The sequence below is a fragment of the Triticum aestivum genome, chromosome 2A (genome assembly GCF_018294505.1).
Source record: "Triticum aestivum cultivar Chinese Spring chromosome 2A, IWGSC CS RefSeq v2.1, whole genome shotgun sequence".
Taxonomy (NCBI): domain Eukaryota; kingdom Viridiplantae; phylum Streptophyta; class Magnoliopsida; order Poales; family Poaceae; genus Triticum; species Triticum aestivum.
In genome coordinates, this window is record NC_057797.1 from 757,090,105 (window position 1) to 757,161,233 (window position 71,129).

Sequence of the window (71,129 nt, forward strand, 5' to 3'; positions counted from 1 at the left end):
CTACCAGACCATCTTGATGAATGCTGCGTCGCGCTGCATGGGCCATGACTATCCCTGGATGAAGCACTTTTATCCAATGCAGCTGGTATTTTTACATTACTGAACAATGGTGCCTGGACTGGGGAAATTTTGGTCCCTCAGAGCGTTGATAGTGATCATCCTCCAGCCCCAAGAACATAATAGGGCAGTACCCGTCACCCACTCCCATGGCTCTCTCTCCCTCGACGACGGTGATTGTCCCGTGCAACACCAGAAACAGGAACATGTGTGGCACTCCATCATCCAAAAAGCAGGGATTTTCCCAGCCGATTTTGATCCAGTATGTCCGGGGTCGGGGGCATCCTAGTTGTTCTTCACCATTTGTTGCAGCTGGTTGTTCGGGATAGTTCATTTACAATCAGGGGCAATACTAATTGCATGTCTAATCTAATTATGTATTTCTGTACTACAAGTTTAAGTTACGAAATTGTTGGTTCTCACGTTTTAGAATGAACGTGTTTCAAGACAAATGTTGTATAAGACCAAAAGAATATTTATTAATAAATCCTCCAAAATGAATCAGCAATACACAAAGCCTGAATACACCCAACATACACATAACTACTTGATCATACACACACAGATAGTTGCTAGTAATAATTACTTGAATATACATAAAATACACATGTGCCCGCGAGTCCAGAGATGCACTCAAGCCATGAGGCCGGCAATGGCAAGCAAAACGGCGAGGCCAAACCCCGTGGCCTCCACATTGGTGGCAGCAGAGACAGGTGTCGGCGGGGGAGCATTGCTTGCACTTGGGCCGTTGGCCGGGACGGGTGACTTAGAGGAGGAGCCTGGCATGACATCGATCTTAACCTTCATGCCGCCCGCGCAATGACCAGGGAAACCACAGATGAAGTACCGGGTGCCGGTGGCTGTGAAGGTGACAACATCATTCCCGGAGTTGAAGGTGGTGATGGGGTTGGCCGTGCTGCAAGAGTCGTAGTCTGCCTTGCTGACTTCAAGGACATCGTGTGCCTGAGGGGAGTACTTAAAGACGATCTGATCGTTGGTTTGGAAGTTCCTAGAGGACGCCCAAGTGCCGTAGTTGGTGCTGAGGTCCCATGCGCCGCCCGGCTCACCCACGTTGTAGGTTGCCGCTGACGCGGTGCTCAGGACGGCCATCGCAGCCATGGCGAGAAGAATGGTTCTCTTGGCAGCCATTGCGGTTGGAACTGTAAAGAGAGCTAGCAGAGGAGATTATAACTTGTAAGGCAGGTGTGTATCGATCCTTGAGTGGAGAATGTGTTTGCTTTCCTAGGAGGCAGTGTCGGGTCCTTTATATAGAACAATACACAGGCTAGACCCGGTGTGATGGAGAAACATGTGCGGTTGGTGGGATCGTAGAATGAAGTTTGTGTACCTGGATTTTGGACTTCGAATATTGTGTGTAGGTGGGAACACAAGCAGCTGGTACGTACTTGATCAAAATAGACCGAGGATGTGAAGACCGGGCTGTGCTGTTGGCGGGCTGACCATTTCACGCGTTCTTTCCTTTTTCTACAGTATCGACGCGGTCTACAAGAACATGAGGTAGACTATCACGATCCACATAGCTTCTGACGTTGATCCAATTGTCCAAAGCATTATTTTGACAGAGCTTTTTTTATTAGTGCATTTGACATATTAAAGAGACCCTAAAATTTTGTTGTTGGAATGATCTAATTACAAGTACACCTGCGAAAAGAAAAATTACAAGTACAAATGATACAGTTGGTCACTATAATGTTATCCTATATACCTAAGTTAACAGAGCTAAACTAGCCATTAGTACTACTCTATTACATAGAAAATTGGGGGTCCTACTGATTTGGAGGCCCGGTGCAGCCGAACACTCTGCACAGGTGCATGGTACGGGTGGCCTGTTGCGTGCCTTGATTTGGATCGTAGACACTACACACTAGTGTAGAATCTTGATTTTCTCAGCAAAAAAAAGTGCAAGGAAAGCACAGTGATTGCCGTCAACTATAATAATATCTATGGCCAATAATAGTTGCTCGTGCTTGTCGCGCTATTCATCACCCTGGGTGATGAATAGTTATTCATCATCCCCTCTCTATTTTGACATCAATGCACCGTATTTTACGTTTCGTAATTTTTTTTTATTTCATATATAAAAAGAGAACATAAGAAAATATGTACTCGCCGTAAAAATATATTTTACGTTATGTAAAATTACGAATGCAAAAACATAGTGTAAAACATACATAAAATGTGATTTTTCTGGTTTATAACCTATATTTTTATTTTTTTATACCAAATTTTACATATTGAATCAATATGCATGTAACTATTTATATTCTAAACGTAATTTATTTAGGAAACGATAGTAAGATTACCTTGGGTGAAGAATAACTTATTTTGTATCCTGGGTGATGAATAGTAACACTATATATATACACACACACATTTTGCTATATAGAGACCTTTTACGGACGGTTTCAAATTGTGGACTGATTCTAATAGCAAGATTAGTATTTTCAAAATCAACGTGTTTGCTTTTTAAATGACACGTTAAAGTATCTCGTAATGAAATTTTACACATGCATAAAATACATCTTTGCATGTGTGTCAATTTTTCCCCTTTTTTGCCACTTCAAAATTTAATTTCGATTTTTTTGAACGGTTATTTTTGATTTTTTCAAAAATGTAGATCATATCGAGCCTGTGATCCAATACAAATTTCTACCGTTGGTGCCAAGATAAATATGACTTCATTTTAGATAAAATTTAGTTGAATTGCAGACTGAAAACTCCATTTTAGCAGTTTTAAATGTGCTAAGTGTTAGCCCAGGTAAACTTTCTACCGGAAAGATCTATCTCTCTCAGATCCAAGCTTTCAATAATGGTATTGAACATAAACGACCATCTGCCGTCAAAATTATCATTATTCTTTTCCTCTCTCCTCCTTATGATGTTGAAGTCACCCCCAACCAAAATTGGGAGCTACTCGGATCCGCAAATTAGAACCAGGTCCGCCAAAAACTCCGGTTTAAGCTCGGGTTGTGCAGCACCATACACCGGCACCAGAGCCCGGTTAAACCCATCAGCTTTGGACCTGACCTGAAATTTAACTGTGAAGTCACCCATCACTACACTTCGGACTTCCAGCGAATCGCATCTCACTACAAGCAAGATCCCATCCGATCTTCCTCGCGGAGGAAGGCAATGCCAATCAAAATCGACACCACCCGATAAAGTGCTGAGAAACTGAGGCGCAAAATTATCCCTACCAGTTTCAGAGAGAGCAATGAAATCTAGTCGATGCTCAAGAGACGCCTCAGCAAGAAACCTTCTTTTAGTCAAGTCCTTCAGACCTCTGCTATTCCAAAAGATTCCTTTCATATGTCATCATGAAATTTTTTGGCCGTTCGAATCCTAGCACTCCTACGAACCGCGGAAGCAGGATAAACCTTCTGCTTCCACTTACGCTTGGGTTTACTATGGTCCTCCATTCGGTCCTCATAATCGGGGTCAGTTGGTCTTGCTACTGCATCCTCTAGAACTGCATCCTCTTCCTCAGATTCAAGAGTGGATGGTGCAAGATCCGCACAGAAGTTATCGAGCACTCTTACCCCTAACGCATCAATCTCTGCATCATTCATAGGTTTTACTGCTGCAAGGTTTCAGATTGTTTCTAAAGCGCATTCTGCTTCCAAATCTAGAAGATCATTAACCGAGTTAGAAATTTCACTATTAGTACTCCCTAGCGAAACTCCTAATTGGTTGGCATTATTAATAATCTCATCTTTAGAAAAATGCAATATAGAATTAGACATGTTGACTGACATACCAGTGGTGACCTCAATGTCACGAAGCTTGGCCGCCCTCATAGCGCACCTCTGTTGCATGTCATCAACCTCCGGGTGGTCCTGGAGACAAGAACTCATCTGTCGCCCCGCAGAGACCGGGTCAGGGAGCCCACCAAAGGCAATGACCTCCTCCCGAGTAAAACCTCGCGCTGAAGAGTCCGCCAAGGATACCGGAGGAGGCGGCGGTGGGCTCCGAAGCCCCACGGACGGGAAGCCGGGGGAGGGAGGCGCGGGCGCCGCCTGCCCGAACTCTCCCCCGCCCCAACCCTCTGTCCTGAAGGCGTCGCTGTCTTGACTGCCGAAGGAGGAGGAGGTGTCGAGGCCACCTGCCCCAGACCCCTACCCAGCACCATTAGAGAAGCGGCCGCTCTAGCCGCCACCATAGGAGAAGGAACTAGGTTTACCTGACCCAGATGGCCTTCCCCACGGCCGGCCATCGGCGGCGTCACCAGCGTATCCGGCGCCAGGATAGGAGGAGAAGAGGTCGAGGCCACCTGCCCCGGACTCCCCACCTAGGCACAACCTCCAAAGCAGACGACGTCTCTCGGCCCGAGTCCACTGGGGGAGCGGGGGAAAGCGAAACCACCTGAGGCTCCATCTCCCCACCCCCACCAAGGTCGTCGCCGAGTGCGTCCCCATCAAGCCTCCCACCACAGGACTATCAACAACATCAAACTCCAACACCGGAAGCGTGCACTCAAAAACATCATCAGAATCCACCCGGTCGCTCCAAATTCTGGGAGGGGCAGACGCTGGCTCAAAGGACCCAAACCGCAAAGTACTCATCCGCACCGACGGAGCTGGGGCCGGCTCCACCCCGGGCCCATCCCCGGGCAACTGAGCAACATGTCCCGATCCGTTGGACCTCTCTCGTCCAGCCTCATCAGTCGGGTCCCCACTAGCACCCGCGTTGTCGTCACCCTCGTGCATATCCACATCAGTCCCATTAACCGCCTCGGCAAACGACTCTGTATCCTCAAACTCAATCTCAAGAGGAAACACCTCTCCCCTATAAGTCCACTTGACCACATCCGGGACGAACTCAATGTCCAGAACTGAAGGAAATATGCCATAGAGGCAATAATAAAGTTATTATTTATTTCCTTACTTCACGATAAATGTTTATTATTCTTGCTAGAATTGTATTAACCGGAAACATAATACATTTGTGAATACATAGACAAACAGAGTGTCACTAGTATGCCTCTACTTGACTAGCTCGTTGAATCAAAGATGGTTAAGTTTCCTAACCATAGACATGAGTTGTCATTTGATTAACGGGGTCACATCATTAGAGAATGATGTGATTGACTTGACCCATTCCGTTAGCATAGCACTTGATCGTTTAGTTTGTTGCTATTTCTTTCTTCATGACTTATACATGTTCCTATGACTATGAGATTATGCAACTCCCGTTTACCGAAGGAACACTTTGTGTGCCACCAAATGTCACAACGTAACTGGGTGATTATAAAGGTGCTCTACAGGTGTCTCCGAAGGTACTTGTTGGGTTGGCGTATTTCGAGATTAGGATTTGTCACTCCGATTGTCGGAGAGGTATCTTTGGGCCCACTCGGTAATGCACATCACTATAAGCCTTGCAAGCATTGCAACTAATGAGTTAGTTGTGGGATGATGTGTTACAGAATGAGTAAAGAGAGTTGCCGATAACGAGATTGAACTAGGTATTGAGATACCGACGATTGAATCTCGGGCAAGTAACATATCGATGACAAAGGGAACAACGTATGTTGTTATGCGGTTTGACCGATAAAGATCTTCGTAGAATATGTGGGAGCCAATATGAGCATCCAGGTTCCGCTATTGGTTATTAACCGGAGACGTGTCTCAGTCACGTCTACATAGTTCTCGAACCCGTAGGGTCCGCACACTTAAAGTTTGATGATGGTTATATTATGAGTTTATGTGTTTTGATGTACCGAAGGAGTTTGGAGTCCCAGATGAGATCGGGGACATGACGAGGAGTCTCAAAATGGCCGAGACGTAAAGATCGATATATTGGACGACTATATTCGGACTTCGGAAATGTTCCGAGTGATTCGGGTATTTTTCGGAGTACCGGAGAGTTACGGGAATTCACCGGGGAGTATATGGGCCTTATTGAGCCATACGGGAATAGAGGAGAGAGGCCAAAAGGAAGGAGGACTGCGCCCCCCCTCTGGTCCGAATTGGACAAGGGGTGCAGCCCCCTTTTCCTTCTCCCTCTCCTCCTCTTTCCTTCTCTCCAACTCCAACAAGGAAAGGAGGAGTCCTACTCCCGGTAGGAGTAGGACTCCCCCCCCTTGGCGCGCCCTTCTCCTAGGCCGGCCGCCTCCCCACTTGCTCCTTTATATACAGGGGCAGGGGGGCACCTCTAGACACAGAAGTTGATCAAGTTGATCGTCTCTTAGCCGTGTGCCACTACCAGAAACCTGTTAATCTGTGACGGATTTCTGATGACATTCTGAGAATCCGTCATAGTCGATGACGGTTTTCCCCAGTCCGTCATGGAAACCGTCATCGATCGGCAAGATGCAAACATGTGCAGAAACTTCATGAAGCCCTATGGCCTATCTATTTTCCTGGACAATGAAGATTTTAATTTTTAATAAAAAAATGAAGTCGGGACTCAATCCCCAAGTCCTTTTGGGTTAAAATACTAGCGTGTGACAACAACTCTACCGGCCTGAATAAAGGAGCATTCGGATGTTTCCTTTCGGTAATACACGGACAATATAAGTTTTATGAATAAAATAGTGCGCCATGGATCCGATATCATGCACGTCTCGCGTATTTGATAGTTCAATTCTTATTGGTAATGTGGTGTGATAGACATAAAGCTTTGCACTCGCTCTAAAAAACTATATACATAATATGTGACTCCACAAACTAATTGATATTTACTTGAAAAAATATGAATATAATTTGTTAATTTCATCCGCATGGAATCAAAAGAGGAACTTCTTCTCTCTTTTTTAACTATAGTATAATTTATTCTCAAAACCATCATGATCCGCCAGGAGAAGATGACATAACGAGTTGTCGGGCTTAGCTTTGTTTTTCTAGCGTTGTCCAAAACTGTCATGGCCTGGTGTTGCTCTTTTTCTCTCAAGGAAACAGAACGCTCCAGCTGATGTGGCAATCCAGTGTGAGGGCAAACTCGCGTTTTGATTGGCTGACCAAGCCATCCCACGGATCACAGATCCAAACTGTCTGCTCCTCTGAGATCCGACGGCTAGCCAAGCTCCCACCTCTTTCTCGTGTCTTCTTCTAGAGAGCACCAACGCCCCCACACCTCCCGAACCCAAACATCCCCACTTCCCCAGTACCCACCTCCACCAGCCCCCGCCAGCTGGTGCCTCTCCTTCCCTCCTGGATCCTCACCGTCGTGCACAGATCATCCCCTCCCGACGCCTCCACGCCGTGCCCAGCTAGTCCTCAACCGGCCATGCCGCCCGCACTGCCACCGCGCCACCGCGCTGTCTCCCACGGCCGGATCCTGTTCAGATCCCCAAGGCCACCGTAATGGTGGATCACGGCGTGGCCACGGGCTTCCTCCATCCCTACACAACGTCCACGGGTGCTCGCACCTGGCCCATCTCCTTCCTCAGATCCAGCGTCTAGCGATTGGGTTGGAGCATCGCCAGTGTACGCTCAGGGGAGATTGACTTCCTCAGATCCGTTCCCTACAACAAGCGCCACCAACCCTCCTCTGCCCCTGTCCCCCCCAATCAGCCTGATCCATTCCGTGAAGGCTGACCTAGTGCACGCGCGTTAGTGCCCTTGATGCAGGTCGTGCCTCCTCTGGCTTGCCCTTGATGCAGGTCGCTGCATCATGCAAGCGGGTTTGTTCGTGGGCTTGCCAAACCGCGATGACGAGATCCGCAATGGGTACAGATGCTCGAGGTGCGAGGGCAATATGGGTGCCACCATGTTCTCGTGATCCCCATCCAACGCCTCACATCCAATGTACAGAAGCGGCATCGAATCGAGCTAAAAACGGTGAGGAGCACCACCCACCAGAGTCATGTCGTCCACCATGAAGAGATAGGATGTGGAGAATCTCCAGCGAGGGATGGGCTGAGATGGAGTGGGAGTTGTGGCCTTAGTTGCAAATGTCCTTGTAATTTTAGTTTTTAATTTGAGTTTATTTTCATTCGTTCTTGGTTGTAATGTTTTTTGAGATAATGTTGTAATTTGATTTTATTTAATGATATGGGCAGAAATCTATATAAAGTTATCGACTCAAAAAACAAATAATGTATGAGCCCAAAATATGTATAGACCCCAAATTAGTTGGTAGCTGACTTGGACAAAAACTAGTGAGCTAAACAGAATTAGTGGGTCAAAATCCTATTTGGACTGATTATTACATGGGCCAAAATTCTATTTAGCCCATTTACCACACAGGTCATACTAAAATTAGTGGGCCAAAATTATACTTGGGCTGATAAACATATGGGCTGCCATGTGAGATTCATGTTGGCCGCCATGTCAGATGATGACATGGAATGTATGGTCAACGCTGTTATCTAACAATAATATGTGACGGCCGAGAACCGTCATGGATCCATGACGGATCTGGTGATCCGTCAAGGAGTGCATGGTGATCAAATTATGACGTGATATACATGACGGATTTTCAGTCCGTCATGGCCGTCCAATCATGACGATTATGGACACATATGTGACAGCTTCAATCTGTCATGGATTAACACATTTCTTGTAGTGTGCGGTGCCCCCCCTCCATCATAGTTCACCTCGATAATACTGTAGCGGTGCTTAGGCGAAGCCCTGCGTCGGTAGAACATCAACATCGTCACCACGCCATCGTGCTGACGAAACTATGCCTCAACACTCGGCTGGATCGGAGTTCAAGGGACGTCATCGGGCTGAACGTGTGCTGAACTCGGAGGTGCTGTATGTTCGGTACTTGATCGGTCGGATCGTGAAGACGTACGACTACATCAACCATGTTGTGCTAACGCTTCCGCTTACGGTTTACGAGGGTACGTGGACAATACTCTCCCCTCTTGTTGCTATGGATCACCATGATCTTGCGTGTGTGTAGGAATTTTTTTGAAATTACTACGTTCCCCAACAGTGGTATCAGAGCCAGGTTTTATGCGTTGATGTTGTGCACGAGTAGAACACAAGTGAGTTGTGGGCGATATAAGTCGTACTGCTTACCAGCATGTCATACTTTGGTTCGGCGGTATTGTTGGATGAAGCGGCCCGGACCGACATTACGCGTATGCTTATGCGAGACTGGTTCTACCGACGTGCTTTGCACACAGGTGGCTGGCGGGTGTCAGTTTCTCCAACTTTAGTTGAACCAAGTGTGGCTACGCCCGGTCCTTGCGAAGGTTAAAACAGCACCAACTTGACAAACTATCGTTGTGGTTTTGATGCGTAGGTAAAATTGGTTCTTGCTTAAGCCCGTAGCAGCCACGTAAAACTTGCAACAACAAAGTAGAGGACGTCTAACTTGTTTTTGCAGGGCATGTTGTGATGTGATATGGTCAAGACATGATGCTGAATTTTATTGTATGAGATGATCATGTTTTGTAACCGAGTTATTGGCAACTGGCAGGAGCCATATGCTTGTCGCTTTATTGTATGCAATGCAATTGCGCTGTAATGCTTTACTTTATCACTAAGCGGTAGCGATAGTCGTGGAAGCATAAGATTGGCGAGACGACAATGATGCTACTATGGTGATCAAGGTGTCGCGCCGGTGACGATGGTGATCATGACGGTGCTTCGGAGATGGAGATCACAAGCACAAGATGATGATGGCCCTATCATATCACTTATATTGATTGCATGTGATGTTTATCTTTTATGCATCTTATCTTGCTTTGATTGACGGTAGCATTATAAGATGATCTCTCACTAAATTTCAAGATAAAAGTGTTCTCCCTGAGTATCCACCATTGCCAAAGTTCATCGTGCCCAGACACCACGTGATGATCGGGTGTGATAAGCTCTACGTCCATCTACAACGGGTGCAAGCCAGTTTTGCACACGCAGAATACTCAAGTTAAACTTAAAGAGCCTAGCATATGCAGATATGGCCTCGGAACAATGAGACCGAAAGGTCGAGCGTGAATCATATATTAGATATGATCAACATATTGATGTTCACCATTGAAAGCTACTCCATTTCACGTGATGATCGGTTGTGGTTTAGTTGATTTGGATCACGTGATCACTTAGAAGATTAGAGGGATGTCTTTCTAAGTGGGAGTTCTTAAGTAATATGATTAATTAAACTTTAATTTATCATGAACTTAGTCCTGGTAGTATTAGCATATCTATGTTGTAGATCAATAGCTCGTGTTATAGCTCCCCTGTTTTATTTTTGATATGTTCCTAGAGAAAATTAAGTTGAAAGATGTTAGTAGCAATGATGCGGATTGGATCCGTGATCTGAGGATTATCCTCATTACTGCACAGAAGAATTATGTCCTTAATGCACCGCTAGGTGACAGACCTATTGCAGGAGCAGATGCAGACGTTATGAACGTTTGGCTAGCTCAATATGATGACTACTTGATAGTTTAGTGCACCATGCTTAAACGGCTTAGAATCGGGACTTCAAAGATGTTTTGAACGTCATGTACCATATGAGATGTTCCAGGAGTTGAAGTTAATATTTCAAGCAAATACCCGAGTTGAGAGATATGAAGTCTCCAACAAGTTCTATAGCTAAAAGATGGAGGAGAATAGCTCAAGCAGTGAGCATGTGCTCAGATTGTCTGGGTACTACAATCGCTTGAATCAAGTGGGAGTTAATCTTCCAGATAAGATAGTGATTGACAGAATTCTCTAGTCACCATCACCAAGTTAGTAGAACTTCGTGATGAACTATAGTATGCAAGGGATGATGAAAACGATTTCCGAGCTTTTCATGATAATGAAATCGATGAAGGTAGAAATCAAGAAAGAGCATCAAGTGTTGATGATTAACAAAACCACTAGTTTCAAGAAAAGGGCAAAGGGAAAGAAAGGGAACTTCAAGAAGAACGGCAAGCAAGTTGCTGCTCAAGTGAAGAAGCCCAACTCTGGTCCTAAGCCTGAGACTAAGTGCTTCTACTGCAAAGGGACTGGTCACTGGAAGCGGAACTGCCCCAAGTATTTGGCGGATAAGAAGGATGGCAAAGTGAACAAAGGTATATTTGATATACAGATTATTGATGTGTATTTTACTAGTGTTCGTAGCAACCCCTCGGTATTTGATACTGGTTCAGTTGCTAAGAGTAGTAACTCGAAACGGGAGTTGTAAAATGAACAGAGACTAGTTAAGGGTGAAGTGACGATGTGTGTTGGAAGTGGTTCCAAGATTGATATGATCATCATCGCACACTCCCTATACTTTCGGGATTAGTGTTGAACCTAAATAAGTGTTATTTGGTGTTCGCGTTGAGCATGAATATGATTTGATCATGTTTATTGCAATACAGTTATTCATTTAAGTAAGAGAATAAATTGTTGTTCTGTTTACATGAATAAAACCTTCTATGGTCATACACCCAATGAAAATGGTTTGTTGGATCTCGATTGTGGTGATACACATTCTCATAATATTGAAGCCAAAAGATGCAAAGTTAATAATGATAGTGCAACTTATTTGTGGCACTGCCGTTTAGGTCATATTGGTGTAAAGCGCATGAAGAAAATCCATGCTGATGGGCTTTTGGAATCACTTGATTATGAATCAGTTGATGCTTGCGAACCGTGCCTCATGAGCAAGATGACTAAGACTCCGTTCTCCGGAACAATGGAGCAAGCAACTGACTTATTGGAAATAATACATACTGATGTATGCAGTCCGATGAATGTTGAGGCTCGCGGTGTGTATCGTTATTTTCTGACCTTCACAGATGATTTGAGCAGATATGGGTATATCTACTTGATGAAACATAAGTCTGAAACATTTGAAAAGTTCAAAAACTTCAGAGTGAAGTGGAAAATCATCGCGACAAGAAAATAAAGTTTCTACGATCTGATCGCAGAGACAAATATTTGAGTTACGAGTTTGGTCTTCAATTAAAACAGTGTGGAATAGTTTCACAAAATCGTGCCACCTGGAACACCACAACATAATGGTGTGTCCGAACATCATAACCGTACTATTATTGGATATAGTGCAATCTATGATGTTTCTTACCGATTAACCACTATAGTTTTGAGGTTATGCATTAGAGACAGCTACATTCACATTAAAGAGGGCACCATCTAAATCTGTTGAGACGACACCGTATGAACTATGGTTTGGCAAGAAACCTAAGCTGTCGTTTCTTAAAGTTTGAGGTTGCAATGCTTATGTGAAAAAGTTTCAACCTGCTAAGCTCAAACCCAAATTGGAGAAGTGCGTCTTCATAGGATACCCAAAAGAAAATGTTGGGTACACCTTCTATCACAGATCCGAAGGCAATATATTCATTGGTGAGAATGGATCTTTTCTAGAGAAGGAGTTTCTCTCGAAAGAAGTGAGTGGGAGAAAAGTAGAACTTGATGAGGTAACTATACCTGCTCCCTTATTGGAAAGTAGTTCATCACAGAAATCTGTTCCTGTGACTACTACACCAATTAGTGAGGAAGCTAATGATGATGATCATATAACTTCAGATCAAGTTACTACCGAACCTCGTAGGTAAACCAGAGTGAGATCCGCACCAGAGTGGTACTGTAATCCTGTTCTGGAGGTCATATTACTTGACCATGAGGAACCTACGAACTATGAGGAAGCGATGATGAGCCCAGATTCCACGAAATGGCTTGAGGCCATGAAATCTGAGATGAGATCCATGTATAAGAACAAAGTATGGACTTTGATTGACTTGCCCAAAGATCGGCGAGCCATTGAGATTAAATGGATCTTCAAGAGGAAGACGGACGCTGATAGTAGTGTTACTATCTACAAAGCTAGAATTGTCGCAAAAGGTTTTCGACAAGTTCAAGGTGTTGACTACGATGAGAGTTTCTCACTATTATCTATGCTTAAGCCTGTCCGAATCATGTTAGCAATTACCGCATTTTATGAAATCTGGCAAATGGATAAACAAAACTGCATTCCTTAATGGATTTATTAAAGAAGAGTTGTATATGATGCAACCAGAAGGTTCTGTCAATCCTAAAGGTACTAACAAAATATGCAAGCTCCAGCGATCCATCTATGGACTGGTGCAAACATCTTGGAGTTGGAATATACGCTTTGATAAGTTGATCAAAGCATATAGTTTTATACAGACTTGCGGTGAAGCCTGTATTTACAAGAAAGTGAGTGGGAGCACTACAACATTTCTGATAAGCATATGCGAATGACATATTGCTGATCGGAGATAATGTAGAATTATTCTGCAAAGCATAAAGGAATGTTTGAAAGGAGTTTTTCAAAGAAAGACCTCGGTGAAGCTGCTTACATATTGAGCATCAAGATCTATAGAGATAGATCAAGATGCTTGATAAGTTTTTCAATGAGTACATACCTTGACAAGATTTTTAAGTAGTTCAAAATGGAACAGTCAAAGAAGGAGTTCTTGCCTGTGTTACAAGGTGTGAAGTTGAGTAAGACTCAAAACCCGACCACGGCAGAAGATAGAGAGAGAATGAAAGTCATTCCCTATGCCTTAGCCATAGGTTCTATAAAGTATCATGCTGTGTACCAGACCTATTATATACCTTTCCCTGAGTTTGGCAAGGGAGTACAATAGTGATCTAGGAGTAGATCACTGGACATTGGTCAAAATTATCCTTAGTAGAATAAGGACATGTTTCTTGATTATGGAGGTGACAAAAGGTTCGTCGTAAAGGGTTACGTCGATGCAAGTTTTGACACTGATCCAGATGACTCAAAGTCTCAATCTGGATATATATTGAAAGTGGGAGCAATTAGCTAGAGTAGCTTAGTGCAGAGCATTGTTAACATAGAGATTTGCAAAATACTTACGGATCTGAATGTGGCAGACCCGTTGACTAAACTTCTCTCACAAGCAAAACATGATTACACCTTAGTACTCTTTGGGCATTAATCACATAGCGATGTGAACTAGATTATTGAATCTAGTAAACCCTTTGGGTGTTGGTCACATGATGATGTGAACTATGGGTGTTAATCACATGGTGATGTGAACTATTGATGTTAAATCATATGGCGATGTGAACTAGATTATTGACTCTAGTGCAAGTGGGAGACTGAAGGAAATATGCCCTAGAGGCAATAATAAAGTTATTATTTATTTCCTTACTTCATGATAAATGTTTATTATTCATGCTAGAATTGTATTAACCGGAAACATAATACATGTGTGAATACATAGACAAACAGAGTGTCACTAGTATGCCTCTACTTGACTAGCTCGTTGAATCAAAGATGGTTATGTTTCCTAACCATAGACATGAGTTGTCATTTGATTAACGGGGTCACATCATTAGAGAATGATGTGATTGACTTGACCCATTCCATTAGCATAGCACTTGATTGTTTACTTTGTTGCTATTGCTTTCTTCATGACTTATACATGTTCCTATGACTATGAGATTATGCAACTCCCGTTTACCGGAGGAACACTTTGTGTGCCACCAAACGTCACAACGTAACTGGGTGATTATAAAGGTGCTCTACAGGTGTCTCTGAAGGTACTTGTTGGGTTGGCGTATTTCTTGATTAGGATTTGTCACTCCGATTGTCGGAGAGGTATCTCTGGGCCCACTCGGTAATGCACATCACTATAAGCCTTGCAAGCATTGCAACTAATGAGTTAGTTGTGGGATGATGTGTTACAGAACGAGTAAAGAGACTTGCCGGTAACGAGATTGAACTAGGTATTGAGATACCGACGATCGAATCTCGGGCAAGTAACATACTGATGACAAAGGGAACAACGTATGTTGTTATGCCGTTTGACCGATAAAGATCTTTGTAGAATATGTGGGAGCCAATATGAGCATCCAGGTTCCGCTATTGGTTATTGACCGAAGACGTGTCTCGGTCATGTCTACATAGTTCTCGAACCCGTAGGGTCCGCACGCTTAAAGTTTGATGACAGTTATATTATGAGTTTATGTCTTTTGATGTACCGAAGGAGTTCGGAGTCCCGGATGAGATCGGGGACTTGACGAGGAGTCTCGAAATGGTCGAGACGTAAAGATCGATATATTGGACGACTATATTCGGACTTCGGAAAGGTTCCAAGTGATTTGGGTATTTTTCGGAGTACTGGAGAGTTACGGGAATTCGCCGGGGAGTATATGGGCCTTATTGGGCCATACGGTAATAGAGGAGAGAGGCCAAAAGGAAGGAGGTCTGCGCCCCCCCCCTCTGGTCCGAATTGGACAAGGGGTGCAACCCCCTTTTCCTTCTCCCTCTCCTCCTCTTTCCTTCTCTCCAACTCCAACAAGGAAAGGAGGAGTCCTACTCCCGGTAGGAGTAGGACTCCCCCTTGGCGCGCCCTTCTCCTAGGCCGGCCGCCTCCCCCTTGCTCCTTTATATACAGGGGGAGGGGGGCATCTCTAGACACAGAAGTTCATCAAGTTGATCGTCTCTTAGCCGTGTGCGGTGCCCCTCTCCACCATAGTCCACCTCGATAATACCGTAGCGGTGCTTAGGCGAAGCCCTGCGTCGGTAGAACATCAACATCGTCACCACACCGTCGTGCTGACGAAACTCTCCCTCAACACTCGGCTGGATCGGAGTTCGAGGGACGTCATCGGGCTGAACGTGTGCTGAACTCGGAGGTGCCGTACGTTCGGTACTTGATCGGTCGGATCGTGAAGATGTACGACTATATCAACCGCGTTGTGCTAACGCTTCCGCTTACAGTCTATGAGGGTACGTGGACAACACTCTCCCCTCTCATTGCTATGCATCACCATGATCTTGCGTGTGTGTAGGAATTTTTTTGAAATTACTATGTTCCCCAACAAGAACACTCACAAGGAGTTGGGCCACCCCATGGGCGCGGGTGAATGCCATATCCACTTTCTCAGTTTTTCCAACCATTATACCCAGAGTACCCACAACTCGAGCATCTGTCAAAGGCTCAAAGGGAGCCCCGGAAAACCGCAGCCACACCTGAGTGAGCAGCTTTCCCTTAGGCTCCACCTTCTTGCACTCGTGAAATTCCAGAATGCGTAGTACCGGGGACCTTGCACAACCCAAAACTCAGCAACCTCTGCAAATCGTCCACCGTTGGGAAATCAACCCTAAACACATTGTCCTCAATATGGACAAGCTCCCACTGAAAATCACCTGGAGCCAGTTCCTGAAGTCTCTGCACAATCTGAGCCTCAGAAACCACTCCCTGGTTAGCTTTCACAATTCCGGTAGTCAAGCTCTGCGTCTCTACCGTAATCTCTATCGCAGCCGGGGACTCAAAGAACATCAGCTCAGCATAATATACTCCATACATCGTAAGAGCTGGGACCTGATCACGCAGAAGTGGGAAATCCCCCGAGGCATGTGCTGGCTTACCACACGAATCGCACAGCTCCGCCACGCACTCAGCAATGAAGTGACCCTTCTCACCACATCGATAGCATAGCATCTTCTCCTTCTTACGCGCCCACTTGGATGCCCTCTTAGACTTTGACCTGTCACCTGCCTCTGCAGAAACACCAGTAGCAGGAACCTCCACGTTGGCCAATGCCGTCACTACCTCCATCGCCTAGCTAGGCAGTTCGGTCGACGGAACAGGATCGGCCGCCGGTGGCGGAGGCTGTCTGCGGTACCGACCACGACCACCACGATGACCACGGTATCCACCTCTCTGCCGATAGTCTGGTCCAGAAGTTCCCTCGACAAAACCACCTGGAGGTCCGAGAAATGGTCTCTCAGCAGAACCATCACCCTGCCAAGCATAACCACGTCCACCTCCCGTAGACGACGATCCACGGTGCTAGCCATCTCCATAAGCATCATATCCATCGTCCCCCACTGTCCCCGGGGCGGTTCATTGGACTCTCCTGCAACCTCGTTCTGCCTCGTCTGCGTTGGGCCCGATCGTTTTTGCGTCGGCCTCGCGACGTAGTGCGGCGGTGGTGCGGCACGAGGCTGCGGAGTAGCACCACACCCCACAGCCGCAGGTGTCGATGGCCTCGGCGGAGCAAAGCCGCTCCCCACAGTAGTATTAGCCGGCGCGGGAGGCCGTAGACCACCACGCCCGACCGCCGTCAGCACACCCGCCGTCAGCGCAGGTCGCGGGCCGAGCGGAGCTCCCCGTCCAGCAATCCGCGGGCCCTGAAGCGGCGGCTGAGAACCAAGGCCAGACCCGCCCCGACCCGAGGCGGCAGCAGCAATCGGAGTCGGCGGTCTCGGGCCGTTCGCTCCACCACCACGACCCACGGCAGTGGGGTTTGCACCGGCCAGCGCTGGCGGTCGCGGCGCAGCCTGCGTCGCGCCCCCACGTCCAGCCCCAGCCGCCGGCAACGTTGGAGTGGCGCGACCGGTTCCCGGCAACATAGCCGCCCCACCCGCGACAGCGCTTTTGCCTGGAGGCGCGGCTGACCCGCGGCCAGCCATAGCCGGGAAGGCAGGGATGCGTCGAGCCCTACCAGTTCCACACGCCCGGAACCCTGGCTTGCCGCGCCTCGGAACCCTAGACCAAGCAGACGACGGCGAACACAGAGGAAACGTGATCGAACAAGTGCATGGGGCGTCGCAGCTTGGAGGAATAGGGGTCGGGTTAGCCTGGGCCACATACCCAGCTAACCCTGGCCCGTCTAAGCTCGGGCCCAACTCACCCAGAGACGGCCCAACTGTACACGCACCCATCTCGTGGCCCAACAGGCAATTCAAATGCAGCGCCCGCTTAGCGGAGATCCCGATCGCCCGAGCCGCCGGCGATGACGCCATAGCCGTCTCCGGCGCCCTAGACGCGGTTTGCCGGCGCGCATTCTTATTCCTCTCAATTGTGATCCACGATTCCGGCCTAATCAAATCGAAAAGAGTAAGATTTGGAAGACTTACCTTCGGGAGGGGACCTTTCCATGGCCTGATTGCCGTCGCCGCCGTTCTCCGGTGAACTACGCGACAGATCATTTCTTTCTTCTCTCCCGCGTGCAATCCAATTCTTGCCGGATCGTCAGGTGGCAAAACACTATCGATTGTTGTTGCCACTTCATCTTTGTTGTACCCTGAATGAAAAAACTCACATATGAGATCTGACGGAGTCGGAGACGGTGGAGAACTCGCCGGGATCCCATCCCCGTCGTCGTCTGCATCCTCCTCATCCGGATTGGCAAGAGCCCAGAACCGGCCTCTGATTCGCCGGCCATCACCGGCGGCTAGGGACGGCACAGCCGCGACCGTGGCCCCGGTCGCCCGCCCAGTCGCCCTTTCGCCCATCCCCACGTCGTTTCACCTCTCTCACTCAAACACCTAGATAGACAGTATATAATAAATAATAGACTGAAGATGTTAAGACCGTTTCAAGCGTTCTCATCGCATAGCAGCCATTGCCTGCTGCTTCAGTATCTTTCTTTGAGAAACTACTGAAGAACTTGGTTCCACGGCCTTACCCTGCTGCTTCAGTATTGACGCGGTCTAGGTTCCAAGGAGACATAGTTGACTATCATAACTCACAAACCTTGTAGAAGGCATTTAAACTCTCACTATAGAAAAAAAGGTTCTCACTTCCTCTTATTAAAACTGGAACGCTTGTTGTATGAATTCCATGTCACTACTTTCAACTTAAGAGTTCCCACAAAAAAAGAACTTTCAACTTAAGAGGTAAAAGTCCAATATTAAAATCATGAAGTAAAGTTTTTAGACCGCGGATTAAGCAGAGAAATAATGACCGACATTGCATCATCCTGAATTGCAAAATAACAGCTTAAAAAAAGAGTGAACACATATTATATTAAAGTAAATTTTATGTAATAAAAGGATGGATATACAATGGCGCCAATGAGGACTACTTTTGATTATAGTGATGAAAATTTTCTTGAAAGTTAAGTACACCGGACACGCCCACCAACATTGGATAGACGTCCCTGGTCTATTTGGACTATTTGGGGTACATGCTCATAGCATCTTTTTGCTAGGTAAGCCTTGAAATTTCAGCATTTTCTACTAACCCTCATGCACTGTACATTTTACTTCAAGGTGAATTGAGGTTTAAATGGTGAGAGCAGACGATCTATACACGTGCCTGCTGGTCCATATTATCCAGTCGGTCGCGTTTTCATGCAGATCAGCGCCCAAAACAAAGTTAAAGCAGACAGGGAAAGGGAAAACATTTTAATAAAATAAGCTGTTATTTCCTCAAAATAAAATAGGCGGTTAGCTAGTAGGGACCATCTTGATGAATGTTCTTTACCTAATGCCGAAGGTACTTTTACAGTGGACGGGGCCTGGACAGGGGAAATTTTGGTCCTTCACAGCGTCGATAGCCATCAATCTCAGGGAAGAATTCGTTCCCGAAAAGCACCCATCACCGACTCCCATGTCTCTCTCTCTCTCTCTCCCTCGATAACGGTGACTGTCCCTTGCAACACCAGAAACAAGAACATGTATGGACCTCCACGAGCAAAGGACGGGATTTTTGCCCAGCCGAATTTGATCCAGTATGTTTGGGGTTGGGGGGGGGGGGGGGCATCCTAATTGTTCTCCACCATTTGTGGCAGCTGGTTCTTCAGGATAGTTCATTTACAATCCGGGGCAATACAAATTACATGTCTAATCTAAGTATATATTTCTGTAATACAAGTTTAAGTTACAAAATTGTTGGTTCTCACAGTTTAGCAAGAATGTGTGTCAAGACAAATATTTTATAAGACCAAACAAATTTTTATTAATCTCTAAAACGAATCAGCAAAACGGAAAACCTGAATATGTCCAACATACACATAACTACTTGACTATACACACATATAGTTGCTAGTTATAATTACTTGACTATACACAAAGTACACATGTGCCTGCGACTGCAGATATGCACTCAAGCCATGAGGCCAGCAACGGCAAGCAAAACGGCGAGGCCATACCCGATGGCCTCCACATTGGTGGCAGTGGAGACAGGGGTCGGCGGGGGAGCATTGCTTGCACTTGGTCCGCTGGCTGGGGCGGGTGACGAGGAGGAGCCAGACATGACATCGATCTTGACCTTCATGCCACCCGCGCAGTGGCCAGGGAAGCCACAAATGAAGTACCGGGTGCCGGAGGCGGTGAGGGTGACGACATCATTCCCAGAGTTGAGGGTGGTGATGGGGCTGGCGGTGCTGCAGGAGTCGTAGTCGGCCTTGCTGACCTCGAGGACATCATGCGCTTGAGGGGAGTACTTGAAGATGATCTGGTCGTCGGCTTTGAAGTTCCTGAAGGACGCCCATGTGCCGTAGTTGGTGCTGAGGTCCCACGCTCCGCCGGGCTCGCCAACGTTGTAGATCGCCGCTGATGCGGTGCTCAGGATGGCCATCACAGCCATGGCGAGAAAAATGGTTCGTGTGACAGCCATTGAGGCTTGAACTGCAAGGAGAGCTTAGCAGAGGAGATTACAAGGGAGGTGCTGATGTTTTGGTCCTTGAGCGGAGAATGTGTTTGCTTCCCTAGGTGGCGGTGTCCGGTCCTATATATAGGACAATCCTGGCCGGGTGGGACGGAGAAACATGTGCGGTTGGTGGGACTTTGAATATTGTGTGTAGGTGGGAACACAAGCAGCTGGTACGTACTTGATCAAAATAGACTGAGTTTGTGAAGACCGGGCTGTGCTGTTAGCCTGCTGACCATTTCACGCGTTCTTTTCCTTTTTCTTCAATATGGACGCGGTCTACAAGACATGACGTAGACTAACACGATCCACATACCTTTTGACGTAGATCCTAAAATGTTGATAAATCATTTTTTATTACTGGATTCGACATATTAAAGAGACCCTAAAATGTTGTTGTTGGGATTATTTAATTATATGCACTAATTCAATATCAAGTACAAATGGTACATTTGGTCACTCTATAATGTTAACCTATATACCTATATATTAATAACAGATTTTTTTTAGGGAATATATAAATAAGAGCTTTTTTTTACCACATAGTAGAAAATGGAGGTCCTACTGATTTGGAGGCCCTGTGCAGCCGAACACTCTCCACAGGTGCGTGGTACGGGTTTGCCGTTGGAGGCCTGTTGCATGCCTTGATTAGGATCGTGCCTTGAATAGGTTACATGGAGGATATATATAGAGGCCAAGATCCAAGCGAATTTCTACCATTGCCGCCAAGATAAACATGGCCTTTCGTTTTAGATAAAATTTACTTGATTGCAGGCTGGAAGCTCCATTTTTACCAGTTTTAAATTCCTCTTTGTATGTGGTATTAACGCTTTAATTCTTTATTTTGATGCTCGTCTTTTAAGCAATACATATCGCTTGCTTTCTATGTTGATAGTATTGACTTGTTTTGTTGGAACAATGTTGTAACTTTTTGTAACATTGAAGCTGTAATTTAATTAGTTGTACCGTGCAACACATGTAGTAGAAAGCTGGAAATTAGACCGGAGAAATCTATCCAGCACTTGTATCAAAAGTAGTCCTCGTTACCATGATATATCTAGGTTTTCCATCAACAATGACCGAAGGAGAGGATCCCCATGTGAATGAATTACTCAAAGCACCACAAAGTGATGAAATTTTAATTACAAGTTTGCGTGTGAGGAGAGATTCTATTGTTCATTGTTTTTGAGATAGCTCACCAGTCATGCCAAATGGTAGGAGAGATAGTCCCGCCAAGACATAGTGGATATTTGTAAACTTTAATTCAGTTTAATAATGCGTCGCACAATATTATTTCACTCGATGATGTTATTTTGCAATCCAGGATGATGCACTATGGCTCAATTGCACGGTTCAGCATGCCAGCTGATAGCTCCATTCTACCAATTCTAAACGTGTTTTGTGTGTGTGTGTGTGTGTGCGTGTGTGTGTGTGTGTGTGTGTGTGTGTGTGCGTGTGTGCAATTTAAAACGTGTTAACTTAACTGTATATTGTATGAAAGCTTTACTTCTTGATTTGAACATTGGAATTTTGTTCATCGTTCTCCTTCTAAATTGGAGGTTGTGACTTTTTTTGCCGTTGAAACTTGAAAGGTGTAAAATAAATCACTAGAGGTTGTAACATAATTAGTTCTAAAGTGAAATTCAGGTAGTAAAGATGAAATATTGAATAAACGAAGTTAAAAGTTTTTCTTTTTTGAGAGAAGAGAAGTTCGAGTTGAATGCTGATCAACGAACCCTTGATGTACGTGATCAGGGACATGGATTGTGATAGTCTACATCGCGTAGACCGCGTCGATACCGAAGAAAAGAAAAGCAACGAGTGAAGCAGTCAGTAGGCCCGGTCTTCAGATCTTCTGTCGATCTATTATCTATTATATATCTATACGTGTTTCACTATGATGACCAAGTAGTAGCTGCATGCTGCGTAGCTTGCTTGTGTTCCCACGTAACATTCAAAGTCCAAAATTCAGATAGGTACTCTATTATATGTACCCTATATATGCTACGGCATACGATCAATGCAAATATTCACAATCCACAAGAACTAACCTGTGTCAAGAGAAATGTTGTATAAGACAAAAAGATTCTGTATTAATAAATCCTCCAAAATGAATCAGCAATACACAAAGCCCGAATACGTCCAACATACACATAACTACTTGACCATACACACAGATAGTTGCTAGTAATAATTACTTGAATCTACATAAAATACACATGTGCCTGCGTCTACAGAGATGCACTCAAGCCACGAGGCCGACAACGGCCAGCAAAACGGCGAGGCCGAAACCCGCGGCCTCCACATTGGTGGCAGCAGAGACAGGTGTCCGCGGGGGAGCGTTACTTGCACTTGGGCCGCTGGCCGGGGCGGGTGATGTAGAGGAGGAGCCTGGCATGACATCAATCTTAACCTTCATGCCGCCAGCGCAATGACCAGGGAAACCGCAGATGAAGTAGCGGGTGCCGGTGGCGGTGAGAGTGACAACATCATTCCCAGAGTTGAAGGTGGTGACAGGGCTGGCGGTGCTACAGGAGTTCATAGTCTGCCTTGCTGACCTCGAGGACGTCGTGTGCCTGAGGGGAGTACTTGAAGACGATCTGGTCATTGGTTTGGAAGTTCTTGGAGGACGCCCATGTGCCGTAGTTGGTGCTGAGGTCCCATGTGCCGCCCGGCTGCCCCACGTTGTAGATTGCCGCAGATGCCGTGCTCAGGACGGTCATCGCGGCAACTGCAAGAAAAATAGTTCTCGTGGCAGCCATTGAGGTTTGAACTGCAAGGAGAGCTAGCAGAGGAGATTATAATGCAGGTGCTGTTGTATTGGTCCTTGAGCGGAGATTGTGTTTGCTTCCCATGGTGGTTGTGTCGGGTCCTATATATATACAGTACAGGGTATGCCCTGGTGGGTTGAAGAAACGTGTACGGTAGGTGGAAGCCTGGACTATTATCGTACGTGCCTGGATTTTGGACTTTGAATGTTGTGTAGGTGGGAACACAAGCAAGCTGGTACATACTTGGTCATACTCAAACACGTAGGAGTCTATGATAATCATCGATCGACTGAACATCTGAAGACCGGGCTGTGTTGTTGGCCTGCTGACCTTTTCACGTGTTTCCTTTCCTTTTCCTCCAGTATTGACGTGGTCTACAAGACATGACATAGACTGCCACAAACACATACCTTCTGACGTAGATCCAACTGCCCAGTTGCATTTCAACTCTCTCTAAAAAAGCCTCTAACTTCCTCTGTTAAAATTGTCAGCTTTCAACTACCTGAATTCCAGCTGGATCACAAATTCACAACTAATTAAAATTGCAGCTTTTAAATTTCAAGAATCAAAAGTAACAACTCTCCTAAAAGCAAAATATATTTATGGCAAAAAAGTACTCCTATGACATTAAGCTCAAGAAGTAATGCTTTAGTACCACAGAGTTATAAAATTTGAAATTGGGAAATTGGCATTCAGCCCACGAACATTCAGCGGAACAAATGACTGACTTTGCATCATCCTAGATTGTAAAAACAAGGTTTAGATAATGACTGATAATATATATTTAAATTGAATTAAAGTTTTACTGGAATAAAAGGCTAGATAGTGCCGGTGACAGGGACTAGTTTTGATGAAAACGATAAACAAGTCTTGAAGAATAGATACATAATCATTATTGTTGGATAGATGTCTCTAATCCATTTGAAACTATTTGTGGTGCATGCGCTAAAAGTATTAATGTGAGGCGAGCCTTGAAACACCATCTTTTTCAACTAGCCCTTGATGCACAATGTAATTTGCTACTAGGCGATTTGAGACTATAACATAGAGACAACACACATGCATGTCTATGCTCAGTGCCTCTCGGGGTCGAGCGATGGTCGTGCTTCCGTGTCGTAATCCCTCTTGAGGACATCGTGTTTGGACCTTGCAACGATTGGAGGGACCAGAGGCAACGGTGCTAGGTCGCGGCCGCCTCGTCTTCTTCGTGCCATCGGGCCTTTGGAGCGGGGTCTGCAGCGACTTGCGGCGGTGAGGTGGTGGCTGTCAGTGGTTGTTGTCGTGTGGCAATACGGTAGCCTCCAGCCGGTCCGGCGACGGCGTTTTGGCCATGTTCTTGCTCGCTGCAGTGTCGTCCGATGGGGTGCGATGGGGCGGCTACCCGCCTTTTTCGGTGGTGGCGGCCCCCGTGGTCATGTGTATGGCGTGGAGGCTAGGTCTTGTGGTGCTGACGGCTTCTATGAGGATGGCGGAGGTATGGGACGCCCCCTCCACCAACAAATCGGGTTTGATGCGGCTCGGCGGGTGACACATGTATCTCTTCTGGAAGCGTCATGGCATGCCTGCCACCAACAGGTGCTATGCATGATATCTCATGCGCAGACGTCAAGTCATGCTTGCCGTCGGCAGATGCTATATGGTGGGTTTGACAGAGTTGTCATGCTTAGCTTGTTCCTATTGTATCGAAGGTGGTGCGACGGAGACCGGAGGCGAGGCAACATGGGACGTCTTTGTCTTCCGGTTTCACCTACTGCAATATCTGGCTAGCGAGGTGTCGGTAGCGGACAAGTGTTGGTGGTAGAAGCAACTTTAGCGATGAGCATGTACACTCCGATGGAAACACTAGAACTCTGATCACGCTATATCGACGCGCGTTGCGTGGTACCATTGCTGAAGGTGGCGGATCGAAACTTGGCTTTGGAAATGAAATCCGAAGATCGACCTTGGGTTGGACTTGTCATTATCGGCGCACGTGTGAAGATTTCTTTCTTTTTATTTTATAATAGGGTTAGTGCATGTCTGGTGCAGTTACTATTGCGAGGCATGTGGCCTCGGATATTTTTAGTTTTCATGTCAGTGTTGTTCTGCTGCTGAATTTTTTAATAATAAGTAATATATGGATGCGTGCATCACTTGATGCAGAGGCCCGAGTTTATCCTCCTTTTTAGAAAATGTGTTGCCACTGTCAGGTTCAAAAATAAAAGGCCAAAGCTAGAGTTTTTACCTTACGGCACCATAACTAATAACTGAGGTACATATGTCCTGGCTTTGACAAATGCAGCAAAGACACGATTGCCAAAGGAGCCCAACGCACCAAAGAGAAGCATGGCTACAGTGTCGATCTGGAAAAAAAAAAAATGAGACCAGGTCTCACGGTTAGCAGGTGAGGCCCGTCCTGATGGATGACACGTGGCATTCACAAATCGTAAAGCATTTAACCCCCCCCCCCCTTCATTTCAGGTGGGGGGTGCGATAGATGCTTTGTGATTTGTGAGGAGAGATTAGATACTTTATGATTTGTGAATGCCACATGTTATCTATCAGGATGGGTCTCACCTGCTAACCCGTAAGACTTGGTCTTATAGAATTCTTTTCCGTGTCGATCCCATCCCATCGAAATGGCATCAGATTATACATATTGTGTTGGGTCCTATATATACAAACTCATGGCCAGGTGGGTTGAAGAAACACGTGCGGTAGGTGAAAGCGTAGAATATAGAGTACGCGGGAACACGAGCTAGGCATGCAGCTAGTATGTACTTGGTCATATAATCAAACACCTAGATAGATAGTATATAATAAATAATAGACTGAAGATGTTAAGACCGTTTCAAGCGTTCTCATCGCATAGCAGCCATTGCCTGCTGCTTCAGTATCTTTCTTTGAGAAACTACTGCATAACTTGGTTCCACGGCCTTACCATGCTGCTTCAGTATCGACGCGGTCTAGGTTCCAAGGAGACATAGTTGACTATCATAACTCACAAACCTTGTAGAAGGCATTTAAACTCTCACTATAGAAAAAAAAGTTCTCACTTCCTCTTATTAAAACTGGAACGCTTGTTGTATGAATTCCATGTCACTACTTTCAACTTAAGAGTTCCCACAAAAAAAGAACTTTCAACTTAAGAGGTAAAAGTCCAATATTAAAATCATGAAGTAAAGTTTTTAGACCGCGGATTAAGCAGAGAAATAATGACCGACATTGCATCATCCTGAATTGCAAAATAACAGCTTAAAAAAAGAGTGAACACATATTATATTAAAGTAAATTTTATGTAATAAAAGGATGGATATACAATGGCGCCAATGAGGACTACTTTTGATTATAGTGATGAAAATTTTCTTGAAAGTTAAGTACACCGGACACGCCCACCAACATTGTATAGACGTCCCTGGTCTATTTGGACTATTTGGGGTACATGCTCATAGCATCTTTTTGCTAGGTAAGCCTTGAAATTTCAGCATTTTCTACTAACCCTCATGCACTGTACATTTTACTTCAAGGTGAATTGAGGTTTAAATGGTGAGAGCAGACGATCTATACACGTGCCTGCTGGTCCATATTATCCAGTCGGTCGCGTTTTCATGCAGATCAGCGCCCAAAACAAAGTTAAAGCAGACAGGGAAAGGGAAAACATTTTAATAAAATAAGCTGTTATTCCCTCAAAATAAAATAGGCGGTTAGCTAGTAGGGACCATCTTGATGAATGTTCTTTACCTAATGCCGAAGGTACTTTTACAGTGGACGGGGCCTGGACAGGGGAAATTTTGGTCCTTCACAGCGTCGATAGCCATCAATCTCAGGGAAGAATTCGTTCCCGAAAAGCACCCATCACCGACTCCCATGGCTCTCTCTCTCTCTCCCTCGATAACGGCGACTGTCCCTTGCAACACCAGAAACAAGAACATGTATGGCACTCCACGAGCAAATGACGGGATTTTTGCCCAGCCGAATTTGATCCAGTATGTTTGGGGTTGGGGGGCATCCTAATTGTTCTCCACCATTTGTGGCAGCAGGTTCTTCAGGATAGTTCATTTACAATCCGGGGCAATACAAATTACATGTCTAATCTAAGTATATATTTCTGTAATACAAGTTTAAGTTACGAAATTGTTGGTTCTCATGGTTTAGCAAGAATGTGTGTCAAGTCAAATATTGTATAAGACCAAACGAATTTTTATTAATCTCCAAAACGAATCAGCAAAACGCAAAACCTGAATATGTCCAACATACACATAACTACTTGACTATACACACATATAGTTGCTAGTAATAATTACTTGACTATACACAAAGTACACATGTGCCTGCGACTGCAGATATGCACTCAAGCCATGAGGCCAGCAATGGCAAGCAAAACGGCGAGGCCATACCCGATGGCCTCCACATTGGTGGCAGTGGAGACAGGGGTCGGCGGGGGAGCATTGCTTGCACTTGGTCCGCTGGCTGGGGCGGGTGACGAGGAGGAGCCAGACATAATATCGATCTTAACCTTCATGCCACCAGTGCAGTGGCCAGGGAAGCCGCAAATGAAGTACCGGGTGCTGGAGGCGGTGAGGGTGACAACATCATTCCCAGAGTTGAGGGTGGTGATGGGGCTGGCGGTGCTGCAGGAGTCGTAGTCAGCCTTGCTGACCTCGAGGACATCATGCGCTTGAGGGGAGTACTTGAAGACGATCTGGTCGTCGGCTTTGAAGTTCCTGGAGGACGCCCATGTGCCGTAGTTGGTGCTGAGGTCCCACGCTCCACCGGGCTCGCCAACGTTGTAGATCGCCGCTGATGCGGTGCTCAGGATGGCCATCACAGCCATGGCGAGAAAAATGGTTCGTGTGACAGCCATTGAGGCTTGAACTGCAAGGAGAGCTTAGCAGAGGAGATTACAAGGGAGGTGCTGATGTATTGGTCCTTGAGCGGAGAATGTGTTTGCTTCCCTAGGTGGCGGTGTCCGGTCCTATATATAGGACAATCCTGGCCGGGTGGGACGGAGAAACATGTGCGGTTGGTGGGACTTTGAATATTGTGTGTAGGTGGGAACACAAGCAGCTGGTACGTACTTGATCAAAATAGACTGAGTTTGTGAAGACCGGGCTGTGCTGTTAGCCTGCTGACCATTTCACGCGTTCTTTTCCATTTTCTTCAATATCGACACGGTGTACAAGACATGACGTAGACTAACACGATCCACATACCTTCTGACATAGATGCTAAAATGTTGACAAATCATTTTTTATTAGTGGATTCGACATATTAAAGAGACCCTAAAATGTTGTTGTTGGAATTATTTAATTATATGTAGTAATTCAATATGAAGTACAAATCGTACATTTGGTCACTATGATGTTAAACTATATACCTATATATTAATAAGAGATTTTTTTAGGGAATATATAAATAAGAGCTTTTTTATCACATAATAGAAAAATGGGGGTCCTACTGATTTGGAGGCCCTTTGCAGCCGAACACTCTGCACAGGTGCGGGCCTGCCGTCAGAGGCCTGTTGCATGCCTTGATTAGGATCGTGCCTTGAATAGGTTACATGGAGGATATAGAGGCCAAGATCCAAACGAATTTCTACCATTGCTGCCAAGATAAACATGGCCTCTCGTTTTAGATAAAATTTACTTGACTGCAGGTTGGAAGCTCCATTTTTATCAGTTCTAAATTCCTAATTGTATGTGGTATGAACGCTTTAATTCTTGATTTTGATGCTCGTCTTTTAAGCAATACATATTGCTTGCTTTCTATGTTGATAGTTGTGACTTGTTTTGTTGGAACAATGTTGTAACTTTTTGTAACACTAAAGCTGTAATTTAATTAGTTGTAGCATGCAACTCATGTAGTAGAAAGCTGGAAATTAGACCGGAGAAATCTATCCAGCACTAGTATCAAAAGTAGTCCTCGTCGCCATGATACATCTAGGTTTTCCATCAACCATGACCGAAGGAGAGGATCCCCATGTGAATGAATTACTCAAAGCACCACAAAGTGATGAAACTTTAATTACACGTTTGCGTGTGAGGGGAGATTCTATTATTCATTGTTTTTGAGATAGCGCTCACCAGTCAGGCCAAATGGTAGGAGAGATATTCCCGCCAAGACATAGTGGATATTTGTAAACTTTAATTCAGTTTAATAATGCATCGCACAATATTATTTCACTCGTTGATGTTATTTTGCAATCCAGGATGATGCACTATGGCTCAATTGCACGGCTCAACATGCCAGCTGATAGCTCCATTCTACCAATTCTAAACGTGTTTTGTGTGTGTGTGTGTGTGTGTGTGTGTGTGTGTATGTGGATGTAATTTAGAACGTGTTAACTTAACTGTATATGGTATGAAAGTTGTACTTCTTGATTTGAACATTGGAATTTTGTTCATCGTTCTCCTTCTAAATTGGAGGTCGTGACTTTTTTTGTCGTTGAAACTTGAAAGGTGTAAAAGAAATCACTAAAGGTTGTAACATAATTAGTTCTAAAGTGAAATTCAGGTAGTAAAGATGAAATATTGAATAAAAGAAGTCAAAAGTTTTTCTTTTTTGATAGAAGAGAAGTTCGAGTTGAATGCTGATCGACGAAACCTTGATGTATGTGAGCAGGGACATGGATTGTGATAGTCTACATCGCGTAGACCGCGTCGATACTGAAGAAAAGAAAAGGCAATGCGTGAAGCAGTCAGTAGGCCCGGTCTTCAGATGTTCCGTCGACCTATTATCTATTATATATCTATACGTGTTTGACTATGATGACCAAGTAGTAGGTGCATGCTGCCTAGCTTGCTTGTGTTCCCATATATAAACATTCAAAGTCCAAAATTCAGATATATGTAGTCTATTCTACGCTTCCAGCCTTCCACCTGCCGGACACGTTTCTTCAACCCACCTGGGCATAGCCTGTATTGTATATATAGGACCCGACACAGACACCTAGAGAAGCAAAAACAATCTCCGCTCAAAGGATCAACACAGCACTTGTCTTACAATCTCCTCTGCTAGTTCTCCTTTCAGTTCAAACCGCAATGGCTGCCATGAGAACCATTCTCCTCGCCATGGCCGCGATGGCCATCCTGAGCACCGCATCGGCGGCAAACTACAACGTCGGCGAGCCAGGTGGTGCATGGGACCTCAGGACCAACTACCACTACACCACAACACTACATCTGCGACAGTCAGGTTCGTTGGAAAAACAACTTCCCATGACAGACAATCGGTTGGGAAAAACTATTGCCGACCGATCTTGTCTGTTGGGGAAAGTCCAGACGGGGAAAGCCTTTCCCGACCGACATATCTTTGCCGACCGATCGCTTGTTGGCTATGGGGCACTTTTCCCGACCGACATTCTGTTGGGCCTGCCATGGTCCTTTCCCGACCAACAGTCTATTGGGCTTGCCATGAAGCTTTCCCGACCAACTGTTTGACAGAATTTTTTTCCCAACCAACAGTCTATTAGGCCTTCCAGGAGGCTTTCCCGACCGACTGTGTGACAGGGTTTGTTTTCCCGACCAACTTTTCGTTGGCCCATGCATTAGCTTTCTTCGACAGACTATGAGATGGTTTTTTCGTTTTGCCCACAAACATCCAATAGCCCTCAATAGCTTACATTTGTGTTACCAACAAAATATAAATCAAGTTTCATGTTTCATAATAATAACATGCATGCCCTAACAATAATAAACCATAACCAAACAATAACACATTAATTAATTTCAGATGTAAATACTTCATCCATTACAATATGGTTCATTTTGTCAGACACAATGCGAGTTTACAAAATGATATATAAAGTGCATCTCCAACGATTCAGTCACCATTACACAAAATATCCCATTTACACAAACCACCGTCTTCATGTTTCCTCGTCCTCTTGCCTATTTTTCCTACATAATGTAAAGTTGTGATTACATTCATAAAGACAATGGCACCATAAAAATTTGTATAAATCATAGCATTGAGAACAACTATTACTTCACAAGGCAAGCTAGTACCAAACACCTACTAAGAAAGGCACTCCATTCAAGTTTAGGTAACCATGTAAAGGGGCATACTAAGCACTAGTTAAAGTGTCCTTATTTCTAGACACTATATTCATTGATAACAAGAAGGCTTCTGTGAATATCAACATGTTAAATTATACAAGGAGCTGTCCATTAGATGACTTTACTATGACCGCATTAAAATTTAGAAAGTAGTCGGCAACATAACGAATGGTTTTAAACTAAAAATGAGAGCGACCTTCTCCGACATTAGCTCATTTTATGGAGCGTAATTGTATTTCTCACCAAAGATTAAACATAATGGGGCAAAAATATGTAGGCGTTTACAGAATACTTTAGACTTTATTTACCGCGGTAACTCCTATAGCTCAGACCTCTAAAAGCAGCCAAGCTAGATACTACAACTACACTATACAAAATTTATCCATGTTGTGGTTCTTTTATCATATGATTAATAGATGCATCAAAACCTGATAATGAGCTAGCAGGTCAACATATCCAGGAATTCCCAGGACACCATGTGCTAGAGGTTTTTGAAAATCCATTTCTACATCACATAGCACATTGATGTTGGCAACCCTCTAGCATACCCTTTAGGTAGATAGGCAAATGCTTACACACCATGTGTCAATTGAACCCTGCAGACTTCAGAGTGTCAATGGTGTCAAGTAGAAGTAACAAATGCATCTATAATATTCAATTGATTAGGTACACACTTAAAACTTCAGAAAATCTCCAGAGATACAGACTTGTTCTATCTTCTAAGTGGTATCAGGACTGATGCAAAATGTCCAACTAACTGTTCGACATTCAATTGTAACCTATCTTAGTATGTGAAAATGTAATCCGGTGAGCGTAAAATTTCCATCTCAGCCTGAAAAATTATTGTTCAAATCAGGGGAGAAGTTATTTGCAACAGAAATGGACCACGAGATAGTAGTATGAATGTACGTCAGTCTCAGTCTGATGGTGTATTTCTTTTCTTCATTCTAAGAAAAGTACAATCATGCTTGTGCTTTCATCCGCTAATCAAAAATGACTAATGAAAGGATGATGTATAGACGAGCGACCAGAAAAGATCTATCTAGCACGAATTTTCCAGCCCAAACGCCCAACATGAGAAAGCATCCCTTGATGCCCTGATCGCTTGTTGTACGCATCAGAAAAAAAAGACTACATGCATCCGTGAGATCAGGTAGTCTGTTTCCTATCCTTTAGGTAATTTTGTTCGCGGGCATCATGGCTTCTAGGGTTGCTGGCTCCGTGTGCCCTACGTCGTCGTCTCCTCTGCCCGTCCGCAGCTGCCGCACAAGGCAGAGGCCACTCCACTCGTGTGGAGATTGAATCCACGATGAAGACCATGCCAGCTTGTGTGCTACACCGGCATCATGCATCACAAGATCAACTTCAAAGAATCTAGGTACCTCACTGGTAAATAATATTTGTGAATTAATACAATTCCGTTGAAGACAGTGGCGGTAAAATTACAATATAGGATTCTAATTTTACTCCTTTTAACATTTGAAACAGTATGTATGAAGAGAAAGGATACAACAGAAACATATTCATTTTTTCCCAGCCTAACATATTTGGTTTTCAAGCCCATTGCTTCTAGCTCAAACGTTACAGAAAATGCAAATCCACCTGACAAGCAACCGTTGTAGATGATAATTCCAACCCCAATCCTGTTGATATGCAACTGGTAGAAATGTAGTTTTTTTATATATTACCAGACATATGTTGCAATACAATCATATCAGTTCTACTTTAGGGACTATATTCTTGTGTTGTGTCTCTCAAACGATTATTATCTTCCTCGCCCCCTCATGTCTAAATCCATACTCCGCCCCTGATCTAGGTTCCATCAGTTGCATGCCCAAAGAATAAGATTTGGCATATCATTCATGAGAAAATAGCCAGATAAGAAAAAAAACAAGCAACCTGACATAGTCTCAGTTACACATCGGAAGTGAGAGTAAGCAAAAATAATGCAAGAAACCAGCAAATAGTATAACAAAACTCAAGATGTGAAAAAAATACTCACCTATCCAAATCCACTTGATGTGATGCAGGTATAAAAATCATCCAGTGGCCTTTTGTTAGTAGTTGAGTAATTGCCCAAACATCCACCAAACCTATGAAAGTTTGTTTGACCCTGCAAAAAATCATTATCCAATTCAGTCTGCTAACAATCACATGATATAAATAGAGAATGATAATAATCGATGGCTAGGGTTTGAACTTTTAGTGCTTCAAAATCATTTTTATTCCATGTAACAAAGCAGCACAGATTTGTTTTGAAAGAGATCAATATGCAGAGAGGTGAGGGCTCCAGCCATTGGGGCTATTGAAGGTTAAATCTGCACACACACACACACATATAGAGAGAGAGAGAGAGAGAGAGCTTACTGATGTTGTTGCCGCTGTGGATGGCTAAGAGAGATGGGGCACCAGCCACCGTGCCCCTAGTCTCCAGAAGTTAAGGGAGCAGAGGCCGCACGCCTCGTTCCGAACCACCAGGGCCGAAGGGACCTTGTCCCGCTCAGATCTGCAACCATGGGAGTGGGGAAGAGGAAGCTGCGTATGGGTTGGGGGCTTGGGGCAGTGGCACCATAGGAGGGAGGTGAGAGGTGACCTCACCGAGCGCTTGGGCACGAACAAAAAGCGCCGCCACTGGCAGCTGGGTGAGGGCATCGGCGCCGCAGGACCACCTCAACATGGGAAATCAGCAGCGATGTGGGGATGGTGATGGAGTGGTGGGAGGAAGATATGGACAGAGTGGTGGGAGGAAGAGATGGGCGGAGTGGTGGGAGGAAGAGATGGGCGGAGTGGTGGAACCGTCGCCGGATGCGAGCGTCGCCGCCGCCGCTAAGATCGGAAGAGAAAGAGATAAGGGAGAGAGGACAGAGAGATAGCGGTGTTGTGTTTTTTTTCTCTTGAGCGGATGATGTTTTAGGAGGTGGGCTGTGGTGGCGCGACATGAAAATTTTGGATGGGCTTCGCGCTAAGTTTCGCAGGCGCGCGCGCACTGATATTTTGGGTGGCCAGTTGGCGGCCCACGGTCGGTCGGGAACATTTGCCGACCGACTGTGTGATACGAGTGCAACTATTACCATCCAACGGTTTGACGCTATACATTTCAGCATTCCCGACCGACAGTTGGTTGTTATATGTGAGTAATACCAACCAACGGTTTGATAGAAGTTTTACAAACAAACTGTCGGTCGGCAAAACTGACTTTTCCCAACACACGTCTGTAGGGAATGCAATGTCGTGGTGTAGTGTACGGCACCTGGGCGTCATCCAGGAACTTTCACCCCAGCGATCAAATTGTCTTCAAGTACTCTCCTCAGGCACACGATGTCCTTGAGGTCAGCAAGGCCGATTACGACTCCTGCAGCACCGCCAGCCCCATCGCCACCCTCAACTCCGGGAATGATGTCGTCTCCCTCACTACCACCGGCACCCGCTACTTCCTCTGTGGCTTCCCGGGCCACTGCGCGGGGGGAATGAAGGTCAAGATCGATGTCGTGCCAAGCTCGTCCTCTTCCTCCCCGGCCCCGGCCAGCAGCCCCAGTGCAAGCAATGCTCCCCCGCCGGCGCCTGTCTCTGCCGCCACCTCTATGGAGGCCACAGGGTTTAGCCTCGCCGTCTTGCTTGCCGTTGCCGGTCTGATGGCTTGAGTGCGTCTCTAAAAAATATAGAAGTCACTGTTACTATCAAGCATATGTGGTGTACATGTATAGTCAAGTAATTATATCGTATGTTGTATGTATTCAGGCTTCATGTTTTGCATATTCATTTTGGAGGATGATTAATAAAAATTCTTTTAGTATTATACAACATTAGTCCCGAAACATGTTCGCCAACCATAAGAAGCCACCCTCAGCTCTGGAATCATGTCATACCCCTCAATATCACAGCACCCGCTATTTCATATGTAACTTCCCTCGCCATTGCGTGTGTGGCATGAAGGTCACGATTGATGTCATACCTAACTACTCCTAGTGTCGCCTGCCCCGGCCAACAGCCCATGTGCAACTAACACTTCCCCATGTGTCTATATCTACCGTCACCTCTGCGGAGGCCGTGTGGTTTAGCCTCGCCATCTTGCTTCTCCTTGCCGATCTAATTGCTTGAATTCACTTGCGCAGCCCCACGCACATGCGTACTTTATGTTTAGTCAAGTAATTATTAGTTTATTACTAGTAACTGTATATGTGTATGGTCCAGTAACTATATGTTGGAATAGGATGGTTGCATGCATGTTGTCCCAATGTCTGTCCATACATTATTCAGTTGCGACTCCTTGCCCCATTGCGGATACCCGTCATCAGGGTATACTCTTTTTCAGCTAGTGGCATGCAAGTCGAATTACGAACTTAAGCCTTAGTAATATTGCATATTAAGTTTTTACACTATATTAGTGCTCCCCTGCGGTGTTGAAATAGAGGCAGTGAAAATGTGGGGACTTACCATACTTATTGGACAAAATGCATCGATTTTTTTCTCCTGTTGCAACATACGAACATGTTTGCTAGCTTCTCCCAAAGAACTAATACTCTACTAGGTAAGGATCCACTTGCTTCACCGATCAAAAGTTCAAACCCATCTCCGCATTTTTTTAGGATCATCTCCGTAGTTATTCTTAGCTAGTACCTGAGGCTCAACAGTGGAGCTGCATCCCTCGTCTCTTCATCCACCCATTCACCCACGATTTCGGCAGTCTGGTGGGCACCTTGAGATGGTGTTTCAACCCGTCGGAAGGTGGGACGGCGATGGCGGTCGGCGGCTCTGTGGTAGGTGGCAACCTTGTGGTGGTCGTCTTGATCAGTCGGAGGTGGCAGCGGATGACGAGGCGGTCGTTGTCGGTGGCCATATGTTCAGCTTGTGTGAGGTCGCTGCTCTTAACCAAGCACCGGGACCCGTGCACAGGGTTGTCGTGGTCGAACATGTGCCTCAACCACTCCCCTTCGCCGGCCCCCACGACGTCGATGACCTCGAAGCGGAATTCGGCCATCGTCTCTGTGTCACTGGACCTCCCGCGACCGAGGAAACGGACACCCAGTCCCTGCTATCTTCGCAGTAGCCGTTGGGGTACACCTTGAGGTACCAGCTGCCGCCGCCAAAGCTGAACTGCGCAGAGTGCACGCACTCCCCAGTACGGAGCGCTGCCTTGACATTCAAGAAGCTAATCGTCATCGTGTAGGACGCACTGATCGTCCCGGCTGCTGGCTTCGAGGCCTGAACCATTCGTTCTGCCGCGAACACTTTCACCGGCATGTTTCTCACCTCCACCTCCACGTCGACAAACACTGTGCACCGGATGGTGAAGCTATCATCGTGACGGCGAATGCACGACGAGCACTCCAGCTCGCTCCTCTTCACGAACCGGACGTAGCCCTTTCCATAGCCCCAGAGCGTCCGCCCGGATCGCGCCGTGTAGTTGTCGAAAACGGTGCGCTCGCCGCTCTCGTCTAGGATCTCGATGGAGATCCTGAGCCTGCAGCGGCCCTCCCTGGTGTAGATGTGGTCAAAAATCCCGTGCCGGGCGACGAGGAAGACACCCACGAAGTCCGCTGATTTCTTGTCGATGCCCCCGGGGTAGACCTTGAGGTGGTGGAGTGCCCCGCGGACGAAGAAGGGGTCGAAGTTGAGCGCCGTGCGGGCCGGCGTCCGCGCCCACCTGGAGTACTCGGGCACCGTGAAGAGATACGTCACGGAATCTATCGTCTCGAACAGGCCGCACCTCACCGGCAGCGACGGCGCTGCCGGCGCAGCGTGGCTAGGGTTGGCACCCATCGATCTCGGCTGCTGTTGGAGATCGGTACTAATATAATTACCACCCTATATATTTGATGGGCTCCTCATCTCTCTCGGCCGCATATTATAAACTTGCCGGGGACGTATCTCTACTTCTAATGGAGCAGTTGGTAGTCTCCTCCGGTCAATTTTCGTTCCACCATTTTTTCCGGGTTTATTTCGTAGATTAATCTCTACTCCTAATGGAGCAGTTGGTAGTCTCCTCCGGTCAATTTTCGTCCCACCACTTTCGTCTGGTTTTTTTATAGGTTAACCTTCGTAGATTTTTTTTCGTCGTTTTTTTCGTCTGGTTTATTTTTGTCTCACCTTCCATTATTATATCCTCACGGTGATTTTTTTTACTCTCCCATTAAAAACTTTCTTAACATTTGCAAACTTTCCTAACCATACATGTCACAAACGGGCAGGTATTGATATCACGTTACAAACAATAAAACCCATTTTCATGGAAATTAATACAAATCCTAATTTCCTAACACATTGATTCTTACCTTTTCTAATCTCTACTCAGTTGGTAGGCATGTCACAAACGGGCAGGTATTGATATCACGTTACAAACAATAAAACCCATTTTCATGGAAATCAATTCAAATCCTAACTTTCCTAACACATTGATTCTTACCTTTTCTGATCTCTACTCAGTTGGTAGGTGGTATCTTCGCTTCCTACTCCCAAACCTCGATCGCACAATCCCCGAGGATTCCCCACGATTCTGCACGCACAAAAGAAACAAGCAAGAAAAACCAGCGTGACTGAAACCTACGAACCTATGTCCCTCTTCCTCCCCAGCCGCGAAGCGAAGCCGGCCGGCCGCCACCCATCGCGTGCGCCTAGGGTTCTCGATGGAGCCTGCGGCCTCCATGTCATCGGCGAATAGGCGAAGGGCGGCCTCAGAGGCCCTAGAGCTGCAGCTACGGCAGAGGACGCTCGAGACCATGCTGGAGCAGTGCGGTTATCGAGACGATGTTCAGGAGTGCGAGGACGGGAATCCGGGCTAGGGGCGGACGGCTGGGCGGCGACATCAGCGACGGGGAGGGGCCACCCCCGGCACCGGGGTTGGCGTATCCGAGGGCAGTCCACGGTGGCTGCGGCGACGGTGGGCTCATGTCCCGTTCATGGAGCTCTCCCGGCACCGCCGCCCCGTTTCCCATCTCTTCCCGATCTGGCGCCGCACCATCGTCTCCTATCTCTCCATGAAGCCACGATACTGGTGGTTGCCAGGGGCTCGATCCAATGAAACGCAGGATGGTCGGACACTCCAGTGCGGATGCTTGCAAGGGCGTGCTGGCCCTCGCTTGGAAGGGGATGAGACTGTCAGGAAGTTAACTTGGTTGGCGAGAGACCAGGTGAGCTTATGAATTTCTTAAAATTCATTTACTTAAGAATGCAATCTTCCGGTGTTCACTGATATAACGTGTTATCTTTTGCATACTTTTTGTAGTTTCAGTAAGATTGATCACATAGATGGTTCTACATGGATAGAGATATCCACTTAGTGCACATCTGTTGAGATTCAAAAGGTAATTGACATTAGTTGAGATTCAAAAGGTACTTGATTTTTGTGAAAATTATCGGTTCATGTTGTGCCTATTTGTAGACTTTTTCTCAGTTTTTAAAAAAATATTTGTATGTACAAGCCGAATTCAGGTGCGGTACAAGCCATGGTACACTATACACTTACCAAGGGTGATGTGTTGGTTGAAAAATTGCCGCAGTTAATAGCTTCGGCTTAATATTTGACACGGACTTGAACCATTTGCAGTGTCATTGTCAGGCTGATTATTGCTATGGAGAATGAAACATCCATGCTATCGATGAAGAACAATCTCACAAAATTGGATATATCTTCTTGTGCTATTATTGCTGAAATTAAGAGGCGCACTATAAGTCTGAGGAATTGTCAAGCTTTGTGTACCTTATAATAGTGGCACCCATGGATGCGTGAAGTTGAGTAATATTAATACTACTTAATCGTTGACGACATATATCCAGTTAGCGAACGATTTGGTTGGTCAAGGAGACACAATGACTACCGAGAAGAAAACAAGTGGAAGAGAGTCTTTATTTGTCGATGTATGATGGAAATCAGATGCCTACCTTGCTTAACACATATTTCCGAATTAAAAGAATAATTTGATCAATGTTTCTGTGTTTTTTATTATTATCTGGCAACACATGGACATTCGGCTTTTGCCCGTTGTAACGCACGGGCATTCCATTAGTATGGTGTGTGGTATTATCATCGATTGAGTCGATCTTCGTTTTTGATTTCTATGTAAATCATCGGGTTGCCATATATTTATTCCTGGCCGATAGATGGAATGATTGGATTTTGATACCAGACCACAAAGCACTGTACGGAAAGCCAAAAAAAGCCTCCCGGTAGATCCATGAACGCGGTGAGGGCAAAATCAAGGCAAGTGATTTGCGCCCCTCCATATATAGCTAGCGTTGAGAAGTACGTCGCCGTCCCGAGCACGCACAGCACAATGCCTCGTTTCACCCTCAGCAGCCACTCGGGGTCAAACCTGCCGTCGTCGTGCACCGTGTTGAAGACAGAGGCCACGACTCGTGTCTTCACCGTCGCCGGCTACTCGCAATGTGCGCGGAAGCTCGTCGGCTCCGTGCTTGAGTTCGACAGGTTCCGCCTCGGCGACTGCGCCTACCGCCTCAAGGTGTACCCCGCGGGCTTTGACGAGGAGTCGGCAGGCTTCGTCGCTGTTCTCGTCACCATGGAAGACCACTGGGACTCGTTCTTACTCGGTAGGGCCGCCCGGACGATCTTCATAGAGATCCTGGACAAGGACGGGGAGCGCGCCGTCTTGGACAACAACACGGCCAGGTCGGAGCAGACGCTGCACCACCACAACCGCAGCAAGGGCTACGTCCGGTTCGTCGCGAGGAGGGACCGTCCGGTGCACGCTGTCCAGGGACGTGGAGGTGACCACCAAGCTCACATATCCAAGACCGCCCCCCAAGGCCTGTTGAGAATACAATGAAGTTTTATTATTTTATTTGAGTTGAGAATACAATTTTGATGGTTAACTGTAAAATAATAGCTCTGGTCAGTAATAGTTGCTCATAATTGATAAGAAATATATTCAGAAATGATATCATTAAATCCCAGTCTCAGTCGATACTATATCATCCATGCGATTTTATGTAGACATTTGGGTGAATTTTTCGTTTTTGTTTTCTTTTTTTAATGTTATCTGTATATAAACGTGGTTCATCTCTTGACTAGGACTTGATTAGTCTCAATCGGCTCAGATCTAGCCACAACCATTAAGACATTAATGTGTTTTCCTAAGTCTAGGATGACTAATTTTTTGAAAATATGTAGAGTGATTTTTTAGTTGAAAATGTGGACAAGTTTTAACAGGAAGAAGTGTAGTGAACGTACTATTTGCTAATTTTCAAATCCATTTAAGTATGTGTTTTGTTATAGATGACATGTTAAAGTGTCCCATAATTAAATTTTACACATTCATAAAATACATCTATGTGTGTGTGCCCCCGCATGTGTATGTGAAATTGTTTTGAGAAGTTCTTGACACTTCATCATAAGTAGATTTTGTCAAAACAGGCTACATGGACTGAACACCAAAACATATTTCTGCCATTGTCGTGAAAGTCCTTTAATTTTTTTGAAATTTACTTGAATTTAATATAATATGTCACTCAATAATTATTTTACGCATTGTTATTTTGCAATACATCCACGATGATGTAATGTGGGTCATTTTTCTGCTTAATTCATAGGCTGAAGGCTTCATTTTACCAATTTTAATCAAGCTAACTGTCATATCAAAGAAAAACTTTTTGTTATGTAATGAAAGCTATACTTCTTGAATTAAATGTTGGACTTCTGTGCAATAAGATGAAAACTGTAACTTTTATTTTTGAAACTTGAAAGCTGGCATATTATTTAGTTGTGCCATGGGATTCAGCCAATTGGAAGCTTGCAATTTTAGAGGAGAAAGTTTTTTTATTTACTTAGAGAGGAGAATTAGGAGTTGAAATGCGGCTGTATCATTCGATCTACTTCTAGAAGACTTGTGAATTGTGAAGATGGTCTACGTCTTCTTTTTTCTTTTAGGGAAAAGATGTTCTACGTCTTGTAGAGTAGACCGCGTCGATATTGGAGCAGACGATCGGCAATGGCTCCACGAAGACTCGTGAAAAGGTGACCAGGCCAAACAACACAGCCCGGTCTTCAGATGTTCAGTATGACCAAGTACATACCAGCTGCCTAGCTTGTGTTCCCACGTAGAACATTCAAAGTCTGGGCATATTTCCACCTACCACACACGTTTCATCAACCGACCTGGGCATAGCATGTACTGTATATATACCCAGCACAAGCACTTACGGAAGCAAGTCAAGCAACACAATCTCAGCTTGAGGATCAACACAGCACCCGGCTTATACCTCCTCTGCTGGCTCTCGTTGCCTTCCTTCAAGTTCCAACTGCAATTGCTGCCATGAGACTCAGCCTCCTCATCATTGCCGCGATGGCCGTCCTAAGCACCGCGTCGGCAGCAGTCTACAATGTTGGCGAACCGGGCGGCGCGTGGGACCTTACCACCAACTACGGCACCTGGGTATCCTCCAGGAAGTTCCAACTCAGCGACCAGATCGTCTTCAAGTACTCCCCTCAGGCGCATGACGTCCTTGAAGTTAGCAAGGCCGACTACGACTCTTGCAGCATCGTCAACCCTATTGCGACCCTCAACTCCGGGAACGACATCGTCACCCTCACCGCCGCTGGCACCCGCTACTTCATTTGTGGGTTCCCTGGCCACTGCACTAGTGGCATGAAGATCAAGATCGACGTCGTGCCTAGCTCCTCCTCACCATCACCCGCCCCGGCTAGCGGCCCCAATGCAAGCAACGCTCCTCCAACCACGCCTGTCTCTACCGCCACCTCCGTGAAGGCCACGGGGTTTGGCCTCGCCATCCTGCTTGCCTTTATCGGTTTCATGGCTTGAGTACATCTGTACATATGTAAAGTCAAATAATCATTCCTAGTGAATATATGTGTCTATATTCCATTAATTGGATATACGACTTTGAGTTTCTTTTAATTCATTTTTGTTGAGAATGAAGAGCCGAGTGTGTCAGCTCCTCTGTTTTTTGACAAAGGGTGTTTTATTATCTCAAAAATGTAGTATGAAGCGGATACAAAGCATTATGAGTGACATCCGACCTCTGCATAACCAAGATGCACACAACCCATTCTAAAAAGTTTGACAGAAAGAAAAGAAACAAAATCGACAAAACGGCAACAGTAGAGTCCTATAGACCGACACTATATATGCCTATGTCGAAAGCGATGGCGGGTCAATCCGGAGGTTATACTGCCACCCATGTTCGGAAAAAACCTCCATAGCCACCTGCTCCAATCACGAACACACCGCCATGAACAGCGGTTGGTACTCCGCTTGCTTTAGTGTAGACCACGTACAAAGCGAGTGCGTACACCGGAAAAGAACCTGTAGAGGAGAAGCATTTTTGTCATTAAAAACCAAATCATTTCTACATAGCCATAGAGACCACATTAAGGCATGCGCTCCCACCCTTATTAGCGTTTTAAACCTACTTAGAATACCGTCCAACAATGATCAAAAATATTGGCAATACTTGTGGACGGATACAAATTTGACGCCATTTGGATGACTGACCACGTAGAACGTGCAAACTTGCATTGAAAAAAGAGGTGTTTGATTGTCTCTTCATGAGTACAAAAACAACACTTCTTACTTCCTTGCCAGTTGCGCCGTGTGAGGTTGTCTTTGGTTAGCACAACCCCCTACAAAGATACCATGTGAAGATTTTAACCTTTAGTGGAATCTTTTACTTCCATAGTTTCTTATTATTATTCACTAGTACCTCAGAATGCATGAGTGCATGGTACATGGACTCTATTGTGAAAGACCCTGATGTAGTAAGGTTCCAGCGAAACACATCCCGACCTTGTGTCAGGTTAATCGAATCCAGCTTGGACAATAGATTATGCCATGACGTAAGGCGAGGCCCAATCAAATCCCGCTTGAACGAAATATTCGGCGGGGATGAACTGAGCACCTGCGCAATAGTATTATTCTTCTCGCAAGCAACACTACAAGAAATCTGTTCATCCATGACGGATTTCTGATGACGTTCCTGAAAACCGTCACGAAAACCGTTATGGATCCGCAAGAGGCGAACAGCCGCCAAAGCGGTAGCCCCTTCATGACGGACATCAAGGAGCCGTCACAAAAACTGCCATCGATCGACTAGCTCGGCCTCGTTTTTTCTTTGTTTATACACAATCCACACGGTCACGGGTGGCTCTTGTTGATGTGTCGTACATGTTCTTTATTTGGCTCACATGTTAGTTGCATGATTTTTATATAAAAACTAAAAGGAAAGCAAGGAAAGGAAGGGCGCGCTTGAATTTGGGTGGCGCGAGGAAAGCGCGCGCGAGGAAAGGAGGGAGCGCGCCTAGAATTCCATTAGCGCGCGCGGTGGTAAAAATTTCAAGCCCACTAAAGCCCATCTGAGCCATTCACAGTATAAGACCTAACCCTAAGCTCCGTCTTTCTCCCTCCGCCGCCGCCCCCATCCCCAATCTCCTCTCCCTCCTCCGCACCCTCTCCAACTGGTGGTCGCTCCTTTCACCACCCCTTCCCCCACCTCCCGGCTGAGCCCTTTCTCTTCCCCGGCCTCTCCCGTACCTCCTCCATTCCCATTCCCAGTGGCACCTCTGCGTCCTCCACCCTATGCTCTACCATTCCCGATGACCCTCACTCCGCCCCATCCTCCGATCCGCAGCATGTGCTGTAGATTAAGAGAGTTCGATGGCGGCAACAAGGAGCGATGACAACGGCGTCTTGGGTGCGCTGGATCCGGCATTGATCTCAACACCGACAGTAGCCTTGTTGGAGCAGAGCAGCTGTGCGATGGCCGGTCTACCGCGACGACTCGCTGGAGGCGGCAGTGAACTCTAGTCGCCACTGGCCAATTGTTACCGGCTCAACGCGTTCGACTGGAGGCAGAGCAATACTGTCAACAAGGTAAGTACCAGGGCAGCTGCGGTGAGTGTGCACATCGGCAGATATGCATGGTGTGCTTATCCCCTTCCACACCAACTTGTGATTTTGTTCTTTCATGGCCGATGTGTCTATGCAGACGCTTGCTCTAAATTTAGAACCTGCTACTTTTATATTCCTTGTTTTTTTCCACGCATGGTTACTGCTAGCTTAACACACCACTTTCTGATGTTTCTCTGGTAACATGCATTGAGTTGATGTACTGGTGGTTGGTTGAGTGTCCGTACGTGATAGATCTGTGTTTGAGTAATGATCTAGACCACAAACTTAAGTTGCCGGATATATCTGCGTATACAGAAGCTTCTCATGTTTGCATGTTAATGTCAACTAGCTGTGGTGTACTGGTGATTTTACTTGATTGTGCCAAAAATTACATGATAGAGGTGTCTTTGATTTATTGTCAACTGATGGTGGTTGGTCATCATGCAAGCCACCCCTTCTCTGTTATTTTGTACAAATATGTGATTTTTCGTACAGACTTTTGTTCTTGCAATCAATCATACATGGGCTTTGTTAATTATATATGCCATACATGTTCATCGACATCATTAGTGAACAAATCATTTTGCTCTAGAAACAACGAACACGTTTGAGAGTTCTATGTTCAGTTGTGTATGATTGTTTTTTTGTTGTTGTGCTGTCTTTGGCTATAATTCAATTCATACTCAAAATGATAAGCTCAGAGCATATTTTCTCTTTCTCTTACTAAGAAAATATTGTGTATATAATTTATATGTTGAACAGTACTTGTGCTATGCATATATCAATGGGTCAAGAATTTAAAGTGAATGTGAGTGTTGTGCATATGTGATTTTTTTTCATTTCAGCTGAGCGTGAAGTTTGTGAAATTTGCTTGAGGGCCATCCTGGCAAGTCCATCATGAAGAAAAGGAAGGTAATGCGCCACCACCCGCTGTACCTTGTTCCTTCTGAGTTCTGTTTGTATGCATTTGGATCATTTTCTTTTAAATTCAGTTAGTAAATTAAGATGCTTGGGGTGACATAGTTCTTTAAGGATTAGTTTCAATGTGGACTGTTATATAGTTCCAGTGCAAGAATTAATTTAGATCGGTGGGAGTAACACTTTTTCCTCTACAAATATTTTATTATACTGTTTTCAGGACTACAGAAATCCTGTCAAGAACATTGACTGGTAAGGTTTTACTGCAATTAACGTAGTTATTGTCTGCTACAAGAATCAGGAAAGATATGGGTAAGGGCATCTCCAGCCGTTCGGCTCCCCAGGACGTCTAAATAGAGCGGCCTGGGGGCGTGCCGGCACTAGTTCGGCCCCTGGGGGTGACCTAGCGCCCAGTCACGCCCCCACGCGCCGGCTCCAGGATGCAGGAAATTTAAACTTGGTCGTTCCCGCTCACAAAAGACGCCGCAAATCGGGCGATCGGACATAGTCTGTGTTGGGGAACGTTGCAGAAAAACAAAAATTTTCCTACGGTTTCAGCAAGATCCATCTATGAGTTCATCTAGCAACGAGTGATTGGATTGCATCTACATACCTTTGTAGATCACGCGCGGAAGCGTTCAAAGAACGGGGATGAGGAAGTCGTACACAACGTGATCCAAATCACCGGAGATCCTAGCGCCGAACGGACGGCACCTTCGCGTTCAACACACGTACGGTCAGCGTAACGTCTCCTTCTTCTTGATCAAGCAAGGGGGAAGGAGAGGTTGAGGAAGATGGTTCCAGCAGCAGCACGACGGCGTGGTGGTGGTGGAGCTGCAGTACTCCGTCAGGGCTTCGCCAAGCACTATGGAGGAGGAGGGGGTGTTGGAGAGGGAGAGGGAGGCACCAAAGGCGTGGGGAAAGAGGCCCTCCCTCCCTCCCACTATATATAGGGGGCCTGGGGGGGCGCCGGCCCTAGGAGATGAGATCTCCTAGGGGGGGTGGCGGCCAGGGCTGGAGTAGCCCCCAAGGCAAGGTGGGGCGCCCCCGCCCCACCCCTAGGGTTCCAACCCTAGGCGCATGGGTTGGGCCTAGGGGGGCGCACCAGCCCACTATGGGCTGGTTCCCCTCCCCACTTTGGCCCATGGGGCCCTCCGGGATGGGTGGACCCACACGGTGGACCCCCGGGACCCTTCCGGTGGTCCCGATACAATACCGGTGACCCCAAAACTTGTCCCGATGGCCGAAATAGCACATCCTATATGTAATTCTTTACCTCTGGACCATTCCGAAACTCCTCGTGACGTCCGGGATCTCATTCGGGACTCCGAACAACATTTGGGTTACTACATATACATATCCCTACAACCCTAGCGTCACCGAACCTTAAGTGTGTAGACCCTACGGGTTCGGGAGACATGTAGACATGACCGAGATTGCTCTCCGGTCAATAACCAACAGCGGGATCTGGATACCCATGTTGGCTCCCACATGCTCCTCGATGATCTCATCGGATGAACCACGATGTCGAGGATTCAAGCAACCCCGTATACAATTCCCTTTGTCAATCGGTATGTTACTTGCCCGAGATTCGATCGTCGGTATCCCAATACCTCGTTCAATCTCGTTACCGGCAAGTCACATTACTCATACCGTAATGCATGATCCCGTGACCAGACACTTGTTCACTTTGAGCTCATAATGATGATACATTACCGAGTGGGCCCAGTGATACCTCTCCGTCATACGGAGTGACAAATCCCAGTCTTGATCCGTGTCAACCCAACAGACACTTTCGGAGATACCCGCAGTATACCTTTATGGTCACCCAGTTACGTTGTGACGTTTGGTACACGCAAAGCACTCCTACGGTGTCCGGGAGTTACGCGATCTCATGGTTTAAGGAAAGGATACTTGACATTGGAAAAACTCTAGCAAACGAACTATACGATCTTGTGCTATGTTTAGGATTGGGTCTTGTCCATCACATCATTCTCCCAATGATGTAATCTCGTTATCAATGACATCCAATGTCCATAGTCAGGAAACCATGACTATCTGTTGATCAACGGGCTAGTCAACTAGAGACTTACTAGGGACATGTTGGTGTCTATTATTCACACATGTATTACGATTTCCGGATAACACAATTATAGCATGAATAAAGACAATTATCATGAACAAGGAAATATAATAATAATGTTTTTATTATTGCCTCTAGGGCATATTTCCAACAGTCTCCCACTTGCACTAGAGTCAATAATCTAGTTACATTGTGATGAATCAAACACCCATGGAATTCTGGTGTTGATCATGTTTTGCTCTAGGGAGAGGTTTAGTCAACGGATCTGCTACATTCAGGTCCGTATGTACTTTACAAATCTCTATGTCTCCATCTTGAACATTTTCACGAATGGAGTTGAAGCGACGCTTGATGTGCCTTGTCTTCTTGTGAAACCTGGGCTCCTTGGCAAGTGCAATGGCTCCAGTGTTGTCACAGAAGAGTTTGATTGGCCCTGACGCATTGGGTATGACTCCTAGGTCGGTGGTGAACTCCTTCACCCAAATTGCTTCATGCGCTGCCTCCGAGGCTGTCATGTACTCCGCTTCACATGTAGATCCCGCCACGACGCTCTGCTTGCAACTACACCAGCTTACTGCCCCACCATTCTAAATATACACGTATCCGGTTTGTGACTTTGAGTCATCTAGATCTGTGTCGAAGCTAGCGTCGACGTAACCCTTTACGACGAGCTCTTTGTCACCTCCATAAACGAGAAACATTTCCTTAGTCCTTTTCAGGTACTTCAGGATATTCTTGACCGCTGTCCAGTGTTCCTTGCCGGGATTACTTTGGTACCTTCCTACCAAACTTACGGCAAGGTTTACATCAGGTCTGGTACACAGCATGGCATACATAATAGAACCTATGGCTGAGGCATAGGGGATGACACTCATCTCTTCTATATCTTCTGCCGTGGTCGGACATTGAGCTGAGCTCAATTTCACACCTTGTAACACAGGTAAGAACCCCTTCTTAGACTGATCCATATTGAATTTCTTCAATATCTTATCAAGGTATGTGCTTTGTGAAAGACCTATGAGGCGTCTCGATCTATCTCTATAGATCTTGATGCCTAATATATAAGCAGCTTATCCATGGTCCTTCATTGAAAAACTCTTATTCAAGTAGGCCTTGATGCTGTCCAAGAGTTCTATATCATTTCCCATCAAAAGTATGTCATCTACATATAATATGAGAAATGCTACAGAGCTCCCACTCACTTTCTTGTAAACGCAGGCTTCTCCATAAGTCTGTGTAAACCCAAACGCTTTGATCATCTCATCAAAGCCAATGTTCCAACTCCGGGATGCTTGCACCAGCCCATAAATCGAGCGTTGGAGCTTGCACACCTTGTCAGCATTCTTAGGATCGACAAAACCTTCCGGCTGCATCATATACAATTCTTCCTTAAGGAAACCATTAAGGAATGCCGTTTTGACGTCCATTTGCCATATCTCATAATCATAGTATGCGGCAATTGCTAACATAATTCGGACGGACTTCAGCTTCGCTACCGGTGAGAAAGTCTCATCGTAGTCAACCCCTTGAACTTGTCGATAACCCTTAGCGACAAGCCGAGCTTTATAGATGGTCACATTACCATCCGCGTCTGTCTTCTTCTGAAAGATCCATTTATTTTCTATGGCTCGCCGCTCAACGGGCAAGTCAGTCAAAGTCCATACTTTGTTTTCATACATGGATCCTATCTCGGATTTCATGGCTTCCAGCCATTTGTCGGAATCCGGGCTCGCCATCGCTTCTTCATAGTTCGAAGGTTCAACGTTGTCTAACAACATGATTTCCAAGACAGGGTTGCCGTACCACTCTGGTGCGGAACGTGTCCTTGTGGACCTACGGATTTCAGTAGGAACTTGATCAGAAGTATCTTGATCATTATCATTAACCTCCTCTCTAGTCGGTGCAGGCAGCTCAGGAACATTTTCTTGAGTTGCGCCTTTTTCCGGTTCAAGAGGTAATACTTCATCAAGTTCTACTTTCCTCCCACTTACTTCTATCGAGAGAAACTCTTTCTCTAGAAAGGATCCATTCTTGGCAACAAAGATCTTGACTTTGGATCTGAGGTAGAAGGTATACCCAATAGTTTCTTTAGGGTATCCTATGAAGACGCATTTTTCCGACTTGGGTTCGAGCTTTTCAGGTTGAAGTTTCTTGACATAAGGATCGCATCCCCAAACTTTTAGAAATGACAGCTTAGGTTTCTTCCCAAACCATAATTCATACGGTGTCGTCTCAACGGATTTCGACGGAGCCCTATTTAAAGTGAATGCGGCAGTCTCTAAAGCATAGCCCCAAAAAGATAGCAGTAAATCGGTAAGAGACATCATAGATCGCACCATATCTAATAGAGTGCGATTACGACGTTCAGACACACCATTTCGCTGAGGTGTTCCAGGCGGCGTGAGTTGTGAAACTATTCCACATTTTCTTAAGTGTGTGCCAAATTCATGACTCAAGTATTCTCCTCCACGATCTGATCGTAGGAACTTGATTTTCCTGTCATGTTGATTTTCAACCCCACTCTAAAATTCCTTGAACTTTTCAAAGGTCTCAGACTTGTGTTTCATCAAATAGATATACCCATATCTACTCAAGTCATCAGTGAGGGTCAGAACATAACGATAGCCACCGCGAGCCTCAACACTCATCGGACCGCACACATCAGTATGTATGATTTCCAATAAGTTGGTTTCTCGCTCCATTGTTCCTGAGAACGTAGTCTTGGTCATTTTACCCATGAGGCATGGTTCGCACGTGTCAAATGATTCGTAATCAAGAGACTCTAAAAGTCCATCTGCATGGAGCTTCTTCATGCGTTTGACACCTATGTGACCAAGGCGGCAGTGCCACAAGTATGTGGGACTATCATTATCAACCTTACTTCTTTTGGTACTCACACTATGAATATGTGTAGCATTACGCTCGAGATTCATTAAGAATAAACCATTCACCATCGGAGCATGACCATAAAACATATCTCTCATATAAATAGAACAACCATTATTCTCGGATTTAAATGAGTTGCCATCTCGTATTAAACGAGATCCCGATACAATGTTCATGCTCAAAGCTGGCACTAAATAACAATTATTGATGTTTAAAACTAATCCCGTAGGTAAATATAGAGGTAGCATGCCGACGGCGATTACATCGACCTTGGAACCATTCCCGACGGGCATCGTCACCTGTCCTTCGCCAGTCTCCGCTTATTCCGCAGCTCCTACTTTGAGTTACAAATGTGAGCAACTGCACCGGTATCAAATACCCAGGAGCTACTACGAGTACTGGTAAGGTACACATCAATTATATGTATATCACATATACCTTTCGTTTTGCCGGCCTTCTTGTCTGCTAAGTATTTGGGGCGGTTCCGCTTCCAGTGAGCACTTTCCTTGCAATAAAAGCACTCAGTCTCGGACTTGGGTCCATTCTTTGGCTTCTTCCTGGCAGCTTGCTTGCCGGGCGCGGCAACTCCCTTGCCGTCCTTCTTGAAGTTCTTTTTATCCTTGCCCTTCTTGAACTTAGTGGTTTTATTGACCATCAACACTTGATGTTCCTTCTTGACTTCTACCTCTGCTGATTTCAGCATAACAAATACTTCAGGAATGGTCTTTTCCATCCCCTGCATATTGAAGTTCATGACAAAGCTCTTGTAGCTCGGTGGAAGCGACTGAAGGATTCTTTCAATGACCACGTCATCCGGGAGATTAACTCCCAGCTGAGTCAAGCGGTTATGTAACCCAGACATAGTGAGTATGTGCTCACTGGCAGAACTGTTTTTCTCCATCTTACAGCTGAAGAACTTGTCGGACACTTGATATCTCTCGACCCGGGCATGAGCTTGGAAAACCATTTTCAGCTCTTCGAAAATCTCATATGCTCCGTGTCTCTCAAAACATTTTTGGAGCCCCGGCTCTAAGTTGTAAAGCATGCCGCACTGAACGAGGGAGTAGTCATCGGTACGTGCCTGCCAAGCGTTCATAACGTCTTGTTCTGTAGGGAGAACAGGTGTGTCACCCAGCGGTGCTTGTAGGACATAATCTTTCTTGGCAGCTATGAGAATGATCATCAGGTTCCGGACCCAGTCCGTGTAGTTGCTGCCATCGTCTTTCAGCTTGGTTTTCTCTAGGAACGCGTTGGAGTTGAGGACTACGTTGGCCATTTGATCTACAAGACATATTGTAAATATTTTAGACTAAGTTCATGATAATTAAGTTCATCTAATCAAATTATTCAATGAACTCCCACTTAGATAGACATCCCTCCTGTCATCTAAGTATAACATGATCCGAGTTAACTAGGCCATGTCCGATCATCACGTGAGACGGACTAGTCAACATCGGTGAACATCTTTATGTTGATCGTATCTTCTATACGACTCATGCTCGACCTTTCGGTCTTCTGTGTTCCGAGGCCATGTCTGTACATGCTAGGCTCGTCAAGTCAACCTAAGTGTTTGCATGTGTAAATCTGTCTTACACCCGTTGTATGTAAACGTTAGAATCTATCACACCCGATCATCACGTGGTGCTTCGAAACAACGAACTGTCGCAATGGTGCATAGTTAGGGGGAACACTTTCTTGAAATTATTATGAGGGATCATCTTATTTACTACCATCGTTCTAAGTAAACAAGATGCAAAAACATGATAAACATCACATGCAATCAAATAATAAAAGTGACATGATATGGCCAATATCACATAGCTCCTTTGATCTCCATCTTGGGGCTCCATGATCATCTTGTCACCGGCATGACACCATGATCTCCATCATCGTGCCTTCATGAAGTTGCTCGCCAACTATTACTTCTACTACTATGGCTAACGCGTTTAGCAATAAAGTAAAGTAATTTACATGGCGTTTCTCAATAACACGCAGGTCATACAAAAAATAAAGACAACTCCTATGGCTCCTGTCGGTTGTCATACTCATCGACATGCAAGTCGTGATTCCTATTACAATAGCATGAATAACTCATACATCACATATATATCATTCATCATTCATCACAACTTTGGCCATATCACATCACAAAACACATGCTGCAAAAACAAATTAGACGTCCTCTAATTGTTGTTGCAAGTTTTACGTGGCTGCAATAGGGTTCTAGCAAGAACGTTTTCTTACCTACGTGAAAGCCACAACGTGATTTGTCAACTTCTATTTACCCATCATAAGGACCCTTTTCATCGAATCCGCTCCAACTAAAGTGGGAGAGACAGACACCCGCCAGACACCTTATGCAACTAGTGCATGTTAGTCGGTGGAACCGGTCTCACGTAAGCGTACGTGTAAGGTTGGTCCGGGCCGCTTCATCCCAGAATACCGTTGAAGCAAGATAAGACTAGTAGCGGCAAGAAAGTTGACAAATTCTACACCCACAACAAATTGTGTTCTACTCGCGCAAGAAGAACTACGCATAGACCTAGCTCATGATGCCACTGTTGGGGAATGTTGCAGAAAAACAAAAAAATTCCTACGATTTCACCAAGATCCATCTATGAGTTCATCTAGCAACGAGTGATTGGATTGCATCTACATACCTTTGTAGATCACGCGCGGAAGCGTTCAAAGAACGGGGATGAGGAAGTCGTACACAACGTGATCCAAATCACCGGAGATCCTAGCGCCGAACGGACGGCACCTCCGTGTTCAACACACGTACGGTCAGCGTAACGTCTCCTTCTTCTTGATCTAGCAAGCGGGAAGGACAGGTTGAGGAAGATGGCTCCAGCAGCAGCATGACGGCATGGTGGTGGTGAAGCTGCAGTACTCCGTCAGGGCTTCACCAAGCACTATGGAGGAGGAGGGGGTGTTGGAGAGGGAGAGGGAGGCACCAAAGGCGTGGGGAAAGAGGCCCTCCCTCCCCCCACTATATATAGGGGGCCTGGGGGGGCGCCGGCCCTAGGAGATGAGATCTCCTAGGGGGGGCGGCGGCCAGGGCTGGAGTCGCCCCAAGGCAAGGTGGGGCGCCCCCCCACCCCTAGGGTTCCAACCCTAGGCGCATGGGGTGGGCCTAGGGGGGCGCACCAGCCCACTATGGGCTGGTTCCCCTCCCCACTTTGGCCCATGGGGCCCTCCGGGATGGGTGGCCCCACCCGGTGGTCCCGGTACAATACCGGTGACCCTGAAACTTGTCCCGATGGCCGAAATAGCACTTCCTATATATAATTCTTTACCTCCGGACCATTCCGAAACTCCTCGTGACGTTCGGGATCTCATCAGGGACTCCGACAACATTCGGGTTACTGCATATACATATCCCTACAACCCTAGCGTCACCGAACCTTAAGTGTGTAGACCCTACGGGTTCGGGAGACATGTAGACATGACCGAGATTGCTCTCCGGTCAATAACCAACAGCGGGATCTGGATACCCATGTTGGCTCCTACATGCTCCTCGATTATCTCATCGGATGAACCATGATGTCGAGGATTCAAGCAACCCCGTATACAATTCCCTTTGTCAATCGGTATGTTACTTGCCCGAGATTCGATCGTCGGTATCCCAATACCTCGTTCAATCTCGTTACTGGCAAGTCACTTTACTCGTACCGTAATGCATGATCCCATGACCAGACACTTGGTCGCTTTGAGCTCATAATGATGATGCATTACCGAGTGGGCCCAGTGATACCTCTCCGTCATACGGAGTGACAAATCCCAGTCTTGATCCGTGTCAACCCAACAGACACTTTCGGAGATACCCGCAGTATACCTTTATTGTCACCCAGTTACGTTGTGACGTTTGGTACACGCAAAGCACTCCTACGGTGTCGGGGAGTTACACGATCTCATGGTCTGAGGAAAGGATACTTGACATTGGAAAAAATCTAGCAAACGAACTATACAATCTTGTGCTATGTTTAGGATTGGGTCTTGTCCATCACATCATTCTCCCAATGATGTAATCTCGTTATCAATGACATCCAATGCCCATAGTCAGGAAACCATGACTATCTGTTGATCAACGGGCTAGTCAACTAGAGGCTTACTAGGGACATGTTGGTGTCTATTATTCACACATGTATTACGATTTCCGGATAACACAATTATAGCATGAATAAAGACAATTATCATGAACAAGGAAATATAATAATAATGCTTTTATTATTGCCTCTAGGGCATATTTCCAACAGTCTGGCGTTACAAAAAACAGAGTTCGCGTGCGCAATGATTCACTCGGCGGGGTCGGCTCCAGGCGTTGGCGGAGTCGGCGTGCGCGGGCTCAGCGGTGTCGGAGCTGCTTCGGTGCTGGGCTGTGTCGGCGCGGCTTCAGCACTACTGGACGGCGACGTAGAGGCGTCGTTTGGGATTGGCGTCCGGGTGGTCGTGGGCGTCGTGGGCGTCGTCGGCGTCGTCGGCGTTGCCGTCGGCAGCTCGTTCAGGATGAGGCCGCGCTGCACCAGGTACCACGCCTTGAGCTTCTCGTCGTTGCTCTGGAGCATGTCCGCCCCGCCCATCAGAAAAGCCATGTCGGTGTTCCTCTTCTTCGCGGCGACGTTCGTCCGGAGCAGGTCGAGTTTGATGGCGTTGTTCTTCATCAGCGACGACCACCGCGCCTCGGCCTTCTCTTCGCGCAGGACGGCCCGGGCCTGCGCGTCGGCGAGGCAATGCTCGATGGACTCCTGCACTCGCGCGGTTGCCGCATCGGCGTTTTTCCCCTTCTTCGCCAACTGGTGGTCGTCCGGCCGCCCCTCGGACGCGCCCGGTGTCGACGCGTCCGGCTTGTATGTCTCCTTGGCCTTGTCGAGGGCACGTCGGACTTCCGCCCACTTCTCGCACTTGTCAATGCGCTTGTAGAAATGGAGGTTCTTGAAGTCGGCGTCTTGGTTGTCGCCCCGATACATGGCGAACATACGCAGCAGCTAATCCTCAACGCTGGCGCCGCTCTCCGGGCGAGCTGCGACCTCCTCGGCGATTCCATGCCATTTGTTGCACGCCAACTGGACACGGCCCCAATGGTTCGCCACCGCCTTGGAGCCGCGCTGCATGTAGACGCCTTTGAAGTAGGGGTCGACGAGCTTCCGTTCGTCGAACTCGGCCTTGATGCGGTCCCAGTACGTCTCCAAGCTTTGGTTCGCGCCGGTGGTCGGGTCGAGGCAGACGACTTTCCATGCTTCGGCGAGGCATTCCTCCTCCTTGGACGTCCACTTGATGCGCAGTTCGCCTGACCTGGCCGCCCGCTTCTTCTTCTTCTGGCGCCCCTTCGTCGGAACAGGAGCCGGCTCATCATCCTCCTCCTCCTCCTCCTCCTCCTCCTCCTCGGGTTCCTGCGCGTCCTCACCATAGACATAGCCGAGCTCGGCCTCCATGTCGCCGCTGAGATCCACTACCTCGTCCTGGGTGGCGAACCCGGGAGAGGCGGCGGCCGCGGTCGATCCTGTCGCAATGATGTCGTCCATGTCGGCTCCCGTGTCGTTGGTGTCGCCGAGGTGCGAGAAGGGCAGAGGTCCACGGTAGAGATGGGGCGTCGGTGTGGACGCGTAGGAGGCGGGCGGCGAGTAGTTGTATGGAGGGTACTGCACACCGACGAAGGCGGGCGAGGGCGTGCGCGTAGCGGGGTGACCATGAGGGAAGGTCACGTTCGGGTTGAACCCACCGTGCGCGCCGCCGTCGGCGTAGCCGGGCGACGATGAACCCCATGGAGATCTGGCGCCTTGCTGTCCCCAGGGCGCGTACTGGGCGTGGCTGACGACGGGTGGATTCATCCCCGCCTGGTCGACCGATGAGGAAGACGCCGCCAAGCGCGCCGCGTTGTCGCGGGCCTTCTTGGCGATGGCCCTGTTCCGCCTGTCGGCGGTGACTGCTTCGTGCCGCTGAACTTCCACCCTCCACTCGGTGTTCGACAGGCCCGGCGGCTTCGATGGCGGCGCCCTCGGCTTCCTCTGCTTCGGCTGGACCACGGCGCCAGTCGCGTTTGCCGCCGCGCGCGACATGGTGTACTTCTTCGGCGGCATGGCGGTGACTGGAAGGCGAGCGGGAGGGGGTTTGGCGGGAGAAAGGGGGAGAATCGCGGGAGGAAGGCGAGCGAGCGGGAGAGATGCGAGGGAAAAGCGTCAACAAACGGCGGGAAAAGGCCCTCGGGTCGCCTCCAGGGCGGGCCCACGCGCCTTTTTCGCTTGCTCCGGCTCCCCAAGCGCCCCCCAGGGCGCTGGGTTCGGCCTGGGTCCGCCGGCACCAGTTTTGGCCCGAGCCGGCGAAAAACGGCCTTCTGGGGGCGCGACTGGGGCCTTTTTTTGGCGCCGGCGCGGCAAAATCGCGTGGGGAGGCCCTGTTGGGGGCGCGGCTGGAGATGCCCTAACTTGATATGGTACTTGACAATCTACACAGCAATATTTATGTCAAAAATAGAAGTCAGAACTGGAGAACAAAATAAAATACACATGATAGTACAATCTGTACCTTAAAATTCGCCAAAGAGGAGTTATGAAGGCCACATGACTGGCTCCCACTGTCCCAATAGCAAATCAAGGTGGTTCTAAGCTTTTTTTATGGAAACAAAAAGCATAGGACTTTTATTCCGTTGATTTCTTTTTTCGTATGATCGACTAGAAAAATATAAAATAAGTGTATCAAACACTAAAATACAAAATAAGCGTATCATCTGCAAGCAAGTGTTGTTTACTATTGTCAGTGCTTTGAGATGAACTATAAACACTCAGTTTCATGTGTCTGTGCGGTGGATATTGTTTCATAGTCATGCCATTTTTTTGGCTGATTTATGTCCTCTAGTGCTGCAGTACTTGGGAGTTCCGTGATGTGTATTTTGTTGCTTTGTCACTTATAGGTTAACTTGATTACATTTTCAGTTCACACACATTCCTTTGGATTAATTTTAAGCAACCCAATGTTTATTCTTGTTTTATAGTACATACTTTGTATTCTCTTTTATAGTTACAACACATTGCTTTGTCCTCTACTGCTGCAGTACTTGCAAGATTTAAGAATTTTTGATATGTAATTAATATTTTTATGTTTGTTCTAAGTCTCTTATTTCTACAATCTATTCATATATACAAATCTGTAGTGTTGTAACTATGTGTATGATTAGGTCCCATGCTACTTGTTGCCACTTGTTGTTTCTTTTCACATGTTTAATTAAATTTGTTGCACTGTGCACCCTGGGAGTGAAAAAATATAGAACGTAATAACATGTACTCCCTCCATAAAGAAATATAAGAGCGTTTAGATAACTAAAGTAGTAGTGATCTAAACACTCTTATATTTCTTTACAGAGGGAGTACTAAGCCACTTCTAGTTTACCTACTTGCTATAATATTTTATGAAGTGACAAAATTTTCATCATCTGGCAGCTATTGATTTATGGGAGCATTTTCAGCAACAAAGGCGTGTTTTGACGACTTCGGTATGGACGGCCGGATCTGTGGCTAGAAAAGTGGATTGATGGAGGCGGTGTTGGCTGTACAGTAGCATAGTGTTCTCCAAAACATGCTTGTAAACTTAATTTTTTTTGGGTATTTTCTTTTTGGTCCTGTAGTGGTGTATTTTTGGTTGTGTTTGTGTAATTTTCTTTTTTAGTGACATGAGCATGTATTTTCTGTAAAATACTTATTGGCTTAAAGTTTCAATGGACGCAGAGAAATGAGAGATGAGCTAATTTTCTGGACTGAAATTAATGGGCCTTAGATGAAATTAATGCACTTATATTCTAATTGGCTTGATTACTATATGGGCCACTACTCTTACATCTAGCTGAAATTTAGTGGGCCAAAATTTAAATGGGCTGAGCATTACATGGGCCGCCATGTCAGATCCATGCCACATGTTGACGTGGCAGACAAGTTAACAATGTTATGAGCATGTCCGTTAAGTTCCATCCATGGCAGACAAGATCCGTCATGGAGTGTACAGTGATTAAATTATGACGCGATATACATGACAGATTTTAAGTCCGTCATGCATGCCCTACCACGACAGTTTTGTGAAGGTCTGTGACGGATTGATTCCGTCATGTATTAACAGGATTCTTGTAGTGCAATGATGTATAAGGTTGGATATTGTTCTCGAAGACTGGCATTGCCTAGCCAGATGTCTTCCTAGAAACGAATCTCTGACCTGTCCTTTATCACGAAAGACCCAAAAGCAAAAGAGATGTTTCTTTGCCGCCATTAGACCAGCCCAAAAATGAGAGCCTTCAGGTTTCCAATATACCTGAGACACCACTTTTTGGCCTAAATATTTGTTGCGTAGCATGGTTTGTAACTGAGTCAGCTCCTCTGTTGAGCGACATGTACTATGATTAAGTCAGGGAAGGTGCGTTTTGGTTGATTAAGTCAGGGAAGACTAATTCTTTTTAATGTAACTAATGTCCTTTTACAAATTACGATCAATGCAATTAACATGTTTCCAAATTATTCATGACGTGATGATACATCGGTGAAGCAGCGTGTGACGTTGCATATAGGTTGCTCGATTGCTCGGATCATCTGGATTCACCAAGCTCATGCTTTTAAAAGTAGTATAGTCCCTCCGTCCCAAAATTCTTGTCTGTACCCGGAGGGAGTAGTAGATAGTAGATAGTAGATAAGCCCAAAAAAATGTCAAATGCAATACATTTTTTTCTCAGTTCATATTGAAGCAACGAATAATCTTAATTTTTTCTGGGGTATCTTAATTTGATTTTACCTATGACTGATGATCTATTTCGTTGTCTATCAAGAAACAATAAGGATTAGAAGTCACACATGTGTGTGTTGCTAGCAATCAGTTAATGAATTGACTCATTGCCGTGTGATCACGCTTGGGCAGCACCACTGTTGTAAAAACAGTGTGTGTATAGTATGAAGGTCTGCCGGGTGACATTCTATTAGTCTTCTCTCTCCAGTGAATTTTGAGTTTTCTGGAATTCCAAAATTTGTTGAAGTCCAAAGTTTTCGAAAATTTCAAATTTTCATAGAATTGAAAATTTTCTGGGCATGCAATTTGTTTAAGTTGGATTTTTAAAAAAATTAGCCATAGTTCAAACTTCCAAAAGTTTGGAAAATTGGAAGTTTTAAATCCCATAAAAATTACTTGGGCTTGTTATATTTCTCAAAATAGATAATATACTTTGTGAAAGTTACCAAAAAGAGAACTTTTACTTGTAGCATATACTTTCTACAAAGGGAAAACACTAGTTTGAAAGTGAACACCGTGGAGTCATCTGACCGTGACACAAGGGCAGTGGCGTGGCACACTAGACACAGATTCACAGGCCTAGGTCACCAAAGGACTATATTAGCCTGTTGGGGTGTGTTTGATTCGAGAGCAAAGTGTAATAAAATGTCATGCATCCATTCCATTATAATGGGTCGGTTCAATCTTGTATTCGGTATGAATAATTCGAAGGATGACTATTACATAGGCTTGCTAGCTAGCTAGAGACCGCTGCCTTCCTCCCGTTTTTTCGTTTTATATATTCTTTGGGGTGTGTGACTAAAAGAAACTAGTTACAGAGAGAGGGGTGATGTCATATCGACATATGGTACTTGTAATCTTCTTGATGACCATCCTCGTATTAATGTCTTGTTGTGTGTACATCCATCTTGCACTTGCACTAACTTCTTGATGACAATCGCCACTTAATGTTGGCACCCCCCCCCCCCCCCACCCCTCTCACGTGCTGCTGCTTCTATGGGCCGGCCGATTTCGGGATTTCACCCCCAACCGGTTTTGGGAAGGTTCTATATCCCTCCCTGAACCGGGTTTTTCTGTTTTTTATATATTTTTTCTTTCGGTTTTACCTTTCTTCTACATTTTTCATTTTCTTCTTTGATCCTTTTTCTGTTTTCTTTTTCTTTTGTTTTTTATTTTGTTTTCTATTTTACTGTTTTCATTTTTAATCTTATTTTTAAACTGGCGAAAATCTTTAAATTCATGATTTTTTTAAAAAATTGAGAACTTTTTTTTGAAAATGATGAACAAAGTCATCACCTGGTGCCATGTAATAGTTGATGAAAATGGATTTCCCTTCGCACACGCACACATGCATGCCTCCCAACGCTCGGCCACAAAACAATCCCGCTGCACTCCCTATGCCATGCAGCCAATCCGCGCCATGCACTCCAACCCACCCTCCCACAACTACCTCGTACGACAGCTCGGCTGTATCTACCTCTCGATACGCTCCACCAATAACCTCCACAGCCGACGCACCTACCCCGGGCTCCTCTGCGCCCTCCTCGTGCTCACCCGCCCGATCTCCACCTAGCCCGCCCACTACCGCCGCGCCACACCCAACCACTACCACCCGACTTCCGTGCCCAACCAATCGACGCCACCCCTCTCGTGCGTCCGCTTGGCCTCGCCCACTGCACCTGACCCCGACGCGCCCCCCTCGCCTCCTGGCCGCCCTCTGCCACCTCGTGTGGTTCCAGCGGTCCCACCAAAAAATCTTCACCACATGCACACTCGTGCCAAAAGCGGATTCCTTCAGCCTAAAAGCCTTTTTAGCCTCTCCGTTACCAATGGCCCCGTCTCTCCGATCCCCTCTTCCTACAAATAGGCACTTAAGGATCCAAATTGGTAAAACACTATGCTCGAGGAATATACTGCTTTGTTACAGAACAATACATGGTCGTTGGTGTCCCCCCTGCAGGTATCAATCTGGTGACGGGCAAGTGGATCTTCAGGCATAAGTTGAACCCCGATGGCTCTCTCGCACGGTACAAGGCTTGCTGGGTTCTGCATGGCTTCATGCAGCAGCCCGGTGTCGACTTCACGGAGACCTTCAGTCCTGTCGTCAAGCCGGCGATTATCTGCGTCGTCCTCAGCCTCGCCGTCTCCTCTAGCCCATCCATCAGCTGCACGTTGTCCGGCTTCGTTGACGCCTCTCGACGACCCCACGTTTGTCAGCTACATCCCTCGCTTTACGGGCTTAAACAGGCCCCCCGCGCTTGGTTCCTCCGCTTCACCACCTACCTCGCCCGCCTCGGCTTTCCTGCTTCCAAAAGCGACACGTCCCTGTTCATCCTTCATCGCGATGGTGCCATCGCCTACCTTCTCCTGTACGTCGATGATATCATTTTGACAGCTAGTACCGCTGCACTACTCCGCCGCATTATCGCACAGCTCCATCGCGAGTTTTCTATGACTGATCTCAGCGAGCTCCACAACTTCTTAGGCATCAATGTCACTCGCAGTACACACGGGTTGTTTCTCTCACAGCACTAGTGCGCCTTAGAGGTTCTTGAGCGCGCCCACATGAGCAACTGCAAACCCGCCACCACACCCATTGACACTCGCTCCAAGCTCTCAGCTTCTGACGGACCTCCTGTCTCTGACCCGTCTCACTATCGTAGCTTAGCCGGAGCTCTCCAATACCTCACCCTCACTCGTCCGGACATCGCCTACGCTGTTCAGCACGTCTGTCTATTCATGCATGACCTGCGAGAGCCACACTGCACCATCCTCAAGCGGATCCTACGATATATCTGCGGCACCTCGCAGCTCGGCCTTCATCTTTGGCGCTCCTCAGACCACAGGTTGATTGCGTACTCGGATGCTGACTGAGCCAGCTGTCCCGACACACGCAAGTCTACGTCAAGCTTCTGTATCTACATCGGCGACAACCTCGTCTCGTGGTCCTCAAAGCGCCAGCCGACCGTCTCGCGCTCCAGCGCTGAGGCGGAGTACAGGGCCGTCGCCAACGCCGTGGCTGAGGCGTGTTGGCTCCGGCAGCTACTCCAAGAGCTCCAGCGGCCCCCGTCTGCAGAGACGGTTGTCTACTGCGACAATGTGAGCGTGATGTACCTCTCCACCAACCCTGTGCAGCACCAACGGACGAAGCACATCGAGATCGACCTTCACTTCGTTCGCGAGCGTGTCTCCTTCGGCTACGTTCGGGTCCTCCACGTGCCCTCTACGTCACAGTTCGCCGACATCTTCACGAAGGGGCTCCCGACGACCATCTTCCTCGACTTCCGGTCCAGCCTCAACGTCCTCGACAATCCCGTTGCGATTGCGGGGGGCTGTTGGAAGATGCCCGTTGCTTGTATAACAGAGGGACCGAGTCCCATGTCTCGTACCTGATCCACTACCGCATGCCATGCCCCATGACTTGGTGCACGTTGTGCATGCCCGTACATAGCTGTGTTTGTTATCATGTATTCTGTATATTTACCCCTTTGTGGGCTGATGAAGAGATGTGTTCCATTCTATTATTCTTCTAAGTTATATGCAAAATTTTGCTCCCTGCAAAAATGATAACAATATGAAATATGTTGCACATCGGTTCATAGTTAGTGTGCGCAGATAACATCAACATTTGGAAACTGTAGAAAGTGGTTTATTTCACAATAGTCCAAGAAATGTACAGACATGCACTTATAGAAAAGCAACTCAACCAAACTCATCATTACTTACAGCCAGCCACATTAACTTTCAATCAGCTTGAACTTACAATACCCATTTTGCTTGATCAACAATAACAAGAGACACATGCATGGGAGATAGATAACAAGAGCCACAGTCAATCACTAAATTGTTTTGTCACCATTCTCCAAAATCAAACAGATGCAAGTATCATGACACATAAATGCCGCTTAATACAAGTTAATGAACCATTTCTGTAGCAAACAAAATTAGTAAAGACCCGCAAAAAAACAAAATTAGTAAAGAATAATTGTCAGAAAATCAAGTGTCATTCACAAAAAGGTGAGAAGTGATGGGTACTTGCATCATTGTGTAACAGCAACAATTAACTAAAGAAGATGTTTGAAAAGAGAAGATACGAGTCAAGCCGGGTCCTATATATACAAACTCATGGCAATGTAGGTTGAAGAAACGCGTGTGGTAGGTGAAGCGTAGAATATAGAGTAGGCGGGAACACGAGCTAGGCATGCAGGTAGTACGTAGTTGGTCATACTCAAACACCTAAATAGATATATAATAAAATAGACTGAAGATGTTAAGACCTTTTCAAGCGTTCTCATAGCATAGCAGCCATTGGCTCCTGGTTCAATATCGACGCGGTCAATCTAGGCTCCAAGGAGACATAGTTGACTATCATAACTTACAAACCTTGTAGAAGTAGATCCAAAGGTCAAGCCGCGTATAAACTCTTACTCTAAAAACAGTTGTAACATCCTCTATTGAAATCGTCAGGTTTGATTTATGAATTCCACGTCACAAATTTCAACTGAAAAGGTAAAAGTCCAATGTTAAAACCAAGAAGTAGAGCTTTCAGCCCGTGGATTAAGCCGAAAAATAACCGATATTGCATCATCTGGAATTGCAAAATAACAGGTCAAATATTGAATGATATATTATATTAAAATAAATTTTATCTAATAAAAAGATTGATATACCATTAATGCGCCAATGAGGACTACTTTTGATTATTGTGAAGAAAATTTTCTTGAAGGATAAGTACACGGGAGACGGAGACGGGACATGCGCACCAACCTTTGGACAGAAGTCTCTGGTCTATTTGGACTATTTGTCGTACATGCCCATAGCATCTTTATGCTAGGTAAGAACATCTACAGCCGGACACTCTAAACCGACAAGTGAGAGGTCATACGTCCGAGCGGACGGTCAGAGCGGTCAAAAAAAAAAACCTGACCCAGACGGATGTCTCAAATAGGCCTGAAACATCCGAGCGCATCCGCCATGCCGGACTGACGACCGGGTCCGACACGGAATCGCCCGAAACCCAATAGCTCAACGGGCTTTTCCTCCGTTGAGGGTGCGACCGCCGTGTGGCGCCGCTTCGGCTCGGCGCCCGAGGCCAGAGTCCGGCTATTTGAGCCGGCCGACGTCCCCAACTCTAGCCACAACCTTTTATGCCCTCTCCGTTGTTCCAGTCGGAGCACATTTGTCTCCTTGTCCATCTCCCTCTTCCCTCGTCGTCTGCCCTGGCCCGATAAAAGAAGACGACCTATGCTATGCTCACGCCGGAGCGTCGCTTCTGGATCAAAGAGGAGATCTGGGCGAGGCATGCTGCCCACATCGTAGCTGGCCTGCCTCCGGACTCGCTAGAGCCGGAGGAGGAGGAGTAGCAGGACAAGGAGGAGGAAGAGGAGCAGCATCTGGTTCCAATGGAGGTGGCAGATCCGGAGGTGAAATGTTGCGCCGCACCGCGTGGGCCGTGACCTATCTATCCCGGGATGGATCACTTTTACCCAATGCCGCATATATTTTATAGTTCTGAACGATGGGGCTTGGAGTGGGGAAATTTTGTTCTGTCAAAGCATCGATAGTCATCGTTCTCCATCTAGAAGAACATAACAAGGAAGAATTCGGTCCTGAAAAAGCACCCATCACCCACTTCCATGGCTCTCTTTCCCTCGACGACGGTGACTGTCCCTTGCAACACTAGAAACAGGAACATGTATGGCACTCCACGAGCAAAGGACATGATGTTTTGGCCAGACGATTTTGATCAAGTATGTTCGGGGCGGGGGCCATCCTAATTGTTGTTCACCATTTGTGGCAGCTGGTTCTTTGGGACAATTCATTTACAATCGGGGCAGACTAATTGCATGTCTAATCTATGTGTATATCTTTCTGTAATACAAGTTTAAGTTACGAAAGTCTGGGCTCTTACGTTTAGAACGAACGTGTTTCAGGACAAATGTTGCATAAGACCAAAAGAATCATTTTCAACTAATCCTCCCAAATGGATCAGTAAAACGCAAAGCCCAAATACGTCGAACATACACATAATTACTTGGCTATACACACAGATAATTGCTAGTAATAATTTGTTAACTAAACATAAATTACACATGTACCTGCGAATGTGGAGATGCACTCAAGCCATGAGGCCGACAACGGAAAGCAAAATGGTGAGGCCAAACCCGGTGGCCTCTACATTGGTGGTAGTGGAGACAGGTGTCGGCGGGGGCGCGTTGGTTGCACTTGGGCCGCTGGCCGGGGCGGGTGACGTAGAGGAGGAGCTAGGCATGACATCAATCTTAACCTTCATGCCGCCCGCACAATGACCAGGGAAACCGCAGATGAAGTAGCGGGTGCCGGTGGCGGTGAGGGTGACAACATCATTCCCGGAGTTGAGGGTGGTGACGGGGCTGGCGGTGCTAGAAGAGTCGTAGTCTGCCTTGCTGACTTCGAGGACGTCGTGTGCCTGAGGGGAGTACTTGAAGACGATCTGGTCGTTGGTTTGGAAGTTCCCAGAGGACGCCCAAGTGTTGTAGTTGTTGGAAATATGAGCAATTTACCAAATAATTTTATTAACAGAAATACTAGATAAAGCATGACTAATATAGTAGGGATAAAACAAGTCGTATGTTCTGACAGAGAGAAGGTAAATAGCTGCTGCATATATGAACCGTAGCCTATCATATCTAAAGCAGACAGTATAGCAAGTAGCATATATGAAGTAGAACCTATCATGTGTAGGACAAGGACTAGAACAAGGAACTGCGGCAGAACCTTTAACAGGAAAGACAAGAACACGTACGGGACAACAGCAGCAGAAGCGCTGGACTTGGGGTCGGTGTCCTCGCCTGCCATGTCGTCGAGGAGGTCGTGGACGTCGGGGAAGTAGTCGTCGGTGACCGGATCGTCCGTGATGAAGCAGCCAGTAGTCACGCTGAGCGCTCCCCAAAAACCTTATCACCCTTCTCCCGTACAGGACTCAAAAGGTGCGGTTTCAGAGGCCTACTGTCCCGACCTGCGGTGCACGCCGCAAGACGGGATGGGGAAGAACGTAGCAGCAGCGCAGTGGTCGAAACTTTGTGGCGAGAGGAAGAGGAGCTTCTGTTGTATCTTTCTGGAGAGGAGCGACCTCTCTTATATAGGCACAGGAGAAGGACGCGAAGAGGCTGCGGCAGGAGGTGAAGCAACGAAGGGAGACGAAGCGAACAGGCAGCGGCCGAAGAGGCGCGCCGTTCGAATTCAGTGTCCACTACAGAAAATGTTTCAACTCCCACGTGACCTTTCGTATACCCGTCGTGCGTGGCAAAAATTTAAATATCGGCTCGGCTCATTCCCGCAACCCGCGGCGCAGCGCGCCGAGGCGTGGCAAGGCGGGCGGCGGAGGAGCAGCGCGCGTGCATATCCCTCTTGTTCTCATGCTCGTACAAATAGGGAAAGAACCTCCCTTATAAGGAGGTCCAACTCCCATTAAACTAGCAATGTGGGACTAAACTTTAGTAGTATCTCTTGCCTTGCACAAATGGGCTAAGTGGGCCTCTAAGATTTATTAGGAATTTCTGAAATAGTTATTGGGCTGCCCAAAATAGACTAAATTCCAGCAGTAGTTGGTGTTGAGGTCCCATGCGCCGCTCGGCTCGCCCACGTTGTAGATTGCCGCTGACGCGGTGCTCAGGACGGCCATCGCAGCCACGGCGAGGAGAATGGTTCTCCTGGCAGCCATTGCGGTTGGAACTGAAAAGAGAGCTACCAGAGGAGATTATAACTTGTAAGAACATGAGGTAGACTATCACGATCCACATAGCTTCTTTTTTTTAGGGGATCCACATAGCTTCTGACGTACATCCAATTGTCCAAAGCATTATTTTGACAAAGCTTTTTTTATTAGTGGATTTGACATATTAAAGAGACCCTAAAATTTTGTTGTTGGAATGATTTAATTACATGTACACCCGCAAAAAGTACAAATGATACAGTTGGTCACTATAATGTTATCCTATATACCTAAGTTAATAGAGCTAAACTAGCCATTAGTACTACTCTACATAGAAAATTGGGGGTCCTACTGATTTGGAGGCCCGGTGCAGCTGAACACTCTGCACAGGTGCATGGTACGGGTGGCCAGTTGCGTGCCTTGATTTGAATCGCAGACACTACACACCAGTGTAGAATCTTGAATTTCTAAAAAAGAGTGCAAAAAAAGCACAGTGATCGCCGTCAACTACAATAATATCTACGGTCAATAATAGTTGCTCGTGCTTGATAAGAAATATATATACGTTTTGCTATATAGAGACCTTTACGGACGGTTTCAAATTGTGGACTGATTCTAATAGCAAGATGAGTATTTTCAAAATCAATGTGTTTGCTTTTTAAATGACACGTTAAAGTATCTCGTAATGAAATTTTACACATGCGTAAAATACATCTTTGCATGCGTGTCAATTTTTTCCCTTTTTTTGCCACTTCAAAATTTATTTTCGATTTTTTCGAGAATATAGATGATATAGAGCCTGTGATCCAATACAAATTTCTACTGTTGCTGCCAAGATAAATATGAACTTTCATTTTAGATAAAATTTAGTTGAATTGCAGGCTGAAAACTACATTTTAGCAGTTTTAAATATGCTAATTGTATGTTTCCAACACTAGTATCAAAAGTAGTCCTTGTCGCCATGATATATCTAGGTTTTCCATGAACAATCACCGAAGGAGAGGATCCCCATGTGAATGAATTACTCAAATCACCGCAAAGTGCTGAAATTTTAATTACAAGTTTGCGTGTGAGGAGAGATATTCTATTGCTCATTATTTTTGAGATAGCTCACTAGTCATGCCAAATGGTAGGAGAGATTTTGCCGCCAAGACAAGGCGGATATTTGTAAAATTTAATTCAGTTTAATAATACATCGCACAATGTATTATTTCACTCGATGATGTTATTCTGCAGTCCAGGATGATGCACCGTGGGACAATTGTACGGTTCAACATGCATTTTACAATTCCTATCATGTTTTTTGCCTGGATCTAATTTAAAACATGTTAACTTAACTGTATACTGTATGAAAGCTTTACTTCTTGATTTGAATATTGGAATTTGTTCTTCGTTGGCCTTTTAAGTTGGAGGTTGTGACTTTTTTTGTCGCTGAAACTTGAAAGATGTAAGTGAAGGTGTAAAACAAATCATTAAAGGCTGCAATATAATTAGTTCTCATGTAAAATTCACATAACTACTTGACTATACACACAGATAGTTGCTAGTAATAAGTACATCTCTATACAATAACATACACATGTGTGTGCGACTGCCGAGATGCACTCAAGCCATGAGACCGGCAATGGCAAGCAAAACAGCGAGGCCAAACCCCATGGCCTCCACATTGGTTGCAGCGGAGACAGGTGTTGGTGGGGCAGCGTTGCTTGCATTTGGACCGCTGGCCGGGGCGGGTGACGAAGAGGAGGAGCCTGGCATGACATTGATCTTGACCTTCATGCCGCCCGCACAATGGCCAGGGAAACCGCAGATGAAGTAGCGGGTGCCGATGGCGGTGAGGGTGACAACATCATTCCTGGAGTTGAGGGTGGTGACGGGGCTGGCGGTGTTGCAGGAGTCGTAGTCTGCCTTGCTGACCTCGAGTACGTCGTGTGCCTGAGGGGAGTACTTGAAGACGATCTGATCGCTGGTTTGGAAGTTCCTAGAGGACGCCCAAGTGTCGTAGTTGGTGCTGAGATCCCATGCGCCGCCCGGCTCGCCCACATTGTAGATTGCTGCAGATGCGGTGCTCAGGATGGTCATCGCGGCAACGGTGAGAAGAATGGTTCTCATGGCAGCCATTGAGGTTTGAACTGCAAAGAGATATAGCAGAGGAGATTATAGTTGAGGTGTTGTTGTGTTGGTCTTTGAGCGGAGATTGTGTTTGCTTCCCATGGTGGCTGTGTCGGGTCCTATATATACACCAGTACACTACAGGCTATGCCCTGGTGGGTTGAAGAAACGTGTGTAGTAGGTGGAAGCCTAGGAAGGCATGCAGCTGGTACGTACTTGGTCATACTCAGACACGTAGGAGTATATAAGGCCAACTCCACCGCGTGACCCCAAACGGACGTCCTGATTGGCCGGATTTTGTCCCTTTAGGGCGCCGATGAGTTCGCCCGTATCCGGCTTTGTCTGATGGGTCATGCGTGCGTCCACCACGCGGCCGCACCCAAAATCGTGTCCGGGGTGGACCTGAATAAAAAAAATTAAAAAACTAGAATGAAATAACTAAAAAAGTAAATAAACGCATTTAAAAAAAACATAAAACATATATAGGGGTCGGCCACAAAACGGCCCAGTTTCCACGGCCACTTAAAAGGCCCAGTTTCATAATTAACATATAAAATAAAATAAAATAAACGCCTCCTGCGCGCTCCTGCCGCGCCCGTCGGTGCCGTGGCCGTCGCCGTCTTCACTGGCCGCCGGTGTCGACGTCGTCGCTGACGAGGTCGACGTAGGCCGGCGGCGTCCACAGGTGGGCCGGCGGTGCGTGATAGACGGGGGCGGGCTGGACGGCCGGAGATGCCTATACCACCTCCTCCCGTGGCGACGCCTCCCGCTCCGGTGACCGCGGCGGAGTGGGGCACCAGTTCACGCCCACGCCGGCGGCCATCTCCGGAGCAGTGCAGGACCAGCCTCACCCTTGGCCCAGCAGCTGCTGGAACGCGGCCACCGGCTCCTCCTCCTCGGGGATGGCTACCTCGCCGGTAGCGGAGCGGGCCGTCATCTCCTCCAGGCCCTCCCATTGCCGCTCATCGTGCGTGTACATGGAGTCCTCCATGACACGCGCCATGAGACGGGCCTCCTCCTTGTCCGTCATGCGAGGAGGTGGTGGTGGCGATGGAGATGGCGAAGGCGACGGCGTGGGCGTGACGCCGCGCACCCGCCTACGCCCGCGCTCCTGGGGAGCAGGCGCTGCGCGCTCCTGTCGTGGCCGCCGCGGCCCCGTCGAGGTGCCGGCGAAGAAGGTCGCGCACCGGTGTCGTGCTCATCACGAAACCAGGTGTCCCAGAGCCCGGAGTCGGGGGCGTACCTGGGGTCGTAGAAGAGGTCGTCGGGGAGGAGGCGGCGGCGGCGCTCGATCTCCTTCTCGCTCGCACGGCCGCTCGTCGGGACCGGCGGGATCGGGACCCAGTCGGCGGAGAGATGCCAGTTATTGGGGAGATGGACGTCGCTCCAGGGGAGCGGCGTCCTCGTCTTCCAATAACGGCGGCACACCGACAAGCAGACGTAATGCCGATCGCGGTCGCCGGCGGAAGTGGGCGCGATGGAGAAGGCGGGCGGCGCGGGGGCTCGGCGTGGTGGCGATGGCGAGCCGCGGCTGCGTCCCGACGAGGAACCAGCCTCGCGGTTGTGCTTGCCTTTGCGGCCGGACTTCCAGAGGCCCATTGCTGCGGGCGGCCGGCCGGGGAGGTGTTGGCTAGGGTTTTGGGACTGGGGCTGTCGGGTTTCGAGGAGGCCGCGGGGTGGTGTGGGGCAGTGTGGACGACGACCCGTCCACGCTTCCCACTTAAAGAAGGACGGCGACCGTTCGACGTGCAGATGACAGGTGGGGCCGCCCGCTCGTGTGCATTGATGTGGGCGGGTGGAAGGTAGGTGGCCGCCTGCCACGCGGCCCCGACGCAGACGAGACGCACGTCCGTTTGGTGTCCGTCGCGACCCAAACCCGGTGCAAATTTGCGCTCGAAATGGATCAGCCCGGACACAAAACGGATAAGATGAATCCGGGCCGTCGCGCGCTGGGCCGCCTCCTTTATCCATTTTACCCCAAACGAACGGGGTCGGACAGGATAGGGTCGCGCGGTAGAGTTGGCCTAAGATAATCATCGATTGACTGAACATCTGTGTTGTTGGCCTGCTGACCTTTCACGCGTTTCCTTTTCTTTTCCTCCAGTATCGACGCGGTTTACAAGACATAAAGTAGACTACCACAATCCACATACCTTGTGACGTAGATCCAAGTGCCCAGCTGCATTTCAACTCCCTCTAAAAAAAGCCTTTAACTTCCTCTGTTAAAATTGTCAGCTTTCAACCACCTGATTTCCAGCTGGATCACAAATTCACAACTAATTAAAATTGCAGCTTTCAAATTTCAAGAAACAAAAATCACAACTCTCCTAAAAGCAGAATATATTTATGGCAAAGAAGTCTGACATTAAACTCAAGAAGTAATGCTTTTGTATCACACATTTATGAAATTTGAAATTGGTAAAATGGTGTATTCAGCCCGCGAAAATTCAGCGGATCAAATGACTCACTTTGCATCATCCTAGACTGTAAAAAAAGGTTTAGATAATGAATAAGAATATGTTAAAATACAACCGGGTTCCCTTGCCCGACCAACCGTACAACACTACAGTAAGTGTGCATGTGCAACGCACGACCTCCACTACTAATCAATAAGACTTTCCTCTCTCTCGTACGACACTAGCGTAAGACTTTCCTCTCTCTTGCCCGTGCCG

The 71,129-nt window shown here is 46.6% G+C and overlaps 7 protein-coding genes, 1 long non-coding RNA gene and 1 pseudogene across 8 annotated transcripts; 2 read left to right on the forward strand and 7 right to left on the reverse strand.

The window, feature by feature from the left end:
* Window positions 1-565: 565 nt before the first annotated feature.
* On the reverse strand, window positions 566-1,278 carry LOC123186494 (mavicyanin-like). Its single transcript, XM_044598254.1, has one exon. It carries the CDS (start codon window positions 1,204-1,206, stop codon window positions 691-693), a length of 516 nt encoding a protein of 171 aa, XP_044454189.1. The 5' UTR covers window positions 1,207-1,278; the 3' UTR covers window positions 566-690.
* An 18,389-nt stretch (window positions 1,279-19,667) lies between these two features.
* LOC123186495 (mavicyanin) lies at window positions 19,668-20,378 on the reverse strand. The gene has a single exon (XM_044598255.1). The coding sequence runs from the start codon at window positions 20,309-20,311 to the stop codon at window positions 19,799-19,801; it is 513 nt and encodes a 170-aa protein (XP_044454190.1). The 5' UTR covers window positions 20,312-20,378; the 3' UTR covers window positions 19,668-19,798.
* Window positions 20,379-22,589: 2,211 nt separating this feature from the next.
* LOC123186496 (mavicyanin-like) lies at window positions 22,590-23,106 on the reverse strand (annotated as a pseudogene).
* Window positions 23,107-27,313: 4,207 nt separating this feature from the next.
* On the reverse strand, window positions 27,314-28,028 carry LOC123186497 (mavicyanin). The gene has a single exon (XM_044598256.1). It carries the CDS (start codon window positions 27,956-27,958, stop codon window positions 27,446-27,448), a length of 513 nt encoding a protein of 170 aa, XP_044454191.1. The 5' UTR covers window positions 27,959-28,028; the 3' UTR covers window positions 27,314-27,445.
* A 2,106-nt stretch (window positions 28,029-30,134) lies between these two features.
* Window positions 30,135-34,792, forward strand: LOC123186498 (mavicyanin-like). Its single transcript, XM_044598257.1, has 2 exons — window positions 30,135-30,251; window positions 34,394-34,792. Exons 1-2 carry the CDS (start codon window positions 30,135-30,137, stop codon window positions 34,790-34,792), a joined length of 516 nt encoding a protein of 171 aa, XP_044454192.1.
* LOC123186499 (uncharacterized) lies at window positions 32,234-33,608 on the reverse strand. Its single transcript, XR_006493650.1, has 3 exons — window positions 33,519-33,608; window positions 33,154-33,264; window positions 32,234-32,484 (listed from the first exon to the last, which is right to left on the reverse strand). It is a non-coding gene; the product is annotated as an uncharacterized lncRNA (long non-coding RNA).
* A 4,530-nt stretch (window positions 34,793-39,322) lies between the features above and the next one.
* On the forward strand, window positions 39,323-41,923 carry LOC123038217 (uncharacterized). Its single transcript, XM_044462107.1, has 2 exons — window positions 39,323-39,872; window positions 41,292-41,923. Exons 1-2 carry the CDS (start codon window positions 39,323-39,325, stop codon window positions 41,921-41,923), a joined length of 1,182 nt encoding a protein of 393 aa, XP_044318042.1.
* A 22,847-nt stretch (window positions 41,924-64,770) lies between these two features.
* Window positions 64,771-66,354, reverse strand: LOC123186500 (mavicyanin-like). Its single transcript, XM_044598258.1, has 2 exons — window positions 66,242-66,354; window positions 64,771-65,173 (listed from the first exon to the last, which is right to left on the reverse strand). The coding sequence occupies exons 1-2, from the start codon at window positions 66,352-66,354 to the stop codon at window positions 64,771-64,773; spliced, it is 516 nt and encodes a 171-aa protein (XP_044454193.1).
* A 1,596-nt stretch (window positions 66,355-67,950) lies between these two features.
* On the reverse strand, window positions 67,951-68,556 carry LOC123186501 (mavicyanin-like). Its single transcript, XM_044598259.1, has one exon. It carries the CDS (start codon window positions 68,464-68,466, stop codon window positions 67,951-67,953), a length of 516 nt encoding a protein of 171 aa, XP_044454194.1. The 5' UTR covers window positions 68,467-68,556.
* Window positions 68,557-71,129: the final 2,573 nt, after the last annotated feature.

Coding starts and splice junctions, on each gene's coding strand:
- LOC123186494 (XM_044598254.1), bottom strand. CDS start 1,206: ATGGCTGCCAAGAGAACCATTCTTCTCGCCATGGCTGCGATGGCCGTC.
- LOC123186495 (XM_044598255.1), bottom strand. CDS start 20,311: ATGGCTGTCACACGAACCATTTTTCTCGCCATGGCTGTGATGGCCATC.
- LOC123186497 (XM_044598256.1), bottom strand. CDS start 27,958: ATGGCTGTCACACGAACCATTTTTCTCGCCATGGCTGTGATGGCCATC.
- LOC123186498 (XM_044598257.1), top strand. CDS start 30,135: ATGGCTGCCATGAGAACCATTCTCCTCGCCATGGCCGCGATGGCCATC. Junction 30,252..34,393: donor CATGGGACCTCAGGACCAAC/TACCACTACACC, acceptor CGTGGTGTAGTG/TACGGCACCTGGGCGTCATC.
- LOC123038217 (XM_044462107.1), top strand. CDS start 39,323: ATGAACGCGGTGAGGGCAAAATCAAGGCAAGTGATTTGCGCCCCTCCA. Junction 39,873..41,291: donor CGCTGTCCAGGGACGTGGAG/GTGACCACCAAG, acceptor ATATATACCCAG/CACAAGCACTTACGGAAGCA.
- LOC123186500 (XM_044598258.1), bottom strand. CDS start 66,354: ATGGCTGCCAGGAGAACCATTCTCCTCGCCGTGGCTGCGATGGCCGTC. Junction 65,174..66,241: donor GGCGCATGGGACCTCAACAC/CAACTACTGCTG, acceptor TCATATTTCCAA/CAACTACAACACTTGGGCGT.
- LOC123186501 (XM_044598259.1), bottom strand. CDS start 68,466: ATGGCTGCCATGAGAACCATTCTTCTCACCGTTGCCGCGATGACCATC.